The sequence below is a fragment of the Bos indicus x Bos taurus genome, unplaced genomic scaffold (assembly GCF_003369695.1).
Source record: "Bos indicus x Bos taurus breed Angus x Brahman F1 hybrid unplaced genomic scaffold, Bos_hybrid_MaternalHap_v2.0 tig00003323_arrow_arrow_obj, whole genome shotgun sequence".
In the NCBI taxonomy this organism is placed as follows: Eukaryota; Metazoa; Chordata; class Mammalia; order Artiodactyla; family Bovidae; genus Bos; species Bos indicus x Bos taurus.
This window is the reverse complement of record NW_020867644.1, coordinates 1-51,981: the sequence shown is the minus strand read 5'-3', so window position 1 is coordinate 51,981 and position 51,981 is coordinate 1. Positions and strand designations below refer to the sequence as shown.

Below are 51,981 nucleotides of genomic sequence, written 5' to 3'. Positions count from 1 at the left end.
TTACTTTCTGCATTGTCAACCATCTGTTTCAAGCATTATCTTTTTATCCTATTTTGGATATAATCAGAAAACGTCATTTTGTTGGTTTTATTATCAGCTTCAGTCTAACCAAGAGTATTCGTTTTTCTAGTAGGCTGGTGCTACTCAATTTGTCACAGATTAACATGGTTTCTGTTCTTTTAGTCCAATAAAATTAGACTCAGCATTCTTGGATTCACTTACTACACAATTGGTTAACTCAAATAACCTGCTCCATTTCTTTGCATTGCCTTTTTGTTTTATTCCTCTGTTCTGGAACCAAAGTCTTAAATCAGATCTCCAAACCAGTTAAGACTTTCTCTCATCCTTTTCTCCAAGGAAGCATGACCATTTGTGGTCTGCTCTGGCCACATTATCCTTTGAGTACTTCATAATTTTCTTGGTCCCTATATTAACAGAATATTATCGGGCATCCTTTTCTATTTTTCTGGATATTTAGCTTAGGCCAGATACCAAAAGATTTTCTCTGACCTTCCTTATTCAGGCGGGCTCCTCTTCCACATCACTCCGGCTGCTGCTTTTGTTTCTGCTTTCTGATGTAGTACATGAGTACATCAGTAGTTTTCATCATTAAAAACAATCCCCTCCAAAATGACCAGTATTCCTAATTATTGAGTTCCTGGTCTCATAGAGTTACAGTTTAAGCCTTCAATATCTGATTTTGCATCAGATACACATCCCTTGGTTTGCCAGTCCAGAGATCTAACAGCAGGTACTTAAATGTTGTTCTTAGGTTACTGTCATAATTCTGAAAGTTTTACTATTCCCTTTTAAGTAGCTGAGAAAACAGCTCAGAAAATTGAACTAAATTGCCTAAGATGCAAATCTCAAACTTAATTGTTTGATTTCAAGCTAGGGTAACTTCCACTATATCACAGACATCTGTATTAAATTCAGCATAAAACAAAAACCCTATTATGTGAGTATTAAATGGAAGGTTATTCTTAATGCCTTCATGATGGTCTTTGAAGAGATTTTTATCAATTAAGATTCCATAGTTAGATTAAAACACTTCTGAAACTTAATAATGTAATGATGTTGGTGCATAAATGAAATTAACAGTTCATCAAAGGGAATAAGTGCAACAAAATGACATAACAAATTTTAAAAATTGTGTATTTCATTTCTGCTGATAGCAATGTGACTCAGTTATATATATATACATCCTTTTTTTATATTCTTTCCATTATGGTTTATCACAGGATATTGAATACAGTTCCTTGTGAATAGTAGGACTTTGTTGCTAATTTCATTCTATGTAATAATTGCAACCCACATCCCCATCTCTTGGCAATTGCAGTTCTGTTTTCTATGTGGGTTTTGTAGATGTTCATCTTGTCATATTTTAGATTCCACATATAAGTGATATCATATGATAGTTGTCTTTCTGACTTGGTTCATTTAGGATGATAATCTCTGGTTGCATCCGTGTTGATGCAAATGGCATTGTTTTTTTATGACTGAGTAGTATTGCATTTGTGTGTATATATACACACCCTATCGTCTTATTATTCTTTGATCTGTTGATGGGTGCTTAGGTTATTTTCATGTCTTGGATATTGTAAATAGTTTGCTGTGAACACGGGTGTGTGCATCTTTTTGAATTATAGTTTTGTCCAGATATATGCCTAGGAGTGGGGTTGCTGTATCATATGGCAATTCTGTTTTTTAGTTTTTAAGGAACCTCCATACTGTTTTCTGTAGTGGCTGCACCAACTTATATTCCTGCCAAACTGTGTCAGAGGGTTCCCTTTTCTTTACACTCTCCAGCATTTGTTTGTAGACTTTAATGATGGCCATTCCTACCAATGTGAAGTAATAATTCATTGTAGTTTTGATTTGCATTTCTCTAATAATTAAGCTCCAGTACTTTGGCCACTTCATGCGAAGAGCTGACTCATTGGAAAAGACTCTGATGCTGGGAGGGATTGGGGGCAGGAGGAGAAGGGGATGACAGAGGATGAGATGGCTGGATGGCATCACTGACTTGATGGACGTGAGTCTCAGTGAACTCCGGGAGTTGGTGATGGACAGGGAGGCCTGGCGTGCTGCGACTCATGGGCCGCAAAGAGTTGGACACGACTGAGCAACTGAACTGAACTGAACTAATTACCAATGTTGAGCATTTTTTCATTTGCCTATTGGTCATCTGTATTTCTTTGGGAAAATGTCTTTAGTTCTACCTATTTTTTGATTAGGTTGGGTTTTTGTTGTTGGAACTGTTTGTGTATTTTGGAGAGTAAGTCCTTGCCAGTCTCATTTGCAAAATTTTTTTCCCATTCTGTAGAATTGTGTTTTGTTTTGCTTATGATTTCCTTTGCTGTGTAAAAAGCCTGTATGTTTCATTAGGTCCCATTTGTTTTTATTTCCATTGCCTTAGAATGACCCAAGAAAGAATTGGTATGATTTATGTCAGAACGTTTTGCCTGTATTCTTTTAGTTTTATTGTGTCATGTTTGTCCTTTTGAGGTTGTGTTTGGTGTGAAGAGGTGTATTTCTAACTTCACTGATTACATGTGGCTATCTAACTTTCCCATCAACCCTTCCCATCAACCCGTTTTTTTACCCATTGTGTATCCTGCCTCCTTTGTCAAAGATTTATCGACCTTAGATGCGTAGATTTCTGGGCTGTCTCTATTCTGTTCCACTGCTCCATGTGTGTGCCAAAAGCTACAAAGCTACTGTAATCAAAACAGTATAAATAGCACGACAGCATGCTGCTTTGATTACAGCAGCTTTGTAGTATTGTCTGACATCTGCGAGGCTTATGCCTCCTGCTTTGTTCTTTTTATTCAGGATTGCTTTGGCAACTCTGGGTCTTTTATGATTCCATATAAACTTTAGGATTATTCTAGTTTTCTGGAAAGTGTCATGGGTAACTTGACAGGGATCACATTAAATGTGTAGATTGCTTTGGGTAGTATGACCCTTTTAACAATATTCTTTCAACCCGAGCATGAGATGTATTTCCATTTCTGTGAATTGCCAGTTTTCTTAATGTAACTCTCAGCTTATCTTTCACCTTGTCAGATTTTATAGGTTTTTGTTTTTTTTGATGTGATTTTAAAGGGGATTGTTTACATTCCCTTTGTTAGTGTAAAGATGGCTAACAAACACATAAAGATGCTCAACATCACTCATTATCAGAGAAATGCAAATCAAAACCACTATGAGGTACCATTTCACTCACCAGTCAGAATGGCTTGCGATCCAAAAGACTACAATAATAAATGCTGGAGAGGGTGTGGAGAAAAGGGAACCCTCTTACACTGTTGGTGGGAATGCAAACTAGTACAGCCATGATGGAGAACAGTGTGGAGATTTCCTTAAAAACTGGAATAGAACTGCCTTATGATCCAGCAATCCCCTGCTGGGCATACACACTGAGGAAACCAGAAGGGAAAGAGACACGTGTACCCAATGTTCATCGCAGCACTGTTTATAATAGGGACATGGAAGCAACCTAGATGTCCATCACAGATGAATGGATAAGCAAAGCTGTGGTAATATACACATTGGAGTATTTACGTCAGCCATTAAAAAGAATACATTTTTAATCAGTTCTATGAGGTGGATGAAACTGGAGCCTATTATACAGAGTGAAGTAAGCCAGAAGGAAAACATTAAATACAGTATACTAACGCATATATATGGAATTAGAAAGATGGTAACATAACCTGGTGTACGACACAGCAAAAGAGACAGTGATGTATAGAACAGTCTTATGGACTCTGTGGGAGATGGGAGAGGGAGAGGGTTGGGAAGATTTTGGGAGATGACATTGAAACATGTAAAATATCATGTAAGAAACGAGTTGCCAGTCCAGGTTCGATGCACGATACTGGATGCTTGGGGCTAGTGCACTGGGACGACCCAGAGGGATGGTATGGGAGGGAGGAGGGAGGAGGGTTCAGGATGGGGAACACATGATACCTGTGGCGGATTCATTTTGATATTTGGCAAAACTAATACAATTATGTAAAGTTTAAAATAAAATAAAATTAGAAAAAAAAAAAAAAAGAAATGCAACCAATTTCTGTATGTTAACCTTGTAGCTTGATATTTTGCTGAATTAGTTTATCAGCTCCTATAGTTTTTCTGTGGAGACTTAGGGTTTCCAGTATATAGATAGTAGTTCAATGTATAGAAGACTCTAGTAATAGTTCATATGTATGTAATGAGTTTTACTTCTTCACTACCAATTTGAAAACATTTTATTTTCTTGTCTGATTACTGTTCCTAGGACTTCCAATACTGTGTTGAATAGAAATGGTGAGTGGGCATCCTTGGCCTGATTCCAGATTTTAGTGGGAAAGCTTTTGGTTTTTCACATTATATTGGTTTTGAGTTTGTAATAAGTAGTTTTTATTATGTTGAGATATGTCCCCTCTATATCCACTTTATTAAAGAATTTTTATCTTAAGTGGATGCTGAATTTTATCAATGCTTTTTCCGCATCTGTTAAGATGATCATGTGGTTTTGTCTTTTGTTGATGTGGTATATCATATTGATGTTTTTACATACATTGAACCATCCTTGTGACCCTAGGATGAAACCAGCTTGGGCCGAAGGCATAGGATCTTTTTTCTGCTGTTGGATTTGGTTTGCTAATATTTTGTTGAGAATTTTTGCATCTATATTTGTCAAAGATATTGTCTTGTAATTTTCATTTTTGGTAGTGTCTTTGTCTGTTTTTGGTATTGGGTGATGGTGGGTTCATAGGCCTGTGTGCTAATATTAAACTTAAGTCCTTTGTCCATTTTACACAATTTTCTTGCTTTTTACTTCATGTAACTTTATTATCGAATATACAGCTTTTGTTCTCCAATATTGTCTTTAAAATTTTTGATGATTATTTTTCTGGCACTTTTTAGAAACAATAATTTTAAAAGTTTAAATACAATTCAACAGATCATTCATTAGAAGCACTGACTGCTCTGCTAGTAAAGTGGGGGAAACTTGGATATAAACTTTAATTTTCTTTTGACAAATGGAAAAAACTGAAAGGTGGTAACTTGTTCACATTTCTTAGGTAGGTACTGCTGAGAGGAGCACCAGAACTTCTGACTTGAATGAATTTCTTCCACTCCTCAGTGACTAAAAGAATGAAATTAACTTACTCGGAGGTTCTCATTTTCATATTAATAATAGCAGTTTAGAAGTATTTAAAGATATATTATTCTTGCCATTGACAAAATAAACATGCATAAGGAAAATAGCTTTATTTTTAAAAGAAATCAAAGGTATCCATGAAAGTATACATGAAAACAGCATCTTTCCTTGAGCCCTAAGCTTGATTGTGCATGCTCTTTATTATATTCCATGAGATTTTGGAAATAAATTTCAAAGACATTAACATTTATTAACAGATACTGAAGAAAGCTACTGACTTTGAGAGAAAAAATTCAGTAACTGTTTTACCTACCCTGAGATACTCAATCCCACAATATATTGGGGATTATTTGAGCATTTAAAAATTTAACAAAATATTTATCTTTTCATTGCATCTATCAACATGTTAAACTCTTGGCTACAAACCAAGTAAAATGATGGTGACCAGTGTTTTCTGATTCTGTCCATGATGGACAGAGTGAAATTACAGCATAAAGAGTAGCCAGGAATTTATACTGTAACATTATCTGGGTCCAAACATCTTGCAACAAACCGCTATTAATATGACTACACAAAGCACATAGAACACAATAATCCTGGACTGCAATACATCTATAAAACCTTTTAAAAATAACTTTTTTCAACCTCTTTTTTCATTACCACTGCCCCTTGCCCTAGAAGAAAAAATATAATTAATAAATTTAGCTTTAAATTACATTTCTCCCTAATGAGAGAAATACTAAGGAATAAGATTTTATTGTGTAGAATAAAGATATGGAGAACCATAATCCACTGCATAAGATTTTTTTTACACCAAGAACCAATTTTTGCCCCACTGAGAATACACGACTTAAAGTGAATGAAAAGTGAAGTAGACATTAGGGAGGAAAAATGAAGAAAACATTAGGGAGGGAAAAAAAAAACTAAACCCTAATGATTAACACTGGAGGCTCAAACAGTTGGCTTCTTCTATCATCCAGGTCCCATTATGGCTGCGAGGTCTCAGAAGACATCATGTCTATCTCCTTGTTTGGGAAATTAGGAAAATAGCATAAAATCTGATAGTTTGGAATAATAATTTAATCTTACTAGACTTGGTGTTTTTGACTGTAAATTCAAACAACAGGTATAGATCAGTTATTCTCAATTTTGGCTGCATTTTCCTGGGACATATTAAAGATGTCAATGTTCATCTGTATCCCCAGATCAATTAAACCAATGTCTGGAGGTTATAGTCTAGCCAGTGGTTCTTAAACTTTGGTGTGAGTCATACTATAATTAAACACAGATTGCTGGGTCACAGTCCCAGATTTTCTGATTCTGTAGGTCCGGGATGGGGTGTGCAAATTTACATTTCTATCAAGTTTGCATCTGCTGCTATGCTAGTGGTTTGGGGACCACACTTTGAGGGCCACTGGTCTAGGTAAATGTGTAAATATGTATGTGTATATGTATGTATGTATGTATATACGTATATATAGCCCCAGGTAATTCTAATTTCAGAACTACTAGTATAGAAAATATTAATAAGATTCTTTTCAACTCTAAGATACTGAGATTTTAACATAATGAGTGTCGTTGGGTATCAAGACAATCTCTATAGAAAGGAGACCTATGGAAAACATACCAATTTCTTGGTCATGTTTCATTAATAATTTTGTTTCTATAAAACATTTTACAGTAGTTTTTGAAAATTAACATGTTTACAGTACATTTGCTGCATATATGGTTTTCACTCATTTTTTGGTAAAGATAGTTTATTTGGCTGTCAGTTTTCCAGCATTTGATAAGACCAATGGAGGGTTTGGATAATAGCCTGCTGTTTTGAATTATTTGAAGAGAACCTTGTAAATTTGTAGTCCAGGGGTAATTCTGAAAAAAAAAAAAAATTATTCTGCAGATCTCAGAAGGCCTTTTATAAATATAAACAAATCAATATTTGATAGTTATTTATAGTAAAAGTTTTTAGAGTTTCATAATTTTAATATTTCTTTTGTCACCAGGATAGGTTGCACCTGGAATGAACAGTGTAGATGTCTTTTCCTATATAATGTACAGTAATATTTAAGTCAAATTACATTTAGAGATATTGCAAATTATATTCAGAGGTCTAACTAGTGAATAAACTCCTTTATTGACTCTCTACACAAAAGTAAATACACAAAATAGGAACACTCCTCTGATTTGTTTTTTAAATTTAAATATCTCTAAGCCTTTATCCAGAAACTTATGTAACTGGAAAATGAGAACTAATCATCTTCACGCATGTGTGTGTGCTAAGGTGCTTGAGTCATGTCTGACTCTTTGTGACGCTATGGACCCTGGAGGCTGCCAGACTCCTCAGTCCATAGGAGTCTCCAGGCAAGAATACTGGAGTGGGTTGCAAAGCTATCCTCCAGGGAATCTTCCCAACCCAGGGATCAAACCTGGGTCTCTTATGTCTCCTGCACTGGCAGGCAGGTTTTTTTTATCACTAGCTCCACTTGGGAAGGCAATAATCTTCATAGCCCTGAACAGTAAGAGAGTTATGAACAATAATCTTTGAATGCTTAGCTAACTAATTCCAATATGCACAATATGGCAACTTTTCCATACGATAAGCATCGCGCACACACACAGCCACAAGAGGAATGTGTGGAGAGAACATAAAATTCGTACTTTCTCGATTGTGGGACATTGTGACATTTTCATATAAATATCTCAAAAGCTAGCCTTCAGATATATTCTTCCTAAGTTTCTTCAAAGAACCATTACCATAAATATTACAAGTGAAACATTAAGACCTACGTCATGTAATGATTATTCATTCCACATGCAGATACTGGTTAGTAATCCTTATTTCACAAATTTTACAGGTAAAACATCATTTGGTAGTACTGAGTGTTCCGAAAATGATACTAAAATAAAAATTATATTTTAAATGCCAGTAAGAATCATTAAGACCCAAACAGTTAATCCTTACGAGGAAAAAACTAGTGCTGAAAATTGCGAAGAAGGAACACTGCCTTTCTGAGGTCAGAGAAAACTAAGATTACTTTGAATAGAAAAACATTCAATATTTTTCAGTATTAGTGAATTTCACTGGTCTTCACTGCTTCAAGTTAGCCGGAGCATATTTTCAGCCATTAAAAAGGCTCATTAAAAAGCACTGGAAATAAAATTGATAAAACTGAGTTTCAAAAATAGTGCACCTGAGGTTCTGGATTTCTTGTAAGCCACCAAAATGATACAGGCTAAGAGGTGACCCAACTACCTCTTTCTCTGTCTTTTCTATACATTTCCTAAAGTAAAGGTAGCTATTATTAAAAGGTTAAAATGATTACATTATCAAAACACTTATGAAACAAACATTGCAGTAATATATACTGCAAACTTTTATAATATCTATAAAAAATGCTTCTAAGAAATTCTGAAAGAGATGGGAATACCAAACCACCTGACCTGCCCCTTGAGAAACCTATATGCAGGTCAGGAAGCAACAGTTAGAACTGGACGTGGAACAGATTGTTTCCAAATAGGAAAAGGAGTACGTCAAGGCTGTATATTGTCACCCTGCTTATTTAAATTATATGCAGAGTATGTCATGAGAAACCCTGGGCTGGAGGAAGCACAAGCTGGAATCAAGACTGCCAGGAGAAATATCAATAACCTCAGATATGCAGATGACACCACCCTTATGGCAGAAAGTGAAGAAGAACTAAAGAGCCTCTTGATGAAAATGAAAGAGGAGAGTGAAAAAGTTGGCTTAAAGCTCAACATTCAGAAAACTAAGATCATGGCATCTGGTCCCATCACTTCATGGCAAATAGATGGGCAAACAGTGGAAACAGTGGCTGATTTTTATTTTCGGGGGCTCCAAAATCACTGCAGATGGCGATTGCAGCCATGAAATTAAAAGACGCTTACTCCTTGGAAGGAAAGTTATGACCAACCTAGACAGCATATTAAAAAGCAGAGACATTTCTTTGCCAACAAAGGTCCATCTAGTCAAGGCTATGGTTTTTTCCAGTGGTCATATATGAATGTTAGAGTTGGATTATAAAGAAAGCTGAGCACCGAAGAATTGATGCTTTTGAATTGTGGTGTTGGAGAAGACTCTTGAGAGTCCCTTGGACTGCAAGGAGATCCAACCAGTCCATCCTAAAGGAAATCAGTCCTGGGTGTTCACTAGAAGGACTGATGTTTAAGCTGAAACTCCAATACTTTGGCTGCCACCTGATGCGAAGAGCTGACTCATTTGGAAAGACCCTGATGCTGGGAAAGATTGAGGGTGGGCGGAGAAGGGGACGACAGAGGATGAGATGGGATGGCATCACCGACTCGATGGACATGGGTTTGGGTGGACTCTGGGAGTTGGTGATGGACAGGGAGGCCTGGCGTGCTGTGGTTCATGGGGTCACAAAAAGTCAGACACAAATGAGTGACTGAACTGACTGACGCATTTAAATGTCAATGAGAGAATCACATCTAACAGAATACAGACGAATAAAGAAACTTTCCCTGGTGACTCAGATAGTAAAGAATTCACCTGCAATACAAGAAACCTTGGTTCGATCCCTGGGTCAGGAAGATCCCCCGGAGAAGGGAATGGCTACCCACTCCAGTATTTTTGCCTGGAAAATTCCATGGACGGAGAAGCCTGGTGGGCTACAATCATGGGGTTGCAAAGAGTCGGACATGACTAAGCATGCAAAGAAACATTACATGAATTCAGGAAGGTTTCAAGCGATGATGGGGAGTATCAGGTTTTTCATTCCCTATTTCCTTTAAAACAGAATGTTATTCTGTCTTCCAGGTAGCACAGGAAGCAGAAAGTCTACTAAGGTTAAGAAACTGGGTATGGAATAGCCAAACTGAGGTCAGATGACTATTCCGTTCAAAAAAAGGATGTCCAGATTGGGGTTCACCAAGAGGGAGATATTTGCATCTGTCTTAGGAAAATCACTGTTGGGTGCTGTTTGGAAGAAAAGAGAATGATAGACAAAGAACCAAATTCTTGTTTACCACAGTAATTTTCTATTAAACTGTGTACTGAATATACTATAATATCAACCACATTATCTAATAATTATATGAACTGAACCAAAATGAATATTCATAAACAGTAAGTTCAGTGTAAAATAATGAAACACAGAAATACAACAACTCTTGTGACTTTTTTTTAAAGATATTGCCAGGATAACATTTATATAAAGATTTTAAAAGCCATGACCATCATACTGTTTTTCTTTCAGCCATTTTTTTTTTTTTTTTTTTTTGTACTTGCAGGTAGATTACACAGTCCTATCCAAATTTACTGAATATGTTACTGAAATAATTTCAAGTTCTGTGCAAGAGGATTTCCTTATGAGAATGTGACCATAAGCAATGAGTGCTAAGTTAAAGAGAAACTAATACTTTGCCTTTTGAGGAAATGTCTTAGGCATCAAAATCAATACTGAATGTAATATACCAACTCTCATTCTTTCTCCACAAAAACAATCTACTTGTTTGGCTTTGTTTGACTACTGGTGAGTCCAACTGAGTATTTTCTCCTAAAAAAAGTCAGAAGACAAAGGCTCTGCCAAGTTCTCTTTCAGGGTGCTGAGGAAGGAAAGTTTGGGAAAACGAAAATGGGAGACACTGATGTTATTATTGCTTCTTTAAGGAGAAGTGATCACCCTAGAAGACAGGGATTATTTTCCCTTTTTTTTTGAGAAATATTTAAATCCTAGAATAATGGAGAGTCACTTTTCTTTAAGTCTCTTACTCTTTCAGAACCATATCCCATTGAACAGTTTTTAGAGTAATTCAAGTACTTTAGAATAATTCATTGACTTCCATTATCATAAAATCCTACTCTCACTATAAATTTGAGTCACTGTGAAGGAAAGAAAGTGAAATATAAAAACTGAAAATGACAGTGTAATTCTGGGCCAGTCCCTCCCTTCATGTTACAAGGTCCATTTCTTCAATAAGAAAATTGTATGTAAAAGAAAGAAACATATTCTTTAATTTTATGTGTGTAAGCATGGAGCAAAATGAAAAAAAAAATGCTTTTGAAACTAGTGAAAAATGAGTATTTCAGCAAGTAAGATGTATTGACATATTGGATTTGGATACTGATGTAGAAGATGGACTTTTTGGAAGGCCACACGTCTTAGTCATCACTATCATCCCACTACTAAACATCAGAAAAATATCTTGCTTTACTTTCACATCTGTCCTGTGAGGGTGGTATACACCCAGTTTAAGGAAGAAGAATCTGAGATTCAAGGAAAACCACATCTGAACTGGAGCTGATACCAACTAGAAGAGCTAGATAAAATAAAAAAGTCAGAGTGAAGTCATTGGAGAATTGAAGAGACTACTAAGACCCAAGGACACACAATTCCTGGAAAGGAGAAAGCAGCAGTGAAGTGAGTGAACATTCTGCCACAGCTTTTCCCTTCAGGCACCTGAATTCTGGGTGGAGGCATGGCAGGGGCAGTTACCAGCAGCAGGAAAACCAGAAGAGATTTTGGCAGTCTTGAGGGGCTACAGAGACAAAAAATTGGGCTGTAGCCTAAAATAGAGGAAGGTGTGGAGAACTGAACTGTGGGCTCAAGCTGCTTGCCAAACTCTGCAAGGAAACGCAGAAATATACCCCTCTGTAAAGCAGAGTGGATTTTTCAGCAGTTTCTTGGTACTGAGAAAACAGGGAGGGATTAAGTTCTGACCTGAGAGAAGAGAGGGTGAATTTACTATTATGAAGAGAGGATGAAATTATTATGAAGTGATGCTCTTTCATGTTAATAATGGATTTTTTTTATCCCCTTCACATTAACAGAGCTAACTCTTAATTTTCTTTTGGTTACCATTAACACGGTACTGGAGAAGTGGGTGGCAGAGGAAGAGATGGTTAGATAGCAACACCCACTCAGTGGACATGAATCTGAGCAAACTCCAGGAAACAGTGCGAGAGAGGGAAGTCTGGCATGTTGCAGTCCATGGGGTTGCAAAGAGTCAGACACATCTTACTGATTGAACGACAATAAACATGGTATTGTCTCTTTCCATCTTTTGATATTCAAACTTTCTGCATCTTTTTCTCCCCATTTTAATTTTTTTTTTGGAGTTTTAAAATTATTTTACATAATTAGATCAGTATGTATAATTCTTTTCATAGTTAATATCTTATTAGAGACTATGATATGCATTTTTGGTTTAATAGCTCTCATCCTTTGCCATATATGTTAGAACACTCTACTATGAGATTTATATGCCCTTGGTGTCAGGTCTTAAAATTCTTTCCTTATTCAAATCTCATAGGATTAAAAAAAATCGTTTCTAACTGTAAATACTCACATATTTACAGTTCCAGTTTATTCACATGTCCTTGTGTTGCTGTACATTCATTTATTCTTGGGTTTCTAGTCTTCCAATAGGGATCGTTTTTACTTTTGCATGGGCAACAATACCTTTTAGTGTCTTCGACAGTGCACGTCTTCTGGAGATACATTTTCTCCATTTCTGTCTGAAAGTGAAGTTGCTCAGTCGTGTCCGACTCTTTGTGACCCCATGGACTGTAGCCTACCAAGGCTCCTCAGTCCATGGAATTTTCCGGGCAAGAGTACTGGAGTGGATTGCCATTTCCTTCGCCATGGGATCTTCCCGACCCAGGGATCGAACCCGGGTCTCCCGCATTGCGGGCAGACACTTTACCGTTAAGCCCCCAGGGAAGCTCCATTTCTGTCTATAAATACTTTTTTTTAATCATTTAATGATATTATTACTGGGTACAGAATTCTATCAAGGTGACAATCATTTTCTTCCAGCAATTTAAAGATATCACTCTACGGTCTTTTGGCTTTTGTTTCTCACTCTTTTGTTGAAGTACTCCTTTGAAATCAAACTGTCTTTATTCTCTGACTGCTTTTAGTATTTCTTAATTATGTGGTCTTTAGCAGTTAACTTCGGGATTTCCTTTTATGTATTGTGTTTCAGTTCTTTGGGCTTCTTAAACCTTTGGCTTATTTTTTTTTCATCATTTTTGGAAAGTCTATAGCTACTGCTTTGGCTTATTCTCTCATCGCCTAAGATTCTAATGACAGGAATCTTACTCATTCTATCTCCTGTGTCTCATAGTCCCTCTGCTTGTATCTCCCATGCTTTTTTCTCTTCAGGATTTATTGTGGCTATTTTTTTTTTTTTTTTTTGGCTGATTTTCCAGGATACCAGTGCACTTTTCCTGTGGCTACTCTTCTGTTAAACCCATCCATTCAGTTCTTAATTTTGACTTTTTAATAAGAATTTCCATTTTCCCAAGTTTTTATATATCTACCAAATTTCTCATTCCTTTCTTTTCTATCCTTGGTTACTTCTGTTAGTGTAATCTCATATCCTTGCATACCTGGCTATTTTTTCATTACATGCTGAACACTATATGAATTGTTTTTTTTTGAAATAATTTGAGTCCTAAAAGATGTTATCTGCCTCAAAAGAAGAATGATTTAAAGTTGAGCTTCAAAGAGTATATGAAAATGTAATGAAATGAAAGAATACCTCAGTCACCAAAATCTCTATTAGAGAAAGCATTGTATTGGGTCCTGGAGTAAGTGTCTGAAATAACCATTATTAGTCAAAGGTAAGAATAACCCACAGGGTGTAGATGCATGTCAAGAAACAGGAATCACCTGCTAAGTTGTCCTGTATGACCGGGAAGTGAAGGATTTAAAGTTCTCTTTGAAAAGAGAAGGAGAAAGATCAGAGAAGGAAAATCCCACAAATGGCAAGAAAGAAGAACTGAGAAAAGATATACTGGATGGTTAAACCATAACCAAAAAAGGTTTAAATAAAATATTATATATATAAAAAAAGCTGAGCTTCAATTCCTGTGAATGCCTACTTCTAATTCATCCTTCAGGGTCTCAAGACAGATTGAGAGAGTCTACCAGGTCTATCCCTCCTTTGGCAGGTCTTACCCCCCACACATTTTCTACCCCTTTACATTCATGAAACTACAAAAAAAAGCCACTCATTTCTTTGGGTACCTTTTCTCTTGAGTTAGCAAAGAGGAGGAAGAGCAGGCCCCAAAGTCAGCGTCGCCCAACTGGGCCTCCTTAACATCCTGTCCTTGTAACTTTCCCCTAGCTTTATCCCGTGACTCCAGGCTGATTAAAAAAAAAAAAGTGCAGCATTTGCAGTTGGTTCCAGCAGACAGGCAAGTCCTAATTACCTCAACTGCCATATCTATATGTTATCCAAGAGAAACCTACAAATGTCATGGGAAAATTTTCTTCTTTTAAAGAAAAAAATTTCACTATTTGCAGATGACATGATACTGTACATAGAAAACCCTAAAGATAGTATCAGAAAATTACTAGAGCTAATCAGTGAATTTAGCAAAGTTGCAGAACACAAAATCAATATACAGAAATCAGTTGCCTTTCTATATACTAACAATGAAAAAAATCAAAGAGAAATTAAGGAATCAATCCCATTCACCACTGCAACAAAAAGAATCAAATATCTAGGAATAAACTTACCTAAGGAGACAAAAGAATTATACACAGAAAATTATAAGACACTAATGAAAGATATCAAAGATGACATAAACAGATGGAGAAATATTCCATGTTCCTGGGGAGGAAGAATCAATATTGTGAAAATGACTATACTACCAAATGCAATCTACAGATTCAATGTGATCCCTATCAAATTACCAATGACATTTTTTCACAGAACTAGAACAAAAAATTTCACAATTCATATGGAAACACAAAAGACTCCGAATAGCCAAAGTCGTCTTGAGAAAGAAGAATGGAGCTGGAGGAATCAACCTTCCTAATTTCAGATTATACTACAAAGCTAGTCATCAAGACAGTATGGTACTGGCACAAAAACAGAAATATAGACCAATGGAACAAGATACAAAGTCCAGAAATAAATCCATGCACCTATGGGTACCTTATTTTTGACAAAGGAGGCAAGAATATAAAAGGGGGCAAAGACAGCCTCTTCAATAAATGGTGCTGGGAAAACTGGACAGCTACATGTAAAAGAATGAAATTAGAACACTTCTAACACCATACACAAAGATAAACTCAAAATGGATTAAAGACATAAATATAAGACCAGAAACTATAAAACTCTTAGAGGAAAACATAGACCACTCAATGACATAAACCAAGCAAGATCCTCTATGACCAACCTCCTAGAGTAATGGAAATAAAAACAATAGTAAACAAGTAGTACCCAATTAAACTTAAAAGCTTTTGCACAGCAAAGGAAACTGTAAGCAAGGGGAAAAGACAACCCCTGGAATGGGAGAACATACTAGCAAATGAAACAACTTCACTCTGTGTAATAGGTTCTAGGTTCATCTACGTCATTAGAACTGATTCAAATGTGTTTCTTTATGGCTGAATAATATTCCATTGTGTATATGTACCACAACTTCTTTATCCATTCATCTGTTGATGGACATCTAGGTTGCTTCCATGTTCTAGCTATTGTAAACAGTGCTGCAGTGGACACTGGGATACATGTGTCTTTTTCAATTTTAAAACTCTTCCTCAGTCCACAGTAACAGGCAAAGCTCTTAAGTATTTTCCCTCTTACCTGCTATTGCTTCAATACTTGGAATTGCAATAGTGCTGTAAGCACTTATTCGCTTACAGGACCATGTATAAACCAAGGAATCTTCTCTATTTTCCAGCCCGGAAACTGAATCAATAAAAAAAGAGCCCCATTTTTTAGATGATGTATTCAGAGGCTTTGCCTTTGATCCCTGAAACAAGAAACAGAATAATGAAACTGATTAATTAGTGTTCAACCTCATTTTTCCCACCACTAAGTAAATCAAAATAGAAAAACTCTGCAGAAATTTCAGTTGTTTAGCCAGACTATATAAAAAGTAAAACAAAGCTCAGTAGTCCTTTAAGGGCTTCCCCAGTGGCTCAGCAGTAAAGAGTCCAGCTGCCAATGTAGGAGACACAGGTTCGATTCCTGGGTCAGGAAGATCCCCTAAAGAAGGAAATGGCAACCCACTCCAGTACCCTCACCTGGGAAATCCCATGGACAGAAGCCTGGCGGACTACAGTCCATGGGGTTGCAGAAGAGTCAGACACGACTAAACAACAAAGCAGTGCTTTGAAGTACTCTCTCCCGGCTTTGCCTGGGAACGCCTTTCTCAGCCTTTGGGATCTGGTTTGGATACCACCTAGGACGTTTTCCTTGACTTTCCACACTTAGGTGAGATTAGGTCTCCTCCTCCATTTTCTCACACTCTTGAGTTTATTCCTAATACAGTACTTTTCAAACCATCTTGTAATTATCATACTATTTACTTTTTGCCCTGGACAGATTATGAACTATATAAGGTGAAGAACTATCTCATGTATTAGTTTATCGCTAGGGCCTAGTGCCTAGGACATAGCAGGCACAGAAAAATGTAGACTAAATAAAAGACTTATTCAAGAAATACTTCTCAGTGTTTTATAGATGCTGTATAAAATTAAGAATGAAAAAAAAAATCCCATCACACCCATATAATTTGAATTATAAAATCTGTCATCCTTTCTGGATGAAAACTTTGTTTTAGAGCATCAGAGAGTCCCCAGTATGCCTTTAGATTCATGATTCTTTGTGCTGGAACTCAATTTGTGAAGTAAGATGAAAATACATGTTTTTCAGATGATGCTGTTGTTTAGAAATTCCTTAGCAAGAATCTATTTGGATTTCACCAAACATACTAAGCAGTATGGAATACAAATATCTGTGCTTCTATATATACATTTAAGGTGTATTTAAATATAATTTCTCAAGGTGTAAAGAGAAGCTTATAGTGTAACTTTTATTTGGCTCATTGTCTTTGTCTAATGAGACTAAGAAGAGATGACTCTCATTGCACAGACTATATGTGGATAATGGTTCTACCAACACTGAGTTTTGGTAATCTGGGCTGCATGTTATTCCTCTGAAAAGAGGAAAGCAGACTTGTTTACCCTTTCTGGTTCAACGTATTATGGATGCTGTTACTGTCTAAATGTTCATGTCCTTCCAAAATTTGTACGTCGAAATTCTAATCCTTAAGATGATGTAATTATGAGGTGAGGCCTTGAAGAGGCACTTAGGTCATGAAGGTGAAGCCCTCATGAATGAGGTTAGTGTTCTTATAAACAAGATCCAAGAAAGCCCATTATGTAATGTTGTGTTTGTAATGAATTAGCAAGGAAAGGGGTCTATGGCAGAAGATGGAGCTACTGTTTACATAATGCTGAAGGAAACATTCCCACCATGTCTTCACTTTCTTTTCATTGTCTGTGCATTCTCAAATCATTGTAAAGAAACCAAATTTCCTTTACATTGTAGAGAAACCAAATTTCTCTTTAAGGGAAACTTCCTCCACAATCCCTCAAGTTAGAGGGTCCACCTTCTGGAAGGTTATTTTAAAACTCTTCTTAACTCAGTCCACAGAGCTATATAGTTCACAGAGTTTCCAGTGTCACGCTGAACACTAAATGTTACTCAGTGGAAACCTCATAGAAACCTGACTCCTTTCTTCTAACATAGTAGTCTTTATTTCTTAGAACACTTTTAGGTTTACAGATAAACAGGGCAGATAGTATGGAGACTTCTTAAATATGTTGCCTCTGGTCCACCCCTAACACGATCTCTCCTGTTATTAACAATTTGTATTAATTAGTGTGTTATGTTTGTTACAACTGTGCTCCATTTATTCATCCCCTTCCCCTCTGAGCCCTGGGGCATTCCCTGGTCTCTTCCCTGTCCCTATACTTCTGTCTTTTCCAGAATGTCACACAGCGGCATACAGTATGCAGCCTTTTCAGACTAGCTTCTTTCACTTCTTTCACCTTAACATGCACTTTAGGTTCCTCCACGTTTTTCCATGGCTTGATAGTTTCTATTGGTATTTTTTGATTTGATCTTTGGTTTTTGACTTTTTAGATTCTTCCACTGGAATGAATTTAGAAGAATGCATAGTGCATTTTATTTTCTGATCTTTTTTTTCTGCTTATTTTTGCTTTTATATACAACTTTCCCTTTCTAGATTGATGACATACTTTATTTTCGTTCCCTCAAAGTTCATTGGGGGTGGCTCAGGAGTAAGTTTATGGGAGCTACCAATTTCCGAAATTAGACCCATGGAAAGAGAGCACAAGGGCTTTCATGGCTAAGCCAAAGAGACAGAGTGTAACTACAGCGGGTCAGGATCTGGCTGCCTTGTCATCAGCCAAAGCACAGCCATGGTGCCACAGCTCTGGACGAAAGCAGGGAGCCCAGAAGACAGACAGATGGTCAATGGCATTATCTCGGCATCATTGAAAAACTACCCACAAGATCAACTGCAGAGTTGAGAGGGCATGAAGATTACAGTTAAGTGCCAACAGACTTCATTGCTCATGGCAGAAACAAGCACTTTCTAAGATATGACAAACATAAAGGTCTTCTTTCAAGGAAAAAACTAAAGGAGACTCTTACCTCATATTTTCCTTTTTCTCTTCAGGTTCTGATTCCTCAGGCTTCCCATCTTTGTCCCCTCGGAGCTCTTCGAGGATAAGGACTGTCTCCCAATTACTATAATGACAGGCTGGGAAAATATCTGAATGCATGCTGTCACCAAAGTAAACAACCTGTAAGTCAGACAGCAAATTTTGTCTGAGACATGAGGACTGTGAAGGGGCGTGGTGGTCATTTTACAAAAGGCACAAGAAAATTCCTTAACAGCTATCAGAGTAAGTCATGTAAAAGCTGCATGAACATCTTAAATTTCCTTGGATAACTTCACAAGTGACCACTGACTTGTTCCATTTGATTCACAGGGTGTCAGGTTTAAGAAATTACACAATTCATTTGCATGCAGAAGAAGAGCAGAAGATAAGTGAACTTAATTCAAATTTCTGAAATGAAAATGAAAGAGCCCCAATGTTTACAGTTAAACCTGCCCCTGGAATTGAAGAGCTGGTGGCATACTGGAGACAGCCTGTTACAGAGGATTAGATTAGCAAGAACACTCACAACAGAGCCAATTTACCAAAGTTTATAGGCCCCACTCACACCTGCTGAAACAGCGTCTCTGAGAGTGGGTGGGCGAGGCAGGTGGACTCCAGGAAGCTTCCCAGGTACTCTGAGGTATTCTGAGGCAAAGCTTACAGATGAGGAAACCAGGTTAAGAGCATATGAGGTAGAACCTCCAAGTCAGGAGGCCCCGGGGGCTTTGCCAGTGTGGGAGCCAGTGGATCAGGGCTCAGTGATGGACTGACCCATCCTCTCATGGGGCTTGTGGCAAACATTTTTTAGAAGGAAGTGTCCTGCTATTAAAAATATACCAATGTCCAACATCAACAATATGACAGGATGTTAAAAGCTAATGTGTCTTTAGTCTGTAGTATAATCAGTTATTGCTGGTTTCACATATAAAAAGGTCCTTGATGGGCAGTTAGCAGGGTAACATTCCTCAGGTAACCCACACACTATTCTAGGTCTGTGTTCCTGCTTGGAATATTTGCTTTTCTTTGTCAGAGATAAAAATGTACATCAAAGGAAAGACTTATTTAAGCAGAAGAGATAGGCAAGGAGGTTGGCAGATAGTTATGCGGAATGCATTTAGAGTTACGGTTTTAGTTGACAAAGGTTTCTCTCTCCAAGTGGGCCACAAAGACTCCACCCCAATGATAAAATACCTTGGGTTCAGGCTTGCCAGTCATTTTCTTCAGAAGTTCATAAAGGTGGACAGCGTTCCCTTGGGAGTACCAGCCAGGTTTATCCAGAAATGGCAGTGCCTCGCGCTCCTCGTCATTCTCTGAGAACACAGGTCAACAATCATACGTTTTCATCGAGTGGCAGCACTCATCTGGACAGACCACGCTTTGCATGGCTGAAGGACATGTGTAAGAAGGAACCACGTGGGGATGGCAGCCAGCATTCAGCAATCACCTATACGTCATGAGCATTTAGTTGACATAGAGACATATTTTTTAAAAGAATTTTTTAAGAGCAGTTTTAAGTTCACACAAAACTGAGAGAAAGGTACAGAGATATCCCATATACCCTCTGCCCTCACAAAGGCACAGCCTCCCCCATTACTGGTGATAATAGAACAGTCCAACATATAATAATGGAAGATGAATTTCTACACAACCTCAGTTATTCTGAACAAGAAATTCTAAAATCACAATTACAGATAATTAAAGCCACATCACAGCTAAAGGTCAAAAGATATTCAGGCCTATTTGGCTGACATTTCAGCAGCCATTTTTTAATTCTTTTATACAATCAAATTAAAACCCTATTATTCTCTAAAGAATAGGTCAAAAATAAGCCATGTTTAGCCTAACATTAAGAGTCTAAGAATCATCATCATATTCCTGGAGAAACATGGTGGAAACCAATTATTTCTCATGTCTGTCTGTCTTTACTTAGTACAGAATGTCTTGCCATGTAAATAATCTGGGTTTATGGCAACTGGAAAATGATTAACTTACACAATTATTTTTGAAAGCAAACCTACATCTGATATGTAGAGGCTCCCTGCGTAGGAAACGTTGGAAAGGGAAGCTTTCTATTGCTTAATAAAAAAATACAAATCTATAGAATCATGATTTCTCAGATACTGGGACTCAATTATTAACAAAAAAGAAAATTTCTTCTTTATACAAAAACTAAAACAAAAAACTCACTTTACACAAATATATCCCTTCCCTTCCCTGTTTTCAGCCCCCAGACTGGAAGCTGCTCTGTAGGGTCCTATCCACGCAGGGCAACGTGGAGGGCTTAGAATGTTCGTAACTGGGAAGCTGTGGGACTGAGAAAACCATTAACTCCAGCAGCAGACAGCCAAGGTGGCTTATGAAAGCATCAGAGCTGAAGCAGAAGCATACAGTCCAAGGGAGCACACTCAAGGAAGTTTCAAGCAACATCTTCATAAACCCAAATACAATACTTAAACATTTCTTCTCATGCTCTATGGGAAGCACCACCCTCCCTTTCTGTGTCTCCATGACAATGGCTGACATCAGTCCCCTGCAACTGCCTCCCTGTGGGCACTCTAAGGTGGCCTCCCAGTTTACTCGGTGTCACCAGGCAGTCACTGCCACCTTGACAGGGAACATGGCCTGTAATCTCGTCCCATGCATTCACCGACTTATGTGTTTGTGTTTGTAACCTCATGAGGGGAAAGGACACTTATCATCTCTTTAATTCCCTTCATTGCATCTAACATGAAATTTTGCACATGGCTGTCAGCCAACAGGGTATTTATCAAGTGAATGAATAAATCTTAAGCAGGAGAGGAAAGACACAAACTGTGAACTCACCAAGCGTCCGGAAAGGCCTCTGACTTGGTAAATGAGAGAAGAAGCCAGGCTTCAATGCATTTGTAATCACAATGTCAAAAAGATCTTCAAAATCATTCCTACAAAGCAGTGATATTTTTCATAAGTTTATTTTAAGGAATTAGAAAAGGTCCATAAAAAACAGAACTTAATCTTTGTCTATCTGACCACAGCATCATTTCTTATTTTTTGATTAAGAAAAAAATAAGAAAGGAAATATAAGGTGGTCGAGCACTAATTATCCAGACACCACCCTGAAGTATACACATAAGGGGAAAAAAAGCACATTAACTCATTAACTCTAGGTGCTAAGCTGACTTTCTCACTATGGCAACAGTTATAAATTCGACAGTTCTAACATCTAAGTATTCACATACTATGTTTTCAAATTTAGGGCCTGAAATTTGTTTGAATTTATTAGCATCAAGAGTTATTAATAATTTTGTGTATCTCATGGGTCTTACCAAAAGCCAGCATTGTATTGAGTCAGGAGACATCTTTCAGAGAGTGTTAAAAAATCAGGGTAGTCTTATAATATGGTTATTTTTGTATAATAATAAAAATGGTTTTTTTAGTCTGTATTTAATACTATACTACGGATTATTTGGGACAGCAAAGGGAAGATAATTTTTGTTCCTGACAGACTCACTATTACATTGGGGAGACAATATTTACTCAACACTTCAGAATACTTTTATAACAGCAGAACTGTACTACAGAGGAATTCAGATATACAGAAAAATTCTGGTAACCTACAATGAATGTAGGTCACCAATGCAAAAAAATCCTCCCGAGTGTTTCCTCTGAAGCATGGTCCTGGTACCAGGACACACATGTTCTACAGAAGGCATTTACTTCCCAAGGCCCCTGGGACTGCAGCCTTAACTCACTTCAAGGATCCCATCCCTTAATATTAATAAGAAAGCAGAAAACCACCAACAGACTGTAACTGTACCACAGGTCAGTCTGAACCTACATGTGCTGAAAAACATGGGAATTAGGAAACTAAACCAGTCAGCAAGGGGTCAGTCTGGAGGCTAAATTTTGCTTCATACTCACAGCAATTCAGTACAGTGTCTGATAAAATTTGAGGAAACATTAGGGCAAATCTAACAGCCGATTTCAGAATCTAGATCTGACCATGGATATTCCCAATATGGATGCCATAAATGAGTATTAATGCTTACTAAAATTTATCAACTACTCTGCCTAATACTTTAACCTGTATTATGCTATTTAAATTTCCCCTAACACCTATGAGGTATTGCTGTTGTTCAGTAGCTAAGTCATGTCCAACTTTCTGCAACCCCATGGACTACAGCATGCCAGGCTTCCTTGTTCTCCACTATCTCCTGGAGTTTGCTCACTGTCCCATTTTTAAGAAGATGAAATGAAGGTTCAGAGAGGTTACAGAACCTACCCTGGGTTACAAAGTAAGTTGCAAGGCAGGGCTTGTGCCCACATCTGCCTTGAGTCTACACATTTATACTGTCTCGATGTTCATGGATGTCAACCCCACACCTGGATGGGTAAATGGTGAAGTCCCTGGCTCCACAGGGAAATTGCTGCAGGGGGGCTGTATTCCAGGTGAGTGTCAGGGAGCATAATCTGTAACTCAGTGTCCCTCAAGAATCACCCAAAGCTGAGAAACCAGAGACATGGAGGATGCCTGAAGGACTTGTGGTGTGTCCACAATATTTTCCAGAAAATCTAAAGTCCATCAGCTGTGAGCATACTGGGCCTGGCAAGACTGCTTTGCTTAAATGTACGTGGGGTATCTTGCTGTCAGCAGATGTTGAGGGCTGTACGAGAAACAACGATGTGTCACTCAGTATTGTTTAATATAATGACATGGTCATGGCTGAACACTTAAAAAGGGCACTGGTCTAATCTGTTATCAGGATTTTATAAGACCATGAAAACAAAATGACTGACCACTTACCCAAGGATATACTGGCAGAGGAGTCTACAGTAATCACTGTGAGAACTGGTAATTAACATAAGGATTTTGCCAGCATTCTTTAGCTGTCGAAGCCACTTTTTTACTGATTCCGGACAAGTGTGTAAATATTTGCCTGGATCTCTTTTTATTTCTGGAAAATATATTCCACAGTTTTCTGAAAAATAAAAATATCACAGAGATTAAAATTTTTTTTTGATTCAGTGTATTCTCAAATAAGTTCGTCTCTCTCAAATTATAAAATTAAAAGGATAAAAACTATGTTCAAACAATCTAGCAACAATGCCATTACTAACTTCTTGAATACTTACTGTTCTTTAGTTAAAAACATGATGACTGAAAATGTCAGTTGAAAACATTTTCTGGTTGTTTGACAAGTATTAAAACAGATAACATAATAAACAAAATATCAGCACTTTCAAATCAGAGAAAAACTTACTATATTTGAAATGTCAATAAATATTCTTTCAATCATTCAACAAAGACTTGGTGAATTCAGAAAACAAACAAATACATTTTCAGATAATGCAGCAGGAACACACCTTGGCATGAAGCAGTGGAGAAAGGAGCTGTTTCAGGTTCTGTTTCAGACGGAACTGAGACTAGATGTCCTGGGTCTGTTACAGCCCTTGGAAGGCTGTGATATTAAATGGAAAAACAAGCCAGAAAAGGCAGGAAGGCAGTGTGACTGACAGAAGCTGAAGAACCTGAGTCACTGAGCTAGCCCAGCTCTGTTCCTCTGGGTCTATAAAGAGTCCAGGGGGTCAGCCTGAGCTCTGAGGCAGCTGGTGCCAACATTTCCAGAAGTCCTGGTCAGACGCACCCAGTGTTTGATACGGAGCCTTCAGAGTTATGCGTGCTTAGGCAGACAATGCAGGTTTGGTTGAAATGCGATTAGATTCATACAGCACTTTAGAGATACAGGTTTTGGGGGCGTGATAGCACTGGTAAGCACAGAAAGAGAACCTGAGTTCTTACTTTCCTTAACTGCTAGAGAAAAGACACGTGCATAGACAAGAAGTGAAAGAGCTTGTGCTGAATGATAAAATTCTGCAACAGTCTATACATCTGTAATTCTGTTCACTGTCATGCACTTAAAATAAGGGAAATGAAGTTTTACTTCAAGAACGTCAGGACAAGAAAGAAGAGTCTCTAGCGGGGAAAAAAAAAGAAACAAACAACAAAACCAGAAATGGCACCAAATACTGTTATCTGACTGCCCAAATCCACTCTCCCTCTTCTTTGCTGGAGAGCACTCTAATTGTGTTGGAGGTTTCTGAGGGGCTGGGTGCTTAGAGAGGGTGGGTCTCTCTACCAGTCCAACCTAACAGGGTAATTCCTTCCCATGTCCTGGTCATGTGAAACAACCCAATTTAGCAATAGCTTAACCATTAAGGATATCTACTATTTGCAGCCTACAACATCTTTCTTCAGAAAATAATACAATGTAAGAATTATTCATAATCAGACCAAAATATTACTTAAGAATGAATGTTGTAAAATGAGAAAAACAGCTCTCAGAGTGCCAAGAACAACAAAAACAAACTTCGTGCCCTCATATTCTGCCCTACAAAGAACATGTGTTCTTGGATCTCTTAATATCCCAGAAGCTATGTAATAGGCCTTGAAAAAATTAAAATATATCTTCTGTTTTTCAGGGATGAGAAGGTACTAGTAAGAAAGGACTAACTTAAGAAAGAAAAAATAATCTATTTCAATAGCTAAAAACAGAATAGTTTGATGAGTAATGATCAGAGCAATGGCAGAAGCTGTGTCTCCCAGAATTTACCTGAGGCAGTCATATGTAAGATTATTTCACCCAGAAAAACAAAGGCTTTTGTAGTGATATTATGGGCTGGATAACAAAAGATTTGTAGTATGTAATGCTGAAGATACTTAAGCATCTGTATTCAGAAACAATCGCTGAGAAAAGGCTATTTTTTCCTTAGCTTATATGTGCTTACCACACATAAGTGTGGTCAAAGTGCCACCTAGTGGTCAAAATGTAAATTACTGTTAAAAAGCTTTTCCATTTCCAAATGAATTAAAAAAATAAAACATGCATTTAAACAGAGCATTTTGAAATTCCTGCCTAGATTAATATTAGTTTCCCTTAGTAAGCCTAATCTAAAAGAGTGCAAACATAACAGTTTAGTTGGAGAAAACTGCTCCCTGAGGAAATAATGGAGATGTTCTCGCTTTGTCCACAAGCCAGAGAGAAATGAACAAATTAAAAAAGACAAATCCTGTACAAATGGATATGTTATGGTAGATTATGGGTTGCTCTTTGTATAAAAGGTCACTAACCGTGGTTGGGGAAAATATTTTTCATCCCTTGTAACCTCAAATCATTAAGGGAATAGGAGGTATGTTCATGTAAATACACACTCATCTTTTAAAGTTTATTTTTACTGATATAACTAACACATAACACTGTGCAAGTTTAAGGTGTAAAATGTGTTGACTGACATTTATACACTGCAGGGGATTATTACTGTATTTAGCCAACACCTCTATCATGTTGCACAATCATTTTTCTTTTTTTGTGGTGGGAACAATTAATATCTAATCTCTGAGCAATTCTGAAGCTTATAATTTAGTACTGTTGTCCATAACATATACCCATCATTTTTACTGAAATGGTCAAGCTATTAAACCAGAGGAATTTATGTTAAACATATTATGCTGGAATAATAACTGCTTATTAAATTATTTCCCTAAAGGCAGGGAGTCTGATTTTCTGTTTGACATTGAGCAATCATTCAATGAATGAATACTTAAATAAGTGGAGAGGCAGACACAGGAACATTTATGTTTATTTAAAGTCAAAGTAATGATTTGTAACATATAACCTATGACAAAAATTCTATTATTCATGTCCTATTAATGTCATCCTATCTAAAGTACCTTCCTTTCTATACCCCTATTGATAAAAATAATCATGTTTATTCTATTTTTATACTGAGAGATTGACACTGACTAGACAAGACAGGGAACTGAGACTGAGACCTAAGGTGGAAAGAAAGGAATGGTCCTGTTTGTTCTCCACTCACAAAGCAGCCTGTGTTTTCACTTAACCTCAAAAGAATTCGATTTCATTGCCATTTTATGTAACTCATTTTCCTGGCCTTTACACTCCTCTTCTATCCTTAGATGCTGATATTTTCTGTATCCAGAGGGGATTAAAAGTAAAAAATTTAAAAAGCTAGTTCTAAAGAATAAAGGTTTCACTCTCCTATATTAAAAATTCGGTATTTTTACGGGATGAACAGCGAAGTGCTGCGACAGTCCTTCGGGCAGAGAAAATGGCCTGCACGCAACCACTGTAATTCAGGATTGAGGGACCTCTCGTGGTAAAAAAAAATAAGTACAACTTGAATATTAAAAATGCTTTTTTAGCTTAATAGACAATTGTGCCACATCACGATTTCTATCATCATGGAATAAGTAAGCATTTTCCTTGTTAACTATATCGCCAGTGTTGGTGTGACGTGTGGGTCGTGTTCTCTAAGCTGCCGTGCGGGAGGATCAGAGATTCTGGAATGGTATCAGCTCCACCATCAGCCTCCAATTAAGGTCTGTTATCATTTCCACTGCAGAACATAATTTAGGAGAGACTGAAATATTTACAACCTTTGTAGGTTATAGAAGAGCAGGCCAGTGAACAGCTAAAATGTTCAGCCATGAACTGTTTAAATGTATTTGCAGTAAGGGATGATACAATTTTCTGAAATACACATATACTATATAAATTTCTTTTGGCCAAGAGATACTGAAATAGTTTTTGAAGGATGAATGAGATAAACAATAGATTAAAAAATGTTCTAATTTTTTTGTTTGTTTATAGAAGGTAAAAGATGAGACTGAAATTTAACGTTAAAACAGATTTTCTGTTTATGGACCCTATATGGGCCCTAAATGGTTTGCTTTTAATATTTGTAAATAAATCTAGAATATCTAGATTGAGTATCTATGTACTAAACATAATGCTTGGAAAAGGACAACGAGAATTGAGAAATGAAGGGTAAAGGTATTGAAAACCATAATCTATAAAATTTACATGAACAGTGTTTGACTTCTATCTCTGTATCTGTGTCTTACCCCAAAGATTCTGATTTAATTGGTCCAGGCTGGAGCCGTGACACTGATATATTTTTTTAAAGCTCCCCAAGTAATTTCAATGTACAATTAGGATTAAGAATTATGGCTCTAAGCATAAGAACTAGAACTTTTGCTATTATTATCTGTATATCCTGCCTGCCTCATTGGGATCACTGGCTCTCAGAGAGCAGGGACTTCTTAATTTTATAGTATCTTGTTACCTAACATGAGCTACGTAACCTCACTGCTTACGTGTCTAAAACCTTGTTTTAAATTTAACTTATCAGGTGATCAGTGTCTGTTAAAGAAAAATAACATGTGCAGAAGCAGCAGAAGTCAAATGCTTCAAATCCATATTCAGTGCTGTAATTGTTGAATAATATGCTTTTCCTCACAATACCTACCGAAGTTTTTTTGTAGTGACTGAGCTGATGTTGGGCTTCCCTGATAGCTCGGTTGGTAAAGAATCTGCCTGCAATAAAGGAGACCCTGGTTCGATTCCTGAGTCGGGATGATCCCCTAGAGAAGGGATAGACTACCCACTCCAGTATTCTTGAGCTGATGTTATCTATGCTATTATCTGGGAACTGAGATTTTATATTGAGATAAGCCAAAAAACAAAAAACAAACCCAAAATAAACGTCTTCCACATTGAGGTGTAAGCATTACCTTCCTTTGTGGAATGTACTCTCCTCTCTCTGCTGCTTTAGAAATGCTTGCCACTTGTCTGTGGAGCATTTCCCAACACCCTCACCCAGTCACACCACCTCTGGACATCATTCATCACACTGCACGATAATTAACACTTGTAATAAGTGTGTTTATGTATTTTTCTTTCTCCTGAGACTGAGATCTTTTAGGAAAAGAACTGTCTTTACCTTGGTATTTACATTCTCAACGTCAGGGAAACAGCAGAGGATGAATAATTGTAGAAGTCAGTCTGTGTGCGGGGAGAGCTATCAAGTGAGATTTATCAGGTGATCAGAAAAACCCGAGGCCGCAAACCACAGCCCGCAAGCTAAGAAAGGTATTTACTTAACACGGTTATAGAAGTATCTACATAAAGCCTATAATATTTACATGATCTGGTCCTTTGAAAAAGTTAGTTGATTCCTGAGACAGTATTTCATAATTTTAAGACAGTAACAATAAACAATAGTTATAACTCAGTTTTAGAAAATGCCAGCAAGACTAATGAAGTTGTTCATTTGAGAGATCCTGTTGAAAGGTTTCATAGTATCTCAGCAGAGTGACTATTAGAAGATCATGTGTGATAAAACTGCTTTCTGAAAGACAATATAAATACTTTTACGTATGTTTTTCACCATGACATACCTGCTAAGTGCTGAGTTGCTCAATCATGTCCGACTCTTTGCGACACTATAGACTGTAGCCCATCAGGCTCCTCCGTCCGTGGGATTTCCTGGCAAGGATACTGGAATGGGTTGCCATTTCCTGCTCCAGGGGATCTTCCTGACCCAGGAATCAGACCTGTGTCTTCTATGTCTCCTGCATCGGCAGGCAGATTCTTTACTGCTGAGCCGCTGGGGAATCCCTACTTGTAGCCCCGCAGTTATTTTCTGGCCTGGGTCTTCTAACAGTCTCTTCTACTGAAGCAGAGAAGGTTCTCGTCACTTTTCCATCTCGTTAAAACAAACCTAAATCTGCCTTTGCCGTTGCCTGTATGATTCTGATACACCTTATTTTTTAGTCTCTGAATAAAATATTTCCAGGTTCATTTGCTCTGCTTACTAATGGAGCAATTATAGCAAGGGCCACAGCAAGACACTTCTAGTCCAGGCCAAAAGCTTACAGCTGGTAATATTTTCCCTTGTTAAGGTCAGAGGAAGTAGAAAGATCCAAGAAAGGCACATGAAAACAAGATGACATCATCAGAAGGACCTAAAGAGTGTGCCACTGGGGATGAATAAAGGCACTACTGCCTAAACGCACGCAAGTTAGCTTCACAAGACCCAGGGACATTTTCCTTGGCAAACCAACGATGCCCCAGGTAAAACCTGGGACAAGTTTTAGGAGCCAGCTTCAAGGAGCTGCACTGTAAATTTTGTCTCAAAATAGGTTTTTAAATGTATTTACCAGGCATGAAACCACCTTGCATGGTTTTTGTCTTCACCAGAGGACACAGACCCACATATTATTCTGACTTGAAACCTCCTATCTCCTCCAGAAGAAAGAAGATGGAAAAAATCAGAACTAAAACAGGATAGCTTGGGGCAAAGCAGGCTCAGAGAGGTGCCAATGCTTAATCCTTTAAAAGAAAGTTATAGCTGGCTTCTCTAGCTCTGAGGCATACAGAGATCAGAAACAGTAACAGGAATAAAGCAGGCATATGTCAGACATTGGAGAAGGTGATGGCACCCCACTCCAGCACTCTTGCCTGGAAAATCCCATGGATGGAGGAGCCTGGTGGGCTGTAGTCCATGGGGTCGCGAAAAGTCGGACACGACTGAGCAACTTCCCTTTCACTTTTCACTTTCCTGCATTGGAGAAAGAAATGGCAACCCACTGCAGTGTTCTTGCCTGGAGAATCCCAGGGACAGGGGAACCTGGTGGGCTGACGTCTAGGGGGTCGCACAGAGTCGGACACGACTGAAGTGACTTAGCAGCAGCAGCAGCTGCATGCCAGACATTAGGGTTCATTTACAATAAACATTTTGAGGGAACCTTCCCCCTACTGAGGAAGCCAGTGCTCAGTTACTTAACGATTCTTGAAACAAAAACAAAAACAAAAAACCCCCACCAAAACCCAAAAAACTGTGTTTCTTCCCACCTGGTTTTTCTTCTAGAGTAGGCAGCTTAACAGAATGCCAAGACAGCATTTTAGAGGGTACACACAATGCTCAATTCAGCTCCCAAAAGAACATAAATAACTAAAAAACCCCATTATGGGAACCCAGTCTTCATTCTACAATAATCCATTTTGAGCAGAGTGGAGAAAGCCTGGGGGCACAGCTGACCCAGCCTCAGCCACTAATATACAGCCTGTAGCCTCTGCATGGAGGGGGCAGGACCTCAGGTAGAAACTGGGGAGAATGGGCTGGAGGCGTTCCCAGCTGAATCACGCTGTGTTCCACTGGCTTCCAGACAATTTTCTACTTTAAGGAGTGCCTTTAATCTTCTCAGTCTCTCTTTTTCCTTCTTTGCCCTACCTCCTTCCAATTTGACTAATACAAATAAGTTTATGTATCTGGGGTATTTTTGTGAACTAACAAACATATAGTCATAGTAATATGACAACCATATATATTTTTAAAATACTTAAATAAGAAAGACTTCTAAAACTAAAAATCAAAAAACAACTCGGCCAGGTTAACATGAAAAAATCTTAAAAACAATGTTAAATATTCAATTTTATACATACATACATATATACACATAAAATTAAATATTTTGAAAGAAAGATATTTTTCTGCTTTCTCCACCACACTATCAATCTTAAGCCATTATTCAAAAACCAATTTCTTTTCTGCTTTTCTAAATTCCATCCTGCTTTTGGGACTCAACATAATTTCCACTTTTTCTACTTTTCAATCTGTCAGCTACTATATTCTAGTTTACATACTCCAACCCTTAGTCATGTATTTTTCTATATAGTTTATTGTGTAAGAAGTTTATCTTCTATTTAATCTCTATAAATCAAATTTCTCTGTGTCATTATAGTGACTAGCATTACAACAATTAGATTCTGAGCATAGAACACATTCAATAAAGGTAATGTAATTAAACTTTCTCTTAAGGATGTTGAACATACTTGCTTGAAATCTTGGTGAGTATAAAGTATTATGTGATTCAATGAAATAAACAATTCCTTCCGTAGTCAAAGGGAACTTTATTTCTGCTCAATCTAAATGAGGCCTACTTATAAATTTTAGGGCTTTCCAGGCGGCGCTAGTGGTAAAGAACTCACTTGCCAATGCAAAAGACTTAAGAGAAACGGTTCAGTCCCTGGGTGGGGAAGATTCCCTGGAGGAGGGCATGGCAACCCATTCTAGTATTCTTGCTTGGAGAATCCCATGGACAGAGCCTGGTGGGCGGCAATCCATAGGGTCACGACTGACGTGACTTAGCATGCATGCACACATAAAATTTAATTAAATGGAATCTCAAGACTAAAGTTCTTAGGAGAAGTAGTGCAGCTCTGATTGCTGGTATATATTTAGTGAGTATCACCAGTGTTTCAGAATAAAGCACAATAAATCTGCTATAAGCATAGAATAGTTCTAGTTATCAAGGCAGGGATCCTATAAGTGCACCAAAGTGTGTGTTAGTTGCTCAGTCGTGTCCAGCTCTTTATAGCCCCATGGACTATAGCCCACTAGGCTCCTCTGTCCATGGGATTCTCCAGGTAAGAATACTGGAGTGGGTTGCCATTCCCTTCTCCAGGGAATCTTCCCAACCCAGGGATTGAACCTGGGTCTCCTGCACTGTAGGTAGATTCTTTATTATCTGAGCCACCAGGGGAGCCCAAGTTCCCAGAAAACCCAAATAAAACAACAATGTCCTAATCAAACTTTGTCACTATGAAAAATTATATTCTGACTTCTCTTGACCTAAGAAAAAAATCTGTTAAGAACCATATGACATCAATGATCAGACTGTTTCTTTCTAAAGGAAAGGTGCTGTCAACATAAATCCAGAGAAGCAGAAAGCCTAAAATTACTCAATAACCAAGAAAGAAACATTCAAAATTCAATTTAAGTAAGGCAAATATTTTACTCACAGTATTTGGCAAAAGTTAGCAATAAACACCAAATGAGCTATGTGTACTAAATGAAGAAAAATGTGAATGAAAAGGAAATTGCACTAGACCTCACAGATGCCCAGTAACAATTCCATTTATCTGAAAACTATGAGAAAGAAAATGTTTTTCCTTCCAGATAAGAACTCCATTTACACTTCCAAAGGAGTTTAAGTGTCTCGTGCCAGGAAATTAAATCATTATAGAACAGGGGAGGAGGGCGAAAGGAATTTGTGATTTTTCAGATGAAGTCTTTACGTAATGGCTCTTGCTACTGATGAAAGGAGAGCAGCTACTCCATTCTTACTGAAAAACCTTCAAAGGACAGAGCAGTTGTGTGCAGAGCATATCAACATATACAACAAGCACATTACAGGATGCAGGCCTGGGTGATCCTGGATGGCCTGATCTCAGACAGTCCTGATTCAAGTCTCAGTTGTGCAATTTGCGTGGCTAAGTGTCCCAGTCATTCAGACACTGTGTTGGCTTATCTGTGAAGTGATGATGATATTAGAACCCACCCGGTAAGATTATCAGGTGGATGAAACACGATAATGTATGTGAAACACCTGCTCAGTGCTTGGCACATGGTAAACACTCTCTGTGAGCCACCCTGGCTTAAATATAGGCTTAAATCAACTGTGAAATCCCCCCGCCTATGGGCCATGTTGCATCAGGAGCCTGTCCCACAAGGGTTGAATTCATGATCACATGGTCAGTTCAGTTCAGTCACTCAGTCGTGTCCGACTCTTTGTGACCCCATGAATCACAGCACGCCAGGCCTCCCTGTCCATCACCAACTCCTGGAGTTCACTCAGACTCACATCCATTGAGTCAGTGATGCCATCCAGCCATCTCATCCTCTGTCGTCCCCTTCTCCTTCTGCCCCCAATCCCTCCCAGCATCAGAGTCTTTTCCAGTGAGTCAGCTCTTTAATCAGGTGGCCAAAGTACTGGAGTTTCAGCTTTAGCATCATTCCTTCCAAAGAAATCCCAGGGCTAATCTCCTTCAGAATGGACTGGTTGGATCTCCTTGCAGTCCAAGGGACTGCCAAGAGTCTTCTCCAACACCACAGTTCAAAAGCATCAATTCTTCAGCACTCAGCCTTCTTCACAGTCCAACTCTCACATCCATACATGACCACAGGAAAAACCATAGCCTTGACTAGACGGACCTTTGTTGGTACTTACTTTCAAAACATATTTGGAAAAAAACTTCAAATGTTCTGACCAGGATGCAAGGCAGTGTCTCTTTTTGCCACTTCCAGAGAAAACACAGGACTGAATGCCCACCGCTCCATTATTTGACATTTCTCATAGCACTGGGCAGACAACCTCGCAGACCACAGAACCCCATCTCCTCACTGTGGATACTGAATACAAGGCCTAGAGGCTGACTTGCCTGTCAGCACACAATGCTGTTATTATACCTTTCATTTTACTGTCCATTAATAAAGTAGAGAATCTTTTTGTATTGTTATTAGTCACCATCTTTCATTCCTTTTGCAGTTCTATCTATAATACACAAGGTTGGGAATGAAGCACTCACCAAAAAAAAAAAGTTTGTTGAACCAACTAGGTGAATTGAGGGCTATTTGTGTCAAATTACTTGATTATAAAAATTCACCAAACTCACTTGGAGAGCACTTGGTAAACTCAAGTATTATTAACTCCTCAAGTATTTCTGATTCCATCAAATGCCTACAGACTTACATCAGAGCATTATTCTCTCTTGTCCAACTGTTTCCCTGAAGGACCAAAGGCCATTGTCTTCAAGGCATTTTCTAGATGGGCCTATGGAAAGTTAGAAGTGTGTACATTTGATGATCACTCTGCACGTATGTAGAACAAATAAATTGTGGTAGAGTCATACAACTGTGTACTACTATACAGTAACAAAGAGGAATGAATACATTATACAACAGGTATAAATTATAGAGATATAATGTTCAGGAAAAGAAGCCAGACAGAAGAACACAGATATAGCCTAATTCTACTTCTATAAAGTTAAAAATCAAGCAAAATTTATCTATGGTGTGAGATATCCACCCAGGCAATGGATATTGGCTAGAAGGGAGAATGAGGAGAGCTTCTAGGGGACCAGAAATTGTTCTATCAGCTGAAAATATGTTCATGAATAACACTATTTAACAACAGTACTTATAAAAAACTGACACAACATTTTCATGACCATAAAACATAATATAAGAAACTGAGTAGAAATAAGTGCTAAATCAGAAATTTAAGAGTCCAATCAAATGAGAATCTATGTAACCCAGCATTGTAAAACTGTTCAGAACAGAAAAGCAAGCATTTAATGAATTAGTTTGTTTAAATTTTCATTAAATAACATCTTAGAGTAGCTTTACTATTTCCTGTCTCCCAGCACAAGAAGTGTTTTTCTACTATCATAATCTGTGGGAGATAGTTGTCCATTAAACTTAATTTGAAAGCATTGTATTAAGCCGTCAAAAGCCATGTTATAAGGAAGAAAACTTCTAGTGGGATAGGACCCCAGTTTTTTTTGGCATTTAATATTGCTCCTAATAATATCTGTTACCTGTGTATTTTCCTTACGCCTTGAGAATTTCCAGTACAGAAACTGTTGACTAATCAAAAACTGTCATTCTAATTTTTTCTACAGAGCTTCTGAATTCACTTGTTCAATTCAGCAGCAGTAGTAATGGCAAGAGCTGTCACTGTTTTAGCATTTATCAGTAAATGCATTCTCAATTTATAAACCACAGTTCCCCCTTTCCCAAACTATAATCTCAGAATTCTGTTCTTAACTTAATGCAAATATCATGTAGCGAGATTTTTGTCTGGCTCTGTAAGTATCACTCATTCCTGATTTAACGTGTCCCTGAATTTTGCAGGCATCAAATAACAGATTTGTATCTGTAAAAGAAAATTGTCCTTTGTTTTTAGAATTAAAGAAGTAAACCTCTTGCCAATAATAGTTTTCTAAAGGTTCAAACTCTTAAAGGTAGAATCAAGGGCGTATGAGACCCCTGTTTCCTCATTTCCCCCAAAGAGTATGGTGAATTAAAACTCAGCAGCTTTTATTTTTTAGGGTTGACTTAAGATCTCATGACTCTCAAGTCAGAAAGACAGAAACAAGTATTGTATATTAACACACCTATATGGAATCTAGAAAAACAGTACTGATGAACTTATTTTCAGGGAAGGAATGGAGACACAGATGTACAGAATGGGCTTGTAGATACAGTCAGGGAAGGAGAGGGTAGGACGAACTGAGAAAGTAGCACTGACATATATACAAAACCATGTATAAATTGGCTAGCTAGTGGGAAGCTGTTATATAAAACAGGGAGCCCAGGCTGGCACTCTATGATGACCTAGAGGGCTAAGATACAGAAGGGGAGGGAGGCTCAACAGGAAGGAAATATATATATACACACATATATATATAAAATATAAATTATGACTGACTCACGTTGTTATACAACAGAAACCAACACCACATTGTAAAGCAATTGTTGTCCAGTTAAAAAAAAAGATCTCACAACTTTCAATTTAAATGGGCTAAAATTTAGTAGGAACTTTGTTTGGCCAATGGTTATATATTTGAAATATCCTAAATACAAGAAAAGAAAAGTTCCTCAAAAAATAATTTTTTTCTAAAAGAAGGGCCAAGCATGCACAAGCAGCTCTGAGGGCTAACATACAAGAGGAGCCTACATCCAATACTGTCTAGACCTGTGTTGTCTAATATGGTCATTAGCCACACGTGGCTATTTAAAGTTAAATTAACTAAAATTAAAATGTAAAAGTCAAGTCCTGCAACACCCTAGCCACATTTCAAGTGCCTGGCAGCAGCATGTGGCTAGTGTCAGCCACACTGGACAGCACGGATACAGACCATCTCATCCCTGGGAGGTTCTACTGGTCAGAACTCCTCTAGGATAACTTCAGTCCATGATTCCTAAAATTATCAGCCGTGGCTGCATAAAACTACGGTGTGGCACTGGGATCAAAATAGCAAGCAAACATGATCTGGTCCAAAAATAGAGCATTTAAAAAAGCAGAAGTCGTAATTATAATCATGAAACCAGGCCAAGGATGCAGTGTGGACTTGTGCGAGAAACACTATGGCCAGAATCAGGCGGCTCGGCTTTACACCTGCATTTCAGCTGTGTGTCTGTCCTCACCTGCCATCTGGCAGTCATCGTTAGGGTTAATAATCAGGGTATTGGGTGGGATGGATGACAGACCTAAATACCTAAATGATTCAGGTGCCTTAGGAGAGTGGTAAGCACTTGTTCATGTCATTATTCTTATGTTAAACGATGCTTTTGTTATCAGCAGTAAGCTTAATGTTTAGCTCACTGTGGTGCTTGAAACCAAAAAGCATTATCGGGGTGATTTCATGTCGGTAGTTATATTAGGGAACTTGACTGATCAGTTCTTAAGTACTAAGAGATTATAGAACACTGCTCTCTGTATAACGGAGTGATTCTGAATTCAGTATTTATAATGAACCATGCTCATATACGTACCTCTATACAGTGCTACATGCCTGGGATGAATAAACTGTTCACTGAAATGAGGAGGGTGGAGTAAAAAGGTGAGAGTATAACAAAGAAACCAGGTGTGTGCTGTCACTTCAGTCACTTTTGACTCTTTGCAACCCCATGGACTGCAGCCCGCCAGTCTCCTCTGTCCATGGAATTCTCCAGGCAAGAATAGTGGAGTGGGTTGCCATTTCCTCCTCCAGGGGATCTTCCTGACCCAGGGATCGAACATGTGTCTCTTCTGTCTCCTGCACTGGCAGGCGGGTTCTTTACCACTAGCTCCATCTGCGAAGCCCCTACATAAAATATTTTTTTATCCTGTAAAGTGATGACCAACCTAGATAGCATATTCAAAAGCAAAGACGTTACTTTGCCAACAAAGGTTCGTCTAGTTAAGGCTATGGTTTTTCCTGTGGTCATGTATGGATGTGAGAGTTGGACTGTGAAGAAGGCTGAGTGCTGAAGAATTGATGCTTTTGAACTGTGGTGTTGGAGAAGACTCTTGAGAGTCCCTTGGACTGCAAGGAGATCCAACCAGTCCATTCTGAAGGAGATCATTCCTGGGTGTTCATTGGAAGGAATGATGCTAAAGCTGAAACTCCAGTACTTTGGCCACCTCATGCGAAGAGTTGACTCATTGGAAAAGACTCTAATGCTGGGAGGGATTGGGGGCAGGAGGAGAAGGGGACAGCAGAGGATGAGATGGCTGGATGGCATCACTGACTCGATGGACGTGAGTCTCGGTGAACTCCGGGAGTTGGTGATGGACAGGGAGGCCTGGCGTGCTGTGATTCATGGGGTCGTGAAGAGTCGGACACGACTGAGTGACTGAACTGAACTGAACTGAATATTATGTCTCACCAAGGTTTTACCATTGTGAAGGATCTCCCCACCTTCTATTCCTGTTCTGCATATATCTAGGTGCATTACCTGCTGGGCAGTCTGTGCTTCACCTGACAGCAAAGAGGGTGCTGCCACAGTACCTCATTTTTCCATTCCTCTTTGAGAAAAGAGAAACCAAACAGGGAATCTTCTAGATCTTGGTTAGAAGAAAGAACCTATAAGCTGTAAAGGCAGCTCTGATAAGGTGCAGTAAGAAGAGAGAACATGTGGATTTCCTCACAACAGAAAGTAAAGCTGCTCTGCCACCAGATTTACACCAACATGGTGAAGACTGTTAAGTGATACATAAATACCATAGATAAGGACATTAAACATCACCGTGAGAATGATGTCTGGGAGAGATTCCACAAACAGACTTTTAAACCTTCAGTTAGTTCAGTTGTGTCCGACTCTTTGCGACCCCATGAATCACAGCACGCTAGGCCTCCCTGTCCATCACCAACTCCCGGAGTTAACTCAGACTCATGTCCATCGAGTCGGTGATGCCATCCAGCCATCTCATCTTCTGTCGTCCCCTTCTTCTCCTGCTCCCAAATCCCTCTCAGCATCAGAGTCTTTTCCAATGAGTCAACTCTTTGCATGAGGTGGCCAAAATACTGGAGTTTCAGCCTCAGCATCAGTCCTTCCAATGAACACACAGGATTGGTCTCCTTTAGGATGGACTGGTTGGACCTCCTTGCAGTCCAAGGACTCTCAAGAGTCTTCTCCAGCACCACAGTTCAAAAGCATCAATTCTTCTATGCTCAGCTTTCTTCACAGTCCAACTCTCACATCCATACATGACCACAGGAAAAACCATAGCCTTGACTAGACGGACCTTTGTTGGCAAAGTAATGTCTCTGCTTCTAAATATACTATCTAGGTTGGTCATAACTTTCCTTCCAAGGAGTAAGCGTCTTTTAATTTCATGGCTGCAATCACCATCTGCAGTGATTTTGGAGCCCAGAAAAATAAAGTCTGACACTGTTTCCACTGTTTCCCCATCTATTTCCCATGAAGTGATGGGACCAGATGCCATGATCTTCGTTTTCTGAATGTTGAGCTTTAAGCCAACTTTTTCACTCTCTACTTTCACTTTCATCAAGAGGATTTTTAGTTCCTCTTCACTTTCTGCCATAAGGGTGGTATCACCTGCATATCTGAGGTTACTGATATTTCTCCCGGCAATCTTGATTCCAGCTTGTGCTTCTTCCAGCCCAGCATTTTTCATGATGTACTCTGCATATAAGTTAAATAAGCAGGGTGACAATATACAGCCTTGACGTACTCCTTTTCCTATTTTAAACCTTAGAGATTCATAAACTAGACCTGCTAATATCTTTCTGGATAAAATAACCACTGTTTATAATAGTAAATAACTTTAGATCTACTGAAAAACTGCAAAGATAGTAAGAGAATTTCCATCACTTGCTATTTCCCTATTATTAACACTTTACAATATTCCACGTTTGTCACAATGAATGAACCCAGACTGATATATTATTAAAATGGCCACGCTTTATTTTTATTTCCTTAGTTTTTATTTCATGTCTTTCTCCTTCTTCCAGGATCCCATACCACATTTAGTGGTCATGTCTCCTTAGGCTCCTCTTGGCTGTGACAAGTCTCTCAGACTTTCCTTGTTTCTGATGACCATGACAGTTTGGAGGAGTATTGGTCAGGTATTTTGCAGAATGTCCCTTGACCGAGATTTGTGGTGAGACTAGGGTTATGGGTTTTTGGGAGAAAGAGCCCAGAGGAGAGGTGCCATTCTCACATCATATCAAGGGTATTTATGTCATCAACATGACATCTCACTGCTGATGCTGATCTCGAGCACCCGGATGAGGTAATGCTCACCAGGTTTTTCCACTGAAAAGTTACTCTCTTTTCCCCTTACCATTCTGTACTCATTGGAAGCGAAGTCACTATGCACAGCCCTCAATTAAGGAGTGGGGAGTTATGCTCCATCTCCTAGAAGGTGAAATGTCTGCAAAAATTATTTGGAATTCATTTGTATAGGCAAGCAGTCTCTTCTCCTCATTTATTCATTCAGTCATTTATTTATATCAACAGACTCACTGGTATTTATTTTATACTTTGGGTTATAATCCAATACTACTTTATTTATTTTGTCCTTAAATGGTTCCAGCTTTGGCCACTGGGAGCCCTATTACTTGATTCCTGGGTCCCTTTGACGTATCCCATCATTATGTTTTGGTTTTTCTTTTGAACCACTTCCCTACTTTGTGGCACCACAGGATGCTCTAGTCATCTTGCATGTTGCCTGCCCCAGTCCTAGAGTCAGACACTCCTCCAGAAGAGCTCTGGTTCAGATCTGGGTTCCTTTTTAGTTTCTAATGGGTTTTGCTACACGTGCTTCTCTCACATCCACAGCCTCTTGGACAGATGGGTAAACCAAGGTTCTGAGTAGCTGAGGCATTTGCTCAAGATCAAGACTAATAATGGCAGGATTAGGATAAAATTCAGTCTTTCGATGATAATATTGTTCTTTTCCATTACTGAGTGATTTCTGGATGAGAACCTGGACTCAAAGACCAGTCTCACAACTTGTAGGAAAAAGGAAAAAAGAAACTGACATTACCAGAACATAGTCCTTCCAGGAGAGAAAATATTAACAGAGGTATGTGACAGACTCTATCTATCTAGAAGGAAACAACTGGAGATTCTGTATTCTACGGACAAAGGTCTCTAATTGTATTACAGCAGTGGTTCTCAACTGGAGGTGATTTTTCTTCCTGCTCCTCCTCTCCCCTACCCTGAAACATCTGGCAATGTCTGGACACATTTTGTTGGGGAGGGGTGTGCTGCCATTGGAGTCTAGGGGAGAGAGGTCAGGGATGATGTCAAACATTCTATAATGCACAGAAGAGCTCCTGCAACAAAGAATTATCCAGTTCAAAATAACAACAGTGTTCACACTGAGAGACCCTAAACCCAGGGACCGCTAAAGAACTTCACCCAGTTTTATGCCATCTCTACTCTTGCTGAATTACTTTCCCATTGGTGGCTATGAGGGACAATCGTGGAAGATTCTGGGGGGATTCTGTGGCTTAGTGAGTTAGTCTATTAGCAGGAAAAAAAAAAAAAAAAAAAACCAACCCATTTTGGTTAAGAGATACGGCTCAGCATCAGATAAAAGAGTTCTCCCTGGTGGCTCAACTGGTAAAGAATTTGCCTGCAATGCTGGAGACCCAGGTTGGATCCCTGGGTTGGGAAGATTCCCTAGAGAAGGGAATGGCAACCCACTCTAGTATTCTCCCCTGGAGAATTCCATGGACAGAGGAGCCTGGCAGGCTACAGTCCATGGGGTCATAAAGAGTCAGGCATGACTGAGTGACTAACACTTTTGGTTCTTACACGTGGGTCAAACAGGAGAAGGGGTGCTCATTACAATGAGCAGCCATGGCTCATGTGTTTACCATATATGCCATCGTTTACTAGTGGGCCATGCATCTGCTATCTTCTAGTTCAGGAATAAGCTGTGCAGAATGGTATGGTGGCTTAGAAAGTCTGCCAATGAACTGGTCAGCCTTACTAAGTAGATGGCTGTTCCCCAGAAACTGCTGTTCATTGCTCAGTGACCTCAGTTTGGAGAGGAAGTAAGTGACTGAATCCCTGTTTGTTGATGCTGTCAGTGAGCACCCAGCAGTTTGACAGAGGAAAAGAATCCTTGTTTACTATGACCTCTCGGAAGCTTTAGAAAAGCTTGCTCATCCTTGGTACTAACATTCAATGGAGGACATTTTCTGAGCAAAGCTAGGTGTGTCCTGGGATCATAAATCGCCATTGCCTTCTATAAAAAAATAGAGCTTACAGGGGCAGTATAGTTTGGGGTGATCCTATTTGGGGAGATCCTGATGATGCAAATAGGTATATGTAAAAGTACTCCATGCACTGTAATGTCTGGTACATAGTAACTGCTCGTCAATTGTAGCAACAATAAACACCCAAATGTTTACTTAGTGTTTTTTAGGTGTCAGGCCCTGTGCCAAGTACATGTTTATCTCATCAAACACTCATAATTAGCCTATGAGATAAGTGCCACTCTCACTATTACTACCTAAGTTATGAAGGAAATCAGATGCTTATGGAATATATGATAGTTAAAGAAAGGAAAACTGTCATCTTGTGATACAATCTTATTCCTGGAGATGACATGAGGTCACAAGACCACAGTGATAAACAAATGCCAAGTTTAGCCCCTTAACATCCCCATGTTACCAACCACAGTCTTACAGGACGTGTCAAACACTGGACGGGATGGGTGGATGCGCCCGGAACTAAAACAGTGCTGCAGGTCGATTACACTTCAAAACCAACTCAGCACAGAGATCAGACTTGGCATTAACAGAGGTGGGGAGTAGGGGATGGGGCATCAGATGATGGCAGTCAAAGGTACAAACTTCCCGTTATAAGATAAATATACATTAGGGATGTAATGTACAATATAATAAATCTAATTAACACTGCTCCATATGAAAGTTGCTAAGAGAGTAAATCCTAAGAATTCTTACAAGGAAAAAAAGCTTTTTTCCTATTTGTTTACTTTCGTATTTATATGAAAAGATGAATATTTACTAAACTTACAGTGATAACCATTAATGTAATTATTATGCTGTATACCCTGACTTGGGCTTCCCTGGTGGCTCAGAGGTTAAAGCGTCTGCCTGGAATGCAGGAGACCCAGGTTCGATCCCTGGGTCAGGAAGATCCCCTGGAGAAGGAAATAGCAGTACTCTTGCCTGGAGAATCTCATGGAGGGAGGAGCCTGGTAGGCTACAGTCCATGGGGTCGCAAAGAGTCGGACACGACTGAGCGACTTCACTTCATACCCTGACTTATACACGGCTGTATGTCAACTGTATCTCAATAAAACTGCAAGAAAAAAAAAATTGAAGTTTCTAGGCCTATACACACCCCTCTTCAGTCCTGCACTCAAAAATCACCATTTTTAGTCATTTGTTCTTAACCCTTCTGATAATTTACATTCACAGCTCTGAGTAATATACTTAATTCATAAGCTTTAGACAATATCCATTGACTTCCTACTAAGAAATGAGAATTCACTTAATTCACATTAACCTTTATTATCCTTTTCCTTCCTCTTTATAATATTTATAGTTATATTCAGATTTATTCTCTTACTGGTCACTTTTTAAATACTGCGCATCCAGCTCTATTTGTTGTTCCATCAAAATTTAACTCCCCACAACATAAAATAGGCTATTAGTAATTCTCCTTCCCATCAACTCTCCAACTCCCTTCTACATTTTTTTTAAATAGTTATTTATCTGACTGTGTTGGGTCTTCATTTTGGCATGCAGGATGTTAGTTGTGTGGCATGTGGGATCTAGTTTGCTGAAGGATTGAACCCCGGGCCCCTTGCTTTGGGAGGGTGAAGTCTTAGCCACTGCACCACCAGGGAAGTCCCCTTCCCCTTCTACAACTTACCATCTGATCATCATCTTATTTTCTTCAAATTACCAATAAACCTTTCTGTGCTTAATGAGTTGCTTCTAAAAATCAAAGGTAAATAATCTGTGTTTACTGTATTGTGATCTGTAAATATTATTCATTACAGAAACAAGGAGTGTGTTAGAATTACGTTTCTACTTCCAGAAGTCCATTTTTTACTGAACTGTCATTCAAAAGAACATGTTATTAGAACAAAGGTCAAGTGGATTTCTTTTTCTTAGTTTTCATAATTGCTCAAAATCCCACATTTTTGTTGTATTGTGATTGCACAATGACATTATTGTACATTTTTTAATCTGGAGTTTCTAATTGCCTTTACTTTTCTACTGTTCATATCATCAAATTTTTACAGCAAAATTATATTTGGGCTCACCAAATAAAGATGAAAAATTCAAAGTTCATTATAGCAGACTTAAAAACAATAAACTTTTGAAAACACCATTTGTTTTTAAATTCTTAAAGATAACTTTTTGCTTATGTGTCCTTTAACACAGAGATGAAGTGTATTCCATATACATTAGTAAGATCCATTTATATGATACTTTCAGTTTATAAATACTGCCTGCAAATATTGTTTTGTGCTGTCAACCCATGAAGGAGGCAGAATCGTCTCTAGTTCACAAATACAGCAATTTAACATCACAGAGAGTGAAAGATTTAGCTACAATCAGACAGCAAGTAAGCTGCAAGTTCCAAATGTGAAACCAAGTCTTCTTTTCCCCTCAAAGCCCAAGGTTCTTTGCTTCTACCTCAGCTGCCTAACACATGGGCTCTTTCTGCCTTTTGTTTAGAAATAAAACATCATGATTCTGGTTTAGATGTTTTGTTATCAATTAGAGCACTCCTATGGAAAGCAACACACTACTCTCACTCCTTATTTACTAAGGATAAGGCAGGGAAGGATTTTTATAAATAAACAATAGAAAAACTGGCAGAACTAGAAAACACAGAAAAACACAAATCAAAAGGCCATTACATAAAGACGCTACAATGACAAACTGAATAGTCAAGGCAGGCCAAAGATTCGTAAGCACTGGGCTTCTCAGGTAATACATGAGCATCTGTAAGCACTGGGGTTACTACTCCAGCAGGATAGTGCTGACATGAAAGGGACACCGAGCCCAATCACACTCTCACAAACCAGGCGCATCTCACACAATTAGCTTCTGAGGAACAACTCTGGGTACTATCTCTGAGAGATCAAGGTCTACCAAAGAGGAGAACCAGGGTCCTGAGAAGACGCCATGTGAGGAGACCAGGGGAAGTTCAGCACAGAGAAGGAGGCTCAAGTTACAGTCATGAGCACCAAGAAATGCGTTTCAGCCTAACATGAGGAAGAATTCCTGACAGAGGAAACATGCCCTCAAAACCTGACAAAATAACAGCATTCAGACCAGCTAGACTCTGGTTAGTTGAAGCTTTAGACTCTCTATACAGGTATAAGGCAAAAGCTGAAAATTCAACTTCTGAATTTTGAATTTCATGTTTACCATTTATAATAAAGCAAATATTGTTTGAAGTTATTTAAGACTTGATTTTGACTTACATCAGAAGAAAACAGTTCAGGAAAAACAGTTTCTTAAAATAAGAACTTACTTAATGTAAATATTAACAGAAACACAGAACTCAATTTGAGCAAGAAATGTCCAGGCTTTCTTCTTATATATACCTAAACTCTAATATGTCAACTTTTTTTGAAATAATGGGGGAAAGTAGTCAAGTTTGATTGTTTTTGTATGTAACTATCCAGTTTTCCCAACACAGTCTAAAAATTGACAGTCTTTCCCCCATTATATGTCAATTAATTGACATATTATAATATTGACTATATTATATGGCCAATTAATTGACCATGTAAGTGGGAGTTCATCTCTGGACTCTATTCTGGTCCACTGATCTGTATGCCTGTTTTTGTGTCAGGACCATACTGTTTTGATTACTGTAGCTCTATACTACAGTTCAAAACCAGGAAGCATGATACCTCCAGCTTTGTTCTTCTTTCTTAAGATTGTTTTGGGGTCTTTTGTATTTCTATACAGATTTTAGAATTATTCTAATTCTGTGAAAAATGCTATTGATATTTTGATAGAGATTTTACTGAACCTACAGAATGCCTTGGTTATTACTATGGTCATTTTAACAATATCAACTCTTCTAATTCATGAGCATGAACTATTTTTCCATTTGTTTGTGTCATGCTCAACTTATTTCAACAGTGCGTTATAGCTTTCTGAGTTGCTCTATTTATTTCATCAGGGTCTTGTAGCTTTCTGAGTATAGATCTTTTTCCTCCTTTGATTTATTCCTGGGTATTTTATTCTTCTTGATGTGCTTATAAATGGAATAGTTTTCTTAGCTTCTCTTTCTGACAGTTGTTAGTGTGCAGAAATGCAACAAATGGAATATTACTCAGTCATGAGAAGAATGAACTCTTGCCATTTGCAAGAATACAGACAGACCTAGATTGCATTATGCTAAGCAAAATAATGATTTCACTTATATGTGGAATCTAAAATAGAAAACAAATGAACAAAGGCAGGTGACTGCCAGAGGGGAGAGGGGTTGAGGGGATGAGAGAAACAGGTGAAGGGCAAACTTCCAGTCACAAAATAAATGCGTCACAGGTATGAAATGTACAGTGTTGGGAATATAGTGAATAACTGTTTAATATCCTTGTTCGATGACATACTATAACTAGACATTCTGTGGTGACCATTTTGAAACATATAAAAACATCAAATCACTATGTTGTACACCAGGAACTTATAGAGTGTTGTAGGTCAGTTATTCTTCAAAAACAAACTTACAGAAAAAGAGGTCAGATTTGTGGTTACCAGAGGTGGGGAGTGGAGGAAGGGGATATTGAATGAAGGCAGTCAAAAGGTACAAACTTTCATTTGTAAGATAAATAAATACTAGGAATGTAATGTACAATGTGATAAACATAATTAACACCGCTATACGTTATATATGAAAGCTGTTAAGAGAGTAAGCTCTAAGAGGTCTCATCACAAGGAAAACTATTTTTTTCTTTTATTTTATATCTATAGGAGATGAAGGATGTTTACTAAACTTACTGTGATAATCACTTCATGATGTATGTACATCACATCATTATGCTGCATACATTAAACTTTTACACTGCTACATGCCAATTATACCAGAATAAAACTGGAAGAAAAAATTCAAATCATGGGATAGAAGAAACATATTTCATAAGAATATTTGATTACATACAAAAAGGGAATCATCCCTTTCATCAATAACAGTATTAGCTGATATTTACTGAGAGATCACTACATATTAGGGACTCTGTTTAACACTCATATGCACTACCACTAATAATAATACAATTTATCTCAATTTTAAATGTGTGCTGAAGACTTACAGGGGTTAACCTGCCAAACCTAGAGTTAAGTCCAAACTGACATTCATCTCTTAAAACATTACATCCACTACCACTACCTACCTATTCAGTGGACTGGAGTTCATGTGATAAATTCTTACCATGATATTAATGATTATCAATTTTCATCTGAGTAATGGGCAAAAAGGAGATTAATCAGATGCCTTTCATAAGACCAAATTCTCACTCTTGTGTTTGCTGATGATTTCTATTATCTTTATTCTGTGTGGATAGAAAGGGAAGTCAATATAGCTCAAAGTAGCAAAATTAATTTAAATTCATCTCTGATAATGTTTCCTGCTCCCTTGCTGGCGAGGACATCAATAAACAATGAAAAGCTGGCAGACTGAAAGTCTAGGGAGCACAGAAATACTGCCTATCGATATACACAACTTTAGGAGTCAGGTCATAGGATAAACATTTCAGAGTTTGATGTGGATTGTAGAAACTTATCTAAACTACTTTATTACATAATTGTTAGACAATTTTGTAGATTATTTTCAGCAAAAGATTTTCTTTACAAACTGTTTAGACAGGCTATTTTCCTACTGCAAGTCATTCCATATATATATGGTGGTACCATATATGTTGAATAATCAAGATGTGGTTACTCGTATGTATCAAATACATAAATATCTTTTTGAGTTAGACAGTGACTGCTGAAGGATATTTTATCTTATCAATAAACTATAATCTATTAGTAAATATTTATGAAGCACCTACGAAGTAGAAATCACTTGCACTGTAAGACCTTTCTCTTTCCTCCTCTTTCCTTCCACAGAGAAACAGGAACTATAATATTAAGTACAACAGGGTTTTTTTGTTTACTTATGGTTAACATTTTTTGAAGATCTCAGATGTTGTTCCTTGTTTTGCATCTTGAAGCAATATGTCTTGTTTCAGGTCAGAAGTAACAAATTCCAAGGAAAAACTGTTGTTGTTGTTGTTTTCTTTTCCTTTAAGACACTGACATTCAAGGCTGAATACTATTAAATAAGTAGAAGTACATATTACATTTCTAAGGAATGGCTTCTCCTGTTAACAGCACTGAGCCCAGGAGTTCAGAGACTCAGGTCCTGGTTCTACTGTAACACTCACTAGGCAACTTTGGGGAAGTCACCTTAGACCTCTCAACCCCAGTTTCTTCATTTAAAATAAGGAACTGGAGTTGGATAATTTCTCAACTCAACCCCAGCTCATAATTCTAGGATTTCCTTGTAATGGTCTTTATAAATAGGGGTAAGTCAGGTGGCGCTTAGTGGTAAAGGACCCCTCCCCAATGTAGGAAACATAAAAAACATGTGTTTGATCCCTGGGTGGGGAAGATCCCCTGGAGGAGGGCATGGCAACCCACTCCAGTATTCTTGCCTGGACAATCCCATGGACAGAAGAACCTGGCAGACAATGATGTCCATAGGGTCACAAGGGTGGGACGTGACTGAAGCAACTTAGTACACACAAGTTACTAACGAGGATGCTTGCAGAAGCACCACACAGAACCCCACCCAGTGAAACTAAGACAGCCCTCTGGCACCTACTCAGATTACTGAAATCCAGCACACCTGTCAATTGCTCTGCAGAAGAACGATTCTTTCCATACCACATGATTCTGGCAGTTCAGCTGTCAAGAATCCAGAGACCAACACATTTTTGGCAGCTTCACAGGTCTAAAATTTCCTGTTTGATTTTATTCAAGACCTAATAAAGCAAAAGGTTGTGCCAAAGTACAAGCTTTCTTCACCGGGTGTTTTATCCCCATACCCACCCTCACTTTTATTGCTCTTGACTTAAATTTAGCTGGGCAAAAAGGGCAACAAATGGGATGGGAGGCGTTTGCTTTGTTTTCTCAAGATGCAATGCTCCTAGCTCCTCAACACTATACTGTCTCCCTCACTTCTCATTCTGCATTCAAGTAACAAGTAACTGTCCATAGCTCCCTCATCCTACATCTACCAACCTGAGAACCATCAGAGATTACTTCCTTTCATCTTGCAGCAATAACTTCACTTTTCAAGGAAAAAAAATCCCCAGTATTTCACTTAATAATGAAAGAAAACATAGCATGATAATTTTTAAAAATACTCTTCTGACTCAGGGAGGCCTCAGTGAAAATACAGTGCTGGGAAAAGAAAATAAACACATATTATCTACTACATGCCGAACACTTTATATGCCTTGTCTTATTTAACAGTCACTACAGCCTTTGTGATAGATATTGTTATACCCTTATCACAGATGAAAAAAAGCCCTGAGGTTAATTCAGTGAGATAAAATAATTTGCCCATTATTTAAACAGAGACCGTGCCGTTTCCATTATATCACGCTGTTCATATTACTCCGACATGCTCTGAAAACTTATTAAAAGAAAAGCATATATTTTATTTCTCCTGTGAAATCAGTTTAAACATCTTGAAAAGCAAATGCATGATATAGCAAAATGTACAATAAAATAATTATGTACTTGCTCTGAAGTGATGCTAATATGAACTTGGCATTTATTTAGGGATCTGCTCTGCCTACCATTATTTCACTTCCCTACCTGCTGCATCTGAATAGATTTTTGTATCCTTTTCCTTAAGGATACAGTTCTATTAAAATCATTTTATTCACCCTCAAAACATTTTACCATAGCCAACTACAAACATTTACTCTCACTTGACAAGCAAGAGTCTTTTTAAAGGAAGAAAAAACAGTCTGCATAGCTGGTTTAAACTTCTGAACTCTATTTCATCCATGAGAATGATAGCGGACCAGCAGTCCCATGAACACAGCTCAGTGTCATCCAACTTGGGCTCATCTGTTTATATGTACATGCATGTGTCCTCTCCATGTACAAAGGATCTGAATTACTTGCACAAAACGCTTAGGAAAAGATAAAGATACAGAAAGAATAAACATCACAACCAGAGGAAATAAGAGTAAAATGTCAATATAAGACCAAGAAATAAAATGCACACATCGGCCAATACTGGGGCTCTATGTAAGTTACCCGGAGAAGGCAATGGCACCCCACTCCAGTACTCTTGCCTGGAAAGTCCCATGGAGAGAGGAGCCTGGTGGGCTGCAGTCCATGGGGTCTCGAAGAGTTGGACATGACTGAGCAACTTCCCTTTCACTTTTCACTTTCATGCATTGGAGAAGGAAATGGCAACCCACTCCAGTGTTCTTGCCTGGAGAATCCCAGGGACAGGGGAGCCTGGTGGGCTACCGTCTTTGGGGTCGCACAGAGTCGGACACAATTGAAGCGACTTAGCAGCAGCAGCAGCATGTAAGTTACCAACTGAACTCTGAGCTTACTTACTGGTACTCAAAATGGAGAAAATTACATACACACACTCAGTCACACAACTCTAACATTTTATGAGAGAGAAACTTCTGGTTAATCGAGGTAAATCTCTGATCACAATTTACACCTAAAAAAATTTCTCACGAGTGGAACTAAAAACAGAGAGCAAAACTTAAGTAGAAAAGGTATACTACCCAGATCCATTTTCTCATCAGAAACTGCAAAATGTGATAATCAGTTCTACTATTCCTTTCCTTTTTTAAGCTGAAAGTTTTTTAAAAGAAAAGCTTTCCTGCATCAACTATTTAGTTACTGTGCATTAAAATGACGTACAAGAGATAATTCTTTGATTTTTTCCATTTATTTACTATTTTCAAAGCTAGTTCCCTTGTATCCTCAAAATAATCAATGAAATAATAATAAATTATAACATGTATATAATATATATTAATAATAAAACATTTTATTTCTTTAAGGGAATAAAGTAAAATACATCTTTTTTCAGACTACATAACTAAAAATATTAAAATAATAAACCATGTGAAATAAGAAATAGAAATCTTTATCCTCTTAGTGAAGTCACTCAGTTGTGTCTGACTCTTTGAGACCCTGTGGACTGTAGCCCACCAGGCTCCTCTGTCCATGGGATTCTCCAGGCAAGAATACTGGAGTGGGTTGTCATTTCCTTCTCCAGGGGATCATCCCGACCCAGGGATCGAACCCAGGTCTCCCGCATTGCAGGCAGACATTTTAACCTCTGAGCCACCAGGGAAGCCCATAATATGTATAAAATATGTATTAATAGTAAAACATTTTATTCCTTTTAGGGAATAAAGTAAAATACATCTTTTTTCAGACTATCTAACTAAAAAATTAAAATAATAATCATGTGAAATAAAGAAATAGCAATCTTTATCCTCTTAGGTTAAATTCCTAATTTTATAGAAACTGGATGGTTATCTGTCAGTCTAAAAACCCAAGATTTTACTGTGATGATGACTTCTTGCTATTTTATGCCTACTGACACTTTTCTAAAGTTCTAACAAATGTTAATTTGCTCAGAGAAATCACTGGTTAACAAATCATTTACGATAAGGGGCTTTTGTATACATAAAGAATCTTGGCTAGCATTATGTACATTCTTGTGCATTTCCAAAGAGAGAGAGAGAAAAAAAATCACTCCAAGTAATAACAGAAAAAAACAGGGCCCAAGAGGTGTGTCTTAATCCAATGAAATCTTATAATACTGGGTTATCACTGAAGCTGCTTTAGATTCCAATCATGCTACCAAATGGTTACCAAAAATCTGCAATGTTTTTGAACAGCCTCGCGATGATGATTAAAACAATTTAATATAGTATGTGAATTTTTAAAAAAAGTCTTTGTGATTGATAAATTCAAGGAGAAAAAAGAACGCTAAAACCACAATTCTCTGAATAGAAGTATTACTGCCTGATCAGAGAAGTAAACTAAATCCTTTCCCTGATAGCTCAGGTGGTAAAGAATCCACCTGCACTGCAGAAGCCAGTTCAATTCCTGGATCAGGAAGATCCACTGGAGAAGGGATACGCTGCCGACTCCAGTATTCCTGAACTTCCCTTGTGGCTCAGCTGGTAAAGAATCTGTCTACAGTGTGGGAGTCCAGGGTTTGATCCCTGGTTGGGAAGATCCCCTGGAGAAGGGAAAGGCTACCCACTCCAGTATTCTGGCCTAGAGAATTCCATGGACTGTATAGTCCATTGGGTCACAAAGAGAAGGATATGACTGTGAGACTTTCACACACTCTGCCATGATGCAGTTTTCAGATTTCTATATTTAATATTGAGGCAAGAAGCATTTTGACAGTGATAGTGAAACATACTGGAAGAATACCTATTATACTCTATTTCTGAAATAAACAGCTATCCCTACCCTCATAATACCTCAAGGTGAGTATCTCATTATGTTAAATACATTACAAAAGATAAAAACATATTTTATTTTACAATTTTCAACTTGACTATTTTAGGGTCAAGACTAGTCATTTGTGTAACGATAAAAATTAGGATTATGGAAACTGTTTCTTTCTACTGCTAATTAGCATTGT

General features: G+C 38.1%; 1 protein-coding gene and 1 non-coding gene across 4 annotated transcripts; one reads left to right on the top strand and one right to left on the bottom strand.

The window, feature by feature from the left end:
• Window positions 1-5,858: 5,858 nt before the first annotated feature.
• Window positions 5,859-28,884, bottom strand: LOC113888953 (5'-nucleotidase domain-containing protein 1-like). 3 transcript variants are annotated; one of them, XM_027535891.1, is made up of 7 exons: window positions 28,865-28,884; window positions 23,411-23,585; window positions 21,451-21,548; window positions 19,819-19,937; window positions 18,617-18,768; window positions 15,734-15,902; window positions 5,859-7,024 (listed from the first exon to the last, which is right to left on the bottom strand). In XM_027535891.1, the coding sequence occupies exons 2-6, from the start codon at window positions 23,467-23,469 to the stop codon at window positions 15,881-15,883; spliced, it is 450 nt and encodes a 149-aa protein (XP_027391692.1). In that variant the 5' UTR covers window positions 23,470-23,585; window positions 28,865-28,884; the 3' UTR covers window positions 5,859-7,024; window positions 15,734-15,880. The 3 variants fall into 3 exon arrangements, with proteins under 3 accessions (XP_027391692.1, XP_027391691.1, XP_027391693.1); XM_027535890.1 differs by lacking the exon at window positions 28,865-28,884 and having other exon boundaries at window positions 23,411-23,620; XM_027535892.1 differs by lacking the exons at window positions 5,859-7,024; window positions 28,865-28,884 and adding an exon at window positions 7,268-8,300 and having other exon boundaries at window positions 23,411-23,620.
• A 13,480-nt stretch (window positions 28,885-42,364) lies between these two features.
• On the top strand, window positions 42,365-42,437 carry TRNAS-GGA. Its single transcript has one exon. It is a non-coding gene; the product is annotated as a tRNA-Ser (tRNA).
• The last annotated feature ends 9,544 nt before the right edge of the window (window positions 42,438-51,981 follow it).

What these genes read in the sequence shown, in the direction of transcription:
- LOC113888953 (XM_027535891.1), bottom strand. Translation starts at nt 23,469, where the DNA reads ATGTTAATTACCAGTTCTCACAGTGATTACTGTAGACTCCTCTGCCAG. An exon ending in GAGGCCTTTCCGGACGCTTG is followed by an intron (nt 19,938 to 21,450) that starts GTGAGTTCACAG and finishes CTGTGTTCTCAG; the next exon opens with AGAATGACGAGGAGCGCGAG. An exon ending in CTGGCAAGCCTGAACCCAAG is followed by an intron (nt 18,769 to 19,818) that starts GTATTTTATCAT and finishes TCTGACTTACAG; the next exon opens with GTTGTTTACTTTGGTGACAG.